We start from the raw sequence: 72,089 nt of genomic DNA, 5'->3' as shown, positions 1-72,089 counted from the left end.
CAGTATTCAAGGTGAATAACAGAGCTGAAAATAATCTGAAGAAACAAGAAATTGGGGAAGTGTGTCCATGCACATCAATCATCAAGAATGGATATAAGGTAGGTGCGCAAATGTTGTGGTGGACTAGTGCCAGAGATGTGCAAGATATCAAAGTTATTAACGCCATAATTCATTCATATTGTTTGCCTAATACTTTACTGCAATTTTCCTGCAAAATTCACCATACATTTTTTATAATCTCTGGAAGATGCCGCTACAGTAGGGTTCTGTGGAATATCTTTGTGGGTTTTGGTGACAGTATGATAGGCTATGCATTTGAGAATGACATGTAGTGGGAGATTGTAGCTGTTTATTATTTTGTGGATAAGTSTCTCAAATAGACATGACGACCTGATAAGCCTATCACATTTAATTCTCAGTAAAGTTAATGCTGAATACTGACGAATGAATATTTATTTATGAGTTTGAGTATATATTAATGAGTTTGATGATTAGTTAATGTAATTGATTTCAATAATTATGCAGATCTGTATGACAGTACTGTTTTAGTTTATTTACTTGGACATTTGAAGTGACAATACTCCTTGATGCCCAAAGATTGTGATAAGCCTCTATGAGCCACCTATTTTAAACAACTTGTACTGGACTCCATGGATTCTCATGCTGTTGTCACAGATACTGCTATTAAGCTCAGGCACAAAAACACTGACAGATTGACAAACAAGTTCKAAATTGTTTCTTCAATTTATGACCATTCTGTCAGGGGACACAAAATCTGCAACAGTTTAATTCACGTCACATGACTTCAGTTACCATCATGTRATTTCCAACACAATCAGAATTAAAGTTGCCATTCGTCATGACACAGCAAGGCAATTGAAGCCCAGAGCAATGATGACTCTCACGATTGTGTGTTTCGCAGGGATGAGCAGAGCAACCGATGMCAGCAGACTGCAGAGAACACTGTAAAGATGTATGTCATTAGATGAATATGCAATATTGAAACAATGAAATTAAGGCCTTTAAATGTAATAGTCACAGCAAGGTATCTGTTGTTCGCAGACAAGGCTTACTTCCATTTTTTCAAGGACAAACTTAGTAGTTTATTAAACAGTTCGTTAAAGGTACACCCTGCAGCTGGWAGATGATGACCTACTGACCACAGTACAGAATTATTTTTCTTCCAATCATCTCTAGTCCATGAGCCAAGGGGTTTGGTCGGGCTCACTTGGGCCGATTGATGTTTCATAGTGATTTTCTTGAACGTCCCTAAAGTTGGTAAATGTGTGAATGCAGTGAAGCAATGGTAGCGTTCTCTGTGTTATCACACTTTCTTTCATCCCTCCATCCCATTCAGTTTTCRCATAAGAATTTTACCCTATTACAAACAATGTCAGTATATWACAAAATCAGAGGAGGCTGGTGGTAGGAGCTATACGAGGACAGGCTCATTGTAATGACTGGAGTCAAACATGTGGTTTCCATATGTTTGATGTGTTTGTTTCCATTATTCCATTCCAGCCATCACAATTAGCATGTCCTCTTATAGCAGTAACAGACCAATCTGCTATGGCCCCATAGGAAGAATACACCTTAATTGAGTCAAACTATGTGTAATGGTTTGCTGCTCTCATCATCAAGATACTAGGTTAAATGTATTGGAATTTTATGAAAAGAGTTAATAGGATAACATTTTTATATGTTTGAAGATTAAATGTTGCAATTATGACATATTCAGAAATCTGCAATTCACARAGCTTTTTGGGCACATTCTTACCACAGCTCTATAAATAATTTAACATCTTTATATCTGGCACACCTGGCTCATTTGGTTGTGTATTGAACATCAAAATGAAAATGTTAAGATTTTATTCGGCATACTACAATTATATTTCATACAAGTAACCTACCAGTTATTGGTAATGGTGAGAAGTTAGCATGTCTTGGAGGTATGGTCTTTGACACTCTGTAACTCTCAGACTCATAATTATTCACGATTCATTCAGGGTTATCCGTAATCTTGGTAGCATCATTTACATGTTTACAATTGTTGTCATTTAGCAGATGCTCTTAAGTGCCTTGCTCATGGGCACATCAACATATTTTTTCACGTAGTCGGCTTGGCAATTCGAACCAGCGGCCTTTCGTTTACTGGCCCAACTGTTACGCTACCTGACGCCCCTAGAGATTAAAGGTATCATGGTATCCTAGAGCTCAATGGTCAAGGTTCTGTTGACCTGYACATCCCAAAAATGTGTCTAATATATAGCTCTGACTCTTTCCAATGATATACAGTTGAAGTTGGAAGTTTACATACACTTGGTTGGAGGTTGGAGTCATTAAAACTCATTTTTCAACCACTCCATAAATTCTTGTTAACAAACTATAGTTTTGGAGSTYTACCTGTGGATCTATTTCAAGGCCTACCTTCAAACTTAGTGCCTTTTTGCTTGACACCATGGGAAAATCAAAATAAATCAGCCAGGACCTCAGAAAAACAATTGTAGACCTCCACAAGTCTGGTTCATCCTTGGGAGCAATTTCCAAACGCCTGAAGGTACCACATTCATCTGTACAAACAATAGTAATTTGACTGGTACTGTACATGTCAGTACATACAGTACACACAACAAGTAGGCCACATGGGGGAGAGACGTTGAGCCATGAGATGTTGCTTTATTTGTTTTTTTAAACCAGGTTTGCTGTTCACCTGCGCTATATAAGATGGAAGGGAGTTCCATGCACTCATGGCTTGGTATAATACTCTACGTTTCCTTGAATTTGTTCTGGACCTGGGGACTGTGAAAAGATCACTTATGGCATGTCTGGTGGGCTAAGTGTGTGTGTCAGTGCTGTGTGCAAATTGACTATGCAAACAATTGACCATGACAGTTTATAATCTAAGGTGACACCAATTTAGTCTCCTCAAATTGTTCAACAGCCACACCATTCATTACCAAATTCATCTGAGGTCTAGAACATGATTTGTAGCAAATACAATGCTCTTAGTATTAGAGATGTTCAGGGGTAGTTTATTACTGGCCACCCATTTCAAAACAGACTACAACTCTTTAAGGGTTTCAGTGATTTCATTAGCATACATGGGTACACATGCTTTGTTTAATGCCAGTGGCAGGTCATTGGTAAAAATAGAAAAGAGTAGAGGGCCTAGAGAGCTGCCATGCTGTACACCACACTTTACATGCTTGACATTAGAGAAGCTTCCATTAAAGAAACCCCTATTAGATAGATAGCTCTGAATCCACGATAGGGCAGAGGTTGAAAAGCCATAACACATACGTTTTCCRAACAKCAGGTTATGGRRAATAATATTTAAAGGCTGCACTGAAATCTAACAGTACAGCTCCCACACTCTTCTTATGAATTTATTTCAACCAATCATCAGTCAATTGTGTCAGTGCAGTGCATTTTGAGTGCCTTTCTCTATAAGCATCCTGAACAATTTATTTACAGAGAAGTAGCATTGTATTTGGTCAAACACATTTTTTCCCAAGTTTGCTATGAACTGGCAGCAAGCTGAAAGGTCTGCTGTTAGAACCAGTAAAGACCGCTTTACCAATCTTGGGTAGCGGAATGACTTTGGCGTACCTCCAGGCCTGAAGACAAAGACTTTCCTTTCGGCTAAGATTAAAGATATGACAGATAGGAGTGGGTAGAGACTCAGCTACCATCCTCAGCAGCTTTCCAGCTAAGTTGTCAATGCCTGGAGGTGTGTCATTATTATCAATAACAATCAATACCTTTTCCATCTCTCCCAAACTAACTTTACAAAATTCTAACTTGTTTTGCTTTTCTTTCATAATTGTTTTTTTATGCATGAGTACGATGGCTCACTTTTCGTTGGTGGCATTTCCTGCCTAAGTTTGCTCACTTTGCCAATWAAGTCATCATTAAAATAGGCAACATCAAATGGTTTTGTGATGAATAAGCCATTGTTTGTCATAGGGTAAAATCCCTATGGGAAAAATCAGTGGTGGAAAAAGTACCCAAATGTCATACTTGAGTAAAAGTAAAGATACTGTGGTAAACCGTGGGGTGTTGGGTTGAGCGTGCATTGACACAGAGACAGGGAGGCTTTAGTCCGCAAAAACAACTTTACTAAGACAGAAAATAAATATAACAAAGAAAATCACTTCGGTTTCGCTCGGTCCTTCTTCTCTACTTTTGCTTGGTGTCGGTCTCTCCCCCTTCTCTCCCGCGGTGTGRCACRGTGCTCCTTTTATTTGGCCTCCGCGGCTGGTTGGCACTTTCCTCTAATTACCTCCACTTAGAGCTGTCCGTGTCGGGGTGCCCAGCTCCCGTATTCCCAGCAGAGGGAGCCAATGTCYCCTCACGTACCTCCCCTCTATTACCACCCCCCGGGGTAGACCTACTGAGATACCCCCCCTTAGCCCTGACTGGGAGGGAGGCATGCTCATGGGCTAGGTTTGCATCCCTCCTGGATAGGGCGTCCGCATTGCTGTGCTGGGCCCCCGACCTGTGGATGACAGAGAATCACTGTAAGGACAGGAACCAGTAGGTGACACGGTCATTCGTMTCCTTACCTCTTGCCATCCACACATGTGGGGCATGGTCAATGATTAGGGTGAACTTCCTCTTGAGGATGTAATACTTGAGGGTGTCCAGTGCCCACTTCACGGRGAGGCCCTCCTTCTCGACAATCYAGTATTTCTTCTCCCTCGGGAGGAGCTTCCTGCTGACATACATGATGGGGTGCTCCTCACCTTCCTGCTCCTGGGACAAAACGGCACCTACCCCTGTGTCAGACACGTCTGTCTGGACCAGGAGGTTTTTTGAGAAGTCCGGGGTGACGAGTACCGGGTGCGAACGTAGCYCATCCTTCAGGGCCTGGAAAGCCGCCTCTGTGTCCTCCATCGCACCGTCTGMGGTAGTTGTGCCTTTGTTAAGTCTGTGAGGGGAGAAGCTATTGCYGCAAAGTTAGGTACACATCTACTGTAGTACCCTGCTAACCCCAGGAATGACTTCACCTGCCTCTTGGTTCAGGGGACCGGCCATCCCCTAATGGCAGCGATTTTTTTTCTTGGGGTTTCACATTTCCCCTCCCYATCTGATATCCCAGGTACTCCACCTCGGCGTAGTCCAGCTTGCACTTGTGGGGGTTCGCGGTCAGGCCTGCATCCCTTAGCGCATCAACCACGGCCTGTAACTTTCAAAGATGACTCCCYACTGTCACTGTGCACAATGWTGTCATCCAGATAAGCAGCTGCGTACTCACTATGCGGCCACAGGACGCGGTCCATGAGTCGCTGAAAGGTCGCTGGTGCCCCGTGAAGCCCGAAAGGCAGAACTCGGTAGTGGTATAGCCCACCCCCCCCCGGGGTGGAGAAGGCAGTCTTCTCCCGGGAGGCCTCTGCCAGTGGCACCTGCCAGTACCCCTTCGTCAGGTCCAAGGTGCTGACGTAACTCGCCATCCCCAAGCGGTCGATCAGTTCATCCATTCGGGGAATGGGGTAGGCATCAAACTTACTGACCTCGTTCAGGCCCCGGAAGTCATTACAGAAGCGGACGGWTCCGTCCGGTTTCGGGACCAGCACTATGGGGCTAGACCACTCACTGTGTGACTCCTCCAGTACCCCCATTTCTAGCATTGTCGTCACTTCCCGCTGGACCGCCACCCTCCGGGCTTCTGGTATCCGGTATGGCCGTTTACGCACTTTTTCTCCCGGACGGGTGTGGATCTGATGTTCCACGAGATCCGTGCGCCCCGGCACCTCGGAGAACACGGCCTCGCGGGCGTGCCATTTCTTCAGTAAGTTAACATGGTAAAGCTGGAGGGGTTCTCCACCCCGGTTGGTGGACCCTTATAGTTGACGTCGCCGACCTGCAAAACGATGTCGTAGGGCCCATGCCACGTAGCCAGGAATTTATTCTCCGTTGTAGGGATCAGCACCAAGACCTTCTCACCGGGTAGGAACTCTCGTGGTTGGGCCCCCCGGTTGTAGACATGCTCCTGAGCACGTTGCGCCTGGGCCATGTGCCCTCTCACCGCTGGTCAAATCGCCAATCATCCTCTCCACATGTTCTACTACACTGCGAAGGGATGGAGGGGGGGGGGGTCGGCTGATCTTCCCAGACCTCCTTGGCTAGGTCCAGCAGCCCGCGGGGCCGACGGCCATACATGAGCTCAAAGGGGGAGAACCCTGTAGATTCTTGGGGTACCTCGCACACTGAAAACATCAGGTGGGGCAGCAGCTGGTCCCAGTTCCTCCCGTCTCTCTCAATGACCTTCTTCAGCATCTGTTTTAGGGTCTTATTGAAGCGTTCCACRAGCCTGTCCATTTGTGGATGGTACACACTGGTCCGCACCMGTTTGATTCGTAACAGATTGCAGACATCTTTCATCACACGAGACATGAACGCAGTGCCCTGGTCCGTCAGGATTTCCCGCGGAATACCCACCTGGCTAAATAAATGGAAGAGCTCCCGTGCGATACTTTTTGCTGCCGCCGTGCGTAGCGGGATTGCCTCAGGATASCGGGTGACGTAATCCATGATTACCAGGATGTAWTGTGTCCCCTCGCGGTCTTKACCAATGGACCCACCAGATCCATTGCCACCCACTCGAATGGCACTCKTATAATGGGCAAGGGAACCAAAGGGTTTCGATAATGCACCCTCGGAGCTGTGATCTGGCACGCCAGGCAACTATGGCAGTAGTCCTCCACAGCGCGCTTGACTCTGGGCCAGTGGAACCAGTTCCCGATCCGCTCCCTGGTTTTCTCCATCCCCAGGTGTGCCCCATGCAGGTGGGTGTGGGCAAGCTGCAACAGTCCTAACATACTGGCTGGGTATGAGTAACAAGTATTTTGTCTCCCCATTATGCTTTACTACCTGATACAATAAATTATGCTTGATTGCGAAGTGAGGGTAGCGCCAATKACTTACCCCAGGTAACAGTACGCCATCCACCGCAATCACCTGGCCCCTAGCGTTCTGGAGATWGGGGTCTTCTAACTGGGCCGTCCCAAACTGACCRGTGAMGATTCCCATGTCGGGAGGTCCGTCTAGGGCTTCCACCTCCATAAAGAGGAGCCTGAGGTCTTCCTCGCCCGGTGGCTCGCTTGCCGGAGCAGGGTCGTCTCCCTRCTCRGGGTCCGACTCGGGCCCAGCGGACACCTCTCGTGGCGGYGGTTGGGTTGCACAGGCCACCGTCCGTTTTTCTTTTCTTCCTACCTCCCATGCTCGCCTCCCCAGGTTCCTCCTCCACAGTGCCTGGGAGAGAGGGCAGTTTTGACCAAGGAGAATGGACACGGATAGGAACAGCTCCCACGTGCATCTGGCACTCCCCCRTTGGGGTGGTTATCCTCACTGGCACCGTTGGGTACCTCTTTGTGTCCCCAGTACACTGTCACRTCCTCGTCCCCCGGTTCCTCCTTCCCCTCTCGGGTGAGCCACTGCGGGTGGGCCAGGGTCAACATACTGCCGGAGTCCAGCAGAGCACTGGTGTCGATGCCATTGATTCGCACAGGAACCATCGGAGGGGCCGTCTCGGTGTGCGCCTAACAGGAGGTGACGTAACTCGTCATCCGGGTTACCCCAGAGCTGGGGGATGCGGAGGGCATGGCCTCCTCCCGGCCGGGATAGCTCCACGCGAGGTGCCACGGCTCACCGCACTCATAGCAGCGTCTCTGATCTGGGTCCAGCAGCCACCGGCGTCGGTTTGGGTCCCCCTCCCACTTCACAGCCTCGGCTGGTTCCGTCCGGGCCCTCTTCAGCTCCTCGCCTCTGTGTTGTTCGTCCCCCTCACCGCGTCTCCTCTCTCCGCTCGGGCCCCTCTCAGCAGGTCCTGGGTGTTCTGGTTAATTTCCACCGCGMTCAGCAATTCCTCCAGGCTCRGCATYCTCACCYTCTTCTTCATCTCGTATGGCAGGGCCCGAAATMATTTATCCAGGACGAGCTTGTCGAGCATCGGGAGGGACGGTACTTCCGTCAGTAGCCAGCCCTTGGTCAGGCGCACCAGGTCGCTCATCTGAGCCCGGGGGGAAAGGTTGGGGTCAAAGGCCCAGTTGTGGACCAGTTGTGCACGACGTGCGAGATTGAAACCATCACCATCACTCCTAATTCGCAGCCTGGTCAGTGTTCAAATCAAAGTAGGCCTTCTGGGCCTTCCCAGAGAGGTAGGGTGGCAACAAGCTGGCCCACTTGGGCCATCCTTCCCGCTGTGCTGTMCCGTCCTCTCGAAGGTGAACAAATACGACTCCACGTCATCTTCCTCCCTTAACTGAACCAGGAACTGATTTGGGCCAGACTCCTGAGCCTTCCCAACCTTCAACTGGGCTACCTCCGCGACCAGTCTGCGGTTTTGTTGGTGCTGCTCCTCCAGCGCTTGCTCCTGGAGAGCCTGTTGCTTCTGCTGGCTGAGGATGAACTGAGCCACCAGCTCCTCCATGGTAATRTCCATACGCTCTACCCCACGGCACCCAAAGCTACTGAGATGCCAGCATTCTCCACCATATGTGGTAAACCGTGGGGTGTTGGGTTGAGCGTGCAGAGATTGACACAGAGACAGGGAGGCTTTAGTCCGCAAAAACAACTTTACTAAGACAGAAAATAAATATAGCAAAGAAAATTACTTCGGTTTCGCTCGGTCCTTCTTCTCTACTTTTGCTTGGTGTCGGTCTCTCCCCCTTCTCTCCCGCGGTGTGCCACCGTGCTCCTTTTATTTGGCCTCCGCGGCTGGTTGGCACTTTCCTCTAATTACCTCCACTTAGAGCTGTCCGTGTCGGGGTGCCCAGCTCCCGTATTCCCAGCAGAGGGAGCCAACGTCGCCTCACGTACCTCCCCTCTATTACCCTCCCCTGGGATAGACCTCCTGGGATACCACAATACCTTCATAGAAAATGACTCAAGWGAAAGTCACCCAGTAAAATACTACTTGAGTAAAAGTCTAAAAGTATTTGGTTTTAAATATACTTAAGTATCAAAGTAAATGCAAAAATATATGCTTAAGTATCAAAAGTAAAAGTATAAATCATTTAAAATTGCTTATATTCAGCATACCAGAGAGCACAATTTTCTTGTTTTTTTATTTAAGGATAGCCAGGGGCATACTACAACATGCAGACATAATTTACAAACTAAGCATTTGTGTTTAGTGAGTCCACCAGATCAGAGGCAGTAGGGATGGCCATGGATGATCTCTTGATAGGTGAGTGAATTGGACCATTTCCCTTTCCTGCTAAGCATTCAAAATATAAGGACTACTTTTGGTTGTCAGGGGAAAAGTATGGAGTAAAAAGTACATAATTTTCTTTCGGAATGTAGTGAAGTAAATAGTAAAGTACATACACACCAAAAAATGACTTAAGTAGTACTTTATAGTATAGTATAGTATAGTATATACTATAGTATAGTATAGTATTTTATTTTAAGTATTTTACACCACTGGGAAAAATGAATGGGATGGAGGGATGAAAGAAAGAGTGATACCACAGATAAAGCTGCCATTGCTTCACCGCTATGACACATGCTCCAACTCTAGGGACATAGAACTTCAAGAAAATCACTATGAGACATCGTCGGCCCATGTGAGCCCGACAGCCCAAACTTGGGGTTCTGGCTCATGGACTACACTCTGCATAGTGATGATATGAAATTGCTTCAGCCAAACAGCCCAACATAATTAAAGGTAACCAAGGTAACCTGCCTAAATGACTATCGCCCTGTAGCACTCATATCTGTAATTATTAAGTGCTTTGAAAGGCTGGTCATGACATACCTCAACACCATCATCTCAGACAACCTGGACCCACTCCAATTCACATACAGCCCCAACAGATCCACAGATGACGCTGTCCCAATTGCACTTCACACTGCCCACTCCCACCTGGACAAGAGGGGAAATAATTATGTGAGAATGCTGTTCATAGATTAAAGCTCAGCGTTCAATACCATAGTCCCCTCCAAGCTCATCACCAAGCTGGGGACCCTGGGACTGAACACCTCCRTCTGCAACTGGATCCAGGACTTCCTGACAGGCCGGGCCCAGGTGGTGAGGGTAGACAACAATACCTCCGCCACGCTGACCCACAACATGAAGGACCCTCAGGGGTGTGTGCTTAGTCCTCTCCTGTACTCCGTGTTAACCCATGACTGCGTGGCCATGCAAGACTCAAACACCATCATTAAGTTTGCTGACGACACAGCGGTGGTAGGCCTGATCACCGACGGTGATAAGACAGCCTATAGAGAGGAGGTCAGGGACTTAGCAGTGTGGTGCCAGGCCAACAACCTCTCCCTCAATGTCAGGAAGACCAAAGAGCTGATTATGGTCTACAGGAGAAACAAGGGAGAGCACACCCCCATCCACGTCGACGGGGCTGTCGTGTAGCGGGTCGAGAGCTTCAAGTTCCTTGGCATCCACATCACTAAGGACTTAACATGGTCCACACACACCTGCACAGTCGTGAAGAGGGCACGACAGCGCCTCTTCCCCCTCAGGAGGCTGAAAAGATTTGGAATGGGCCCTCGGATCCTTAAAAAGTTCTACAGCWGTACCATCGAGAGCATCTTGAATGGCTGCATCACCACTTGGTATGGCAAATGCACCACCCTTGACCGCGAAGAGCTACAGACGGTGATGRGGACAGCGCAGTACATCATTGGGGCAAAGCTCGCTGCCATCCAGTACCTRTATATCAGGCCGTGTCAGAGGAAGGCCCCTAGTCTTGCTAAAGACTCAACTCACCCAAGCCATAGTCTGTTCACTCTGCTACCCTCACTCTGCTACACGCAAACGATACCGGAGGACCGGCCTCAGACCAACAGGCTCCAAGACAGCTTCTACCCCTAAGTCATAAGACTGCTAAATAGCCATAAGACTGCTAAATAGTTAATTAAATGATTACCCGCACTATCTGCACTGACCCTATCTTGCACTGACTCTATGCACACTCACAAAACTATATATACACACTATATACACATACACTCACACAACCCCCCCCCCACACACACAATCACACACACTCTTAGGAAAAAAAGCTGCATTCTAAAACCTGAAAGGGTCTTTAGCTGTCCCCATAGGAGAACCCTTCGATGAAAATGTTTGGTTCCAGGTAGAAACCGTTTGGTTCAATATAGAACCCATTCCACAGACAGTTCTACATGGAACCCAAAGGGGACCTGTAACCAATAATGGATATCCTGTGGGACAGCCTAATACCATCTTTGGAACTTTTTTTTCTAAGAGTGCACATGCATACCGACACAACACAAAACACACACACACACTTTTACACTCATCATATGCTGCTGCTACTCTGTTCTTTATTTTCCATGTATTATTATCTATGCCTCGTCAATTTACCCTGCTTTAATGTACACATGTGCCTTTTAACTCTGCATCGTTTGGAAGGGCTCGTAAGAAGTCATTTCACAGTAAAGTCTACACCCATTGTATTCAGCGCATGTTACAAATACAATTTTATTTGACTTTATTTGAAAATGTAGAACTGTGAGACGTGGGGGGGGGGGGGGGGGGGGTGTCTGATTGATGGTGGGCTTCAGTTAAATTACTTTGAATTTCCACCTCCATTTATTAAATATAGCCCTCCGGAGAGAAAGCCGGATTTCAATTACAAGTTAAGGAGACTGAAAAGAGCAACACATGTCTGGATGGCTTTCACTCACTAAATGTGCACTCTGACTAAGCCTAAAGCAGATTTGAAACACTCATTCTCTGGAATGAGAGATGAGGTTATTGGATTGATATTTGTGTAAATTATATTGATATTTTTGTTGAATTGGATTGATATTGTGTTGAATATATGAGAATATGAGCTTCTATTGTACTTCACCCACTCATTAAGCTTTTAACCTGTTTTTGCTTAAGGTTATTCATATTCTATTTAATATTGATATGCTTTATMTGGTCTTCAAGTAAACATACAGTATGTTGTTTAGACATGAATCCTTTTGGGAATGTGTCTGGAAAGCGCTTGCATGCTTTTTAGGAATTTCTTATGCTTAGCTAATGCTGGGCAGAACTAAAATGTCTCATTTTAATAATTCTCTGTGGTAGCTAATCATGTTTCCCTGTTAGTAATGTTCAGTGCAGAGAATATACACCTAGCAGGTGTTCTATAAAGATGGTTTATAACGTGTTGTTTAACCACCATATGTTTAGCCGATTGTTTGACTCCTAATGTCGACATTCAAACAAACAGCAAACTACCATGTCCAGCAATGCATGTCTTTCCAAAGGTAGTAGTAGTATTCTTCCAATTAACTACAATTATTTCTATATTTTCAGGCGGATCAATGGAATGCTCATTTCTTTAAAAGGGCTAAAGGCAGAGGAAAATTAGCTTAAACATGTTAATTTGATTATTGAAGTCGGAGTAGATCCCTACAAGACTTCGAGGCTTTGAAGAGGAGGAACAAACAAAATATATCAATAGGTTGAAAGACAGACGGAACATAGTAAACCATTAAAAGGGATTACTATCATTAGCAACAAGTACAGAACACATACAGGGACACTTATTCCTACATTCCCACACGTATCAGTTCATATGTCCTTCACTCTCTCTGTCTTACTCAAATAGAAACAAACTCACTACCTGCAATCATGACAGAAAATGTAAGCTCAAGGATGGACACCCCAACCAACATTTCCTTGGTGGGCCCAGGGGACCCCATATCCCAGTCTCTGGAGTACAAGACTGTGGCAGTGTTCCTGGTTCTGCTGGTCTGTGGACTTGGCATTGTGGGTAATATCATGGTGGTTCTGGTGGTCCTCACCACGCGACACATGCGTACGCCCACCAACTGCTACCTGGTCAGCCTGGCCATAGCGGACCTGACCGTGCTGGTGGCCGCTGGTCTGCCTAATGTGTCAGACAGCCTGATGGGCACCTGGGTGTTTGGGCATGCTGGCTGCCTTGGTATCACCTACCTCCAGTATCTTGGCATCAATGTGTCCTCCTGCTCCATCACAGCKTTCACTGTGGAGAGGTAAGTGACACCTCAACTACCGTACCCCCTTTTACACATCATCAAGTACCAGCCATATACGGTGCATTCAGAAAGTATTCAGACCTCTTGACTTTTTCCAATTGTTGTTACATTACAGCCTCATTCTACAATGGATTAAATAGTTATTTTCCCCTCATCAGTCTACACACAATAACCCATAATGAAAAAAAAGGTTTTTAGAAACGTATGCTAATTTATTTAAAAAARATTAAAACGGAAATATCACATTTACATAAGTATTCAGACCCTTCACTCAGTACTTTATTGAAGAACCTTTGGCAGCGATTACAGCCTCAAGTCTTCTTGAGTATGACGCTACAATCTTGGCACACCTGTATTTGTGGAGTTTCTCCCATTCTTCTCTGCAGATCCTTTCAAGCTCTGTCAAGTTGGATGGGGAGTGTCGCTACACCGCTATTTTCAAGGCTTCACCAGAGATGTTCGACGGGGTTCAAGTCCAGGCTCTGGCTGGGTCACTCAAGGACATTCAAAGACTTGTCCCGAAGCCACTCCTGCATTGCCTTGGCTGTGTGCTTATGGTCGTTGCCCTGTTGGAAGGTGAACCTTCACCCTAGTCTGAGGTCCTGAGTGCTCTGAAGCAGGTTTTCATCAAGGATCTCTTTGTATTTAGCGCCGTTCATCTTTCCTCAATCCTGACTAGTCTCTCAGTCCCTGCCTCTGAAAAACATTCCCACAGCATGATTCTGTCCACACCATGCTTCACCGTAGGGAAGGTGCCAGGTTTCCTCTAGACGTGACGCTTGGCATTCAGGCTAAATACTTCAATTTGGTTTCATCAGAACAGATAATCTTGTTTCTCATGGTCTGAAAGTCTTCTAGTGCCATTTGACAAAGTAGGCTGTTGTGCCTTTTCTGAAGAGTGGCTTCCGTCTGGCCACTCTACGATAAAGGCCTGATTGGTGGAGTGCTGCAGAGATGTTTGTCCTTCTGGAAGGTACTCCCATCTCCACAGAGGAACTCTGGAGCTCTGTCAGAGTGACCATCAGGTTCTTGGTCACCTCCCTGACCAAGGCCCTTCTCCCCCGATTGCTCAATTTAGCCAGGCGGCCAGCTCAGGAAGAGTGGTGGTTCAAACTTCTTCCATTGAAAAATGATGGAGGGCACTGTGTTTTGGGACCTTCAATGCTACAGACATTTTTTGTTACCCTTTCCCAGACCTGTACCTCAAAACAATCCTGTCTTGGAGCTCTACATAAAATAATTTTGATTGGTGTTTGGTGTTTGCTCTGACATGCACTGTCAACTGTGGGACCTTATATAGACAGGTGTGTGCCTTTCCAAATCATGTCCAATCAAATGAATTTACCACATGTGGACTCCAACAAATTGTAGAAACATCTCAAGGATGATCAATGGAAACAGGATACACCTGAGCTCAATTTCGAATGTCATAGTAAAAGGTCTGTAGCAGTACCAGTCAAAAGTTTGGACACACCTACTCATTCAAGGGTTCTTCTTTATTTTTACTATTTTCTACATTGTATGGAATAACACATATGGAATTATGTAGTAACCAAAAAGTGTTAAACAAATGAAAATATATTTTTGATTTTGATTATTCCAAGTAGCCACTCTCTGCCTTGATGACAGCTTTGCCACTCTCAGCATTCTCTCCACCAGCTTTACCTGGAATGCTTTTCAACAGTCTTTAAGGATACCCACATATGCTGAGCACTTGTTGGCATTTCCTTTTTCCTGTTGAAAAACAAATGATGTCCCACTAAGTGCAAACCAGATGGGATGCCATATTGCTGCAGAATACGGTGGTAGCCATGCTGGTTAAGTGTGCCTTGAATTCTAAATAAATCACAGACAATGTCACCAGAAAAGCAGCCCCACACCATCACACCTCCTCTCCATGCTTCATGTGGGAACCACACATGCTTTTCCAACAGTCTTTTAAGGAGTACCCACATATGCTGAGCACTTGTTGGCATTTTCCTGTTTCCTGTTGAAAAACAAATGATAGTCCCACTAAGTGCAAACCAAGGCATAGAGTATATTTTGAAGTCAGATAATCGCAAATCTCATATTCGGACTCATCAGACCAAAGGACAGATTCCACTGGTCTAATGTCTATTGCTCGTGTTTCTTGGCCAAGCAACTCTATTCTTCTTATTGGTGTCCTTTAGTAGTAATTCTTTGCAGCAATTCGACCATAAAGGCCTGATTCTCCTCTGAACAGTTGATGTTGAGATGTGTCTGTTAATTGAACTCTGTGAAGCATTTATTCGGCTGCAATTTCTGAGGCTGGTAACTCTAATGAACGTATCCTCTGCAGTAGAGGTAACTCTGGGTCTTTCTTTCCTGTGGCGGTCCTCATGAGAGCCAGTTTCATCATATCGCTTTATGGTTTTTGCGACTGCACTTGAAGAAACTTTCAAGTTCTTGAAAATGTCCTGATGACTGAATCTTCATGTCTTAAAGTAATGATGGACTTCATTTCTTTGCATTTGGCTGCTCTTGCCATAATATAAAGACTGTCTTTACCCAAATAGGACTATCTTCTGTATACCACCCTACCCTGTCACAACACAACTGATTGGCTCAAACGCATTAAGAAGGAATGAAATTCCACAAATTAACTTTTAACAAGGCACACGACTTCAATGCCATACAACACTCCTTTCCGTGGCCTCCAACTCTCTTAAACGCTAGTAAAACCAAATGCATGCTTTTCAAACCGTTCGCTGCCTGCCACCCGCACGCCCGACTAGCATCACCACCCTGGACGGTTTCCGACTTAGAATATGTGGGACATCTATAAGTACCTAGGTGTTCTGGGCTAGACTGGCAAACTCTCCTTCCAGACTCATATCAAACATCTCCAATTCCAAAATCAAAATCAAGAATCGGCTTTTCTATTTCCGCAACAAAAGCTCCTTCACTCCATGCCGCCAAAACTTACCCTGTAAAAACTGACTATCCTTACCGATCCTCGACTCGGCGATGTCATCTACAAAATAGCTCTCAAACACTCTACTCAGCAAATGGATTGCAGTTTACACAGTGCCATCCGTTTTTCACCAAAGCACCTTATTAGACCCACCACTGCGACCTGTATGCCTTCGTCGGCTGGCCCTCGCTCATATTCGTCCAAACCCACTGGCTTCCAGGTCATCTACAAGCTTGCTAGGTAAAGTCCGCCTTATTCTCAGCTCAACTGGTCACCATAGCTACACCCACCCGCAGCACGCGCTCCAGCAGGTATATTCACTGATTCATCCCAAAGCTAACCTCTTTGGACGCCTTTCCTTCCAGTTCTCTGCTGCCTGACTGGAACGAATTGCAAAAATCCTTGAAGTTGGAGACTTTTTATCTCCCTCAAACATTTAAAATCTGCTATCGAGCAGCTAACCGATCCTGCACCTGTACACAAGCCATCTGTAAATACCCACCAACCTACCTCACCCCCATACTGCTATTTATTTACTTTTTGCTCTTTTTGCACACCAGTCCATATCTCTACTTGCACATGATCATCTATATTTATCACTCCAGTGTTTAATTGCTAAATTGTAATTATTCATTTTATTGCCTACCCAATCTCACTGCTTTGACACACATGTATATAGACTTTTTTCTACCATTGTTATTGACTTGTTATTGTTTACTCCATGTGTAACTCTGTGTTGTCTGTTTCACACTGCTATGCTTTATCTTGGCCAGGTCGCAGTTGTGCAAATGAGAACTTGTTCTCAACTAGCCTACCTGGTTAAATAAAGGTGAAATAAATAAATAAAAAACACCTGTTAATTTAAATCCATTCCAGGTGTCTGTCTAAAACAGCGGGGCAGTATTTTCACATCCGGATGAAAAGTGTGCCTAAAGTAAACTGCCTGTTACTCAGGCCCAGAAGCTAAGATATGCGTATAATTGGTGAGATTTGGATATAATACACTCTAAAGTTTCTAAAACTGTTAAAATAATGTCTGTGAGTATAACAAGTGTCACTTGTAAGTGTCACTCCATATGTGGACTCTACTGTTTGGTGCGCGTGAACTGGAACGTGGACGCTTCACGTTGTTTTTTTCCGGTATTGGAAACAGTTTATTCCGTCTTAAATTTTATAGATTATTTACATTTTAGGGATACCTGAGGTTGGATTAGGAAAGTTGTTTGAATGTTTGGACCAAGTTTACAGGTAACTTATTAGATACTTTGTAGTCATGTTGGGCGAGTTGGAACCGGTGTATTTCTGAGTCAAATGCGCCAAATAAATTGGACACTTGGGGATATAAAGAAGGACATTATCGAACAAAAGGACCATTTGTGATGTTTCTGGTACATTTTGTGAGTGCCAAACAGAAGAAGATATTCAAAGGTAAGGCATTTATTATATCGTTATTTCTGACTTTTGTTGTCGCCACCTGCCTGGTTGAAAATGATTTTCATGTGTTTGTATGCGGGGCGCTGTCCTCGGATAATCGCATGGTCTGCTTTCGCCGTAAAGCCTTTTTGAAATCTGACACTGCGGCTGGATTAACAAGTTAAGCTTTATTTTGATGTATTACACTTATATTTTCGTGAATCTTGAATATTGATATTTCTGTAGTTTGAATTTGGCGCTCTGCAATTTCACTGGATGTTGTCAAATCGATCCCGCTAAAGGGATTGGCGCGCGAAGGGATCACTAACAGGTTAATGTCAAGAGTGTGTAAAGCTGTCATCAAGGCATAGAGTGGCTACTTTGATGAATCTCAAATATAAAATATATTTTGATTTGTTAATTTTTTTTTTGTTACTACATGTTTCCATGTGTTATTTCGTAGTTTTGATGTCTTCACTATTATTCTACAATGTAGAAAATAGTACAAATAAAGAAAAACCCTTGAATGAGTAGGTGTGTCCAAACTGTATGTAAATAAGGTATTTCTGTTTTCTTATTTTTATACATTTGCAAAAATGTATAAAAACCTATTTTGGCTTTGTCATTATCGGGTATTGTGTGTAGATTGATGAGGAAACATTTTTATTTAATACATTTTAAAATAAGACCGTAACATAACAAAATTTGGAAAAAGGGCCAAGGGGTCTGAATGCTTTCCTAATGCACTGTATACAAAAAAATCTATGAATAATTTACTGTATAACGTCTCTGTAGAACAACATGCCGAAGAGTCTATTGTTTGTTCTTCTCCATTTCCAGGTACATTGCTATCTGCCACCCAATGAGGGCCCAGACAGTGTGTACGTTGTCCCGGGCCAAGCGGATCATAGCAGGGGTGTGGGTGTTAACCTGTGTCTACTGCATGCTGTGGTTCTTCCTGGTGGACATCCAGGTAATGAAGGACAGCACCATCCAGTGTGGCTACAAGGTGTCCCGTGACCTCTACCTCCCCATTTACCTCATTGACTTTGCCATCTTCTACGTGATCCCTCTGCTCCTGGCCATAGTCCTGTACGGCCTCATCGCCCGKGTCCTYTACCTCAACCAACTCCCCAACCGGCCCGACGCGGGTACAGTCTCTGCTGGCGCCACCACGCTCCGRAGGAGCTGCAAGGAACCAGCAGACGAAGGAAAAGGGGGTCGTCAGGGCCGCCCGAAGAGTGTGCTCTTCTCCAGGAAACAGGTGTGTGTGTCAACGTATATGGAGCACCCTTTATTTTATGTAACCTTTATTTTGACAGGGAGTCATAGCTTACTGAGACCAAATTATCTTCCACAGAGGAGCCTTGTAATTACAAAGAATATACAAATCACACTAAGAAAAGCAAAACAGAGAGACACAATTCAATCATAGAAAAACACATTCTTCAGTAAAAGGGTCCTCAATCAGCTGTCTGAATGGCCCTAGATGCACCAAATCTTTCAATTTCAGAGAGCTTTGGAGATTATTCCACAAGTAAGGTGCAAAAAACTGAAAGCAGATTGACCTTTAGTAACTCAGTGGAGATCGAAGGGATKCCCAGTGTTAGCCATCCCTGAGACCGGGTCTGGTAGCTCGGACGTCTGTATGTTAACAATGAAGGTACGGTAGAAGTTTGTGCAAGAGGGCTTTATAAACAAAAAGAGTGCAATGGATRGATCTACAAGACTTTAAAGAAGCCTAGCCTATTTTCTAATACTGAATCTTTTGCCCGTAATAAAGTGCAGTGCATTATGATAAGCTGCACCCAATAGCTTTAATACAGTGGCGGGGGGGGGCAGCAGTTTCTATTATGTAAGTCACTGACAGTCACTCAATTTGCCATGTCAGCCAACCATTTTTTGATTTGTAGTGTGTCAGTGTCCTCTACTGTCTCCTTTCTCATTATTTTGTTCAAAATAGTAGATCATAAACACTTTGTTTCAATTATTCAAAAACAAAGAATTCTTCACCCGGTAGTGGTTCTGAAAGTTGTCTATAGTCATTTCCATATTGATTACCAGAGTTTTRGTCAATGACCTAGAACAAGAATTCGATCAATTGATTTTTTTTAAATGGTGTTGCTAAATTAGTCTAGCCAGCTATCTAAACTTGTAGTAATTATGGCCGAATACCAACCGGGCATGCAGGGCACATGCCCAGGGGCCCTGACCTCCAGGGGGCCCCCATTGATTTTGTCACGCTCACTCAGATATCATATTAACATGGCATAAGTTATGACAAAATGTGTAGAATTGCYGGAATTTAGCTTTAAAACGTGTTATGTCCCCAGCAAGAAAACAAAATACTGTCACTCTAACAGAAGGGGGAACTAACAAAGAGTCACTGACAACAGGCAAAACGAAACAGGTGGGGTTTTAGGAGGGGTTCTGAAAGACACTCATGGAGGTGTCCACTGAAAGTTGACTAACAACAACAACTGGAATCTAAAAGACACCCACCATGAGAGGCCACTAAATTTGCCCAAGAAGAGGCAAACAAAAAAGAAACCCACACCAAACTTAAAGACAGGAAGCAAACCAAAAAGTTGAGCAAAACAAAAACAGGGAGGATCAAATAAAGGATTGTTTGTCTAGAGATTAAAATAGGGAGCGCCAACTAAAGGTGTTAACCCTCCACATCTCTCAAGACCACTGGAGCACTAGGCCAGCCACTCTTGAATACCATTAGGGCCAGCAAAGGTGAAACACTAATGAGATGGCAACCAGCACAGGTGTAACACATACTGACTAATAATGTGACACCAAACGGTGCGCCTAACTCATCAATATGCTTTTTGAAAGATAGGTTTTCATCAATCCAGATGCCCAGATATTCATAATTGGCATGATCAATGTGGACACCATCCAATGCAAAAATCATCAGATGCATTTTTTTGTGTTTTGGAATATAATATACTTGGTTCAGACAGGATACACCACGCATTCATTCAACCATTAGAAAAAGATTACAATACATACAATATGTTAGTCTTGGCATTAGGCTCTGCTCCTTCAGGGTATCTCACTGCCTCATGTTAAAGGCCCAGTGCAGTCAAAAACGTGTATTTATATATACAAAAGTATGTGGACACACCTTCAAAATTTTGTGGATTTGGCTATTTCAAAACAAAGTTTTACAGCTAATTTGTGTTTTTTAAAATGTACTATTTCTTATATTGATAGGCCAGAAAATCTTAAGTGTTACTACATACAGCCGGAAATAACTATTGGCTATCAGCGCGACGTCAATTTACCAGCACTACGACCAGGAGGGCATTTCAACTGATTCCAGAGGCCGACCCAAAATAACGCCGCTGGAGAAGAGGGAGACAGAGCGGCCTTCTGGTCAGACTTCGGAGTCGTGCACACCAACTACCGCTTCCGAGTATATTACTCGCTAATGTCCGGTCCCTAGATAACAATTTCGACGAAATCGGGGCAAGGGTTGCTTTCCAGAGAGACATCAGAGGTTGTAACATACTCTGTTTCACGGAAACATGGCTCTCTCGGGATATGCTGTCAGAGTCAATACAGCCACTGGATTCTCAGTGCGTCACGCCGCCAGGAATAAACATCTCTCCGGGAAGAAGAATGGTATGTTTCATGATTAATGACTCATGGTGTAATTGTAACAATATACAGGAACTCAAGTTATTTTGTCCACCTGACCTAGAATTCCTCACAATCAAATGCAGACCATATCACCCAAGAGAATTCTCTTAGATTAGTCACAGCCGTGTATATCCCCCTTCAAGCCGATACCACAACGACCCTCAAGGAACTTCACTGGACTTTATGCAAACTGGAAACCATATATCCTGAGGATCCATTTATTGTAGCTGGGGATTTTAACAAAGCAAATTTGAGAACAAGGCTACCTAAATTCTATCAGCATATCGACTGTAGCACTCGCGCTGGAAAAACACTGGACCACCGTTACTCTAACTTCCGTGATGAATACAAGGGCCTCTCTCGCCCTCCTTTCGGCAAATCTGACCACGACTCCATTTTGCTCCTCCCTTCCTACAGACAGATGTTCAAAAAGGAAGTACCCGTGCCAAGGACTATTCAACYCTGGTCTTACCAATTGGAATCCACGCTTCAAGATTGTTTTGATCACGSGGACTGGGATATATTCCAGGTAGCCTCAGAGAATAATATCAACGTATAKGCTGATTCGCTGAGTGAGTTTTTATAAGGAAGTGTATAGGAGATGTTGTACCCACTGTGACTACTAAAACCTGCACAAACCAGAAACCATTGATAGATGGCGGCATTCGCGCAAAACCACCACATTTAACCATGGAAAGATGACTGGGAATATGGCGAATACAAAGAGTGTAGTTATTCCCTCTGCAAGGCAATCAAACAAGCAACATGTGAGCATAGAGACAAAGTGGAGTCGCAATTCAACAGCTCAGACACAAGATGTATGTGGCAGGGTCTAGAGACAATCACGGACTACAAAAGGAAGCCAGCCACGTCACGGACACTGACGTCTTGCGTTCCAGACAAATGAAACYCCTTCTTTGCCCCCTTTGAGGATAATACAGTGCCAKCGACATGGCCCGCTACCAAGGACTGTGGGCTCTCCTTCTCCGTGTTAACACTCGCAAGGCTGCCGGCCCAGACGTAATCCCTAGCTGCGTCCTCAGAGCACGGGTAGACCAGCTGGCTGGTATGTTCACAGACATCTTCAATCTCTCCCTATCCCAGTCTGCTGTCTCCACTTGCTTCAAGATGTCCACCATTGTTKCTGTACCCAAGAAAGCAAAGGTAACTGAACTAAATGACTATCGCCCCGTAGAACTCACTTCTGTCATCATTTTTTTGTTTATTTTTAATTCACCTTACTTAACCAGCCAGGCCAGTTGAGAACAACTTCTCATTTACAATTGCAACCTGGCCAAGATAAAGCAAAGCAGTGCGACACAAACAACAACACAGAGTTACACATGGGATAAACAAACGTAGAGTCAATAACACAATAGAAAAATCTATATACAGTGTGTTCAAATGCAGTGAGATTGGGGAGGTAAGGCAATAAATAGGCCATAGTGGCGAAATAATTACAATTTAGCAATTAAACACTGGAGTGATAGATGTATAGAAGAGGAATGTYCAAGTAGAGATACTGGGGTGCAAAGGAGCAAAAAATAAATAACAATATAGGGATGAGGTAGTTGGGTGGGCTATTTACAGATGGGCTGTGTACAGGTGTAATGATCGGTAAGCTGCTCTGACAGCTGATGCTTAAAGTCAGTGAGGGAAATATAAGGCTCCAGCTTCAGTGATTTTTGCAATTCGTTCCAGTCATTGGCAGCAGAGAACTGMAAGGAAAGGCGGCCAAAGGAGGAGATGGCTTTGGGGATAACCAGTGAAATATACCTGCTGGAGCGTGTGCTATGGGTGGGTACTGCTATGGTGACCAGTGAGCTAAGATAAGGCGGGGCTTTAACTTGCAAAGACTTATAGATGACCTGGAGCCAGTGGGTTTGGCAACAAGTATGAAGCGAGGGCCAGCCAACGAGAGCATACAGGTCGCATTAGTCGGTAGTATATGGTGACAAAACGGATGGCACTGTGATAGACTACATCCAATTTGCTGAGTAGAGTGTTGGAGGCTATTTTGTAAATTACATCGCCGAAGTCAAGAATCGGTAGGATAGTCAGTTTTACAAGGGTACGTTTGGCAGCATGAGTGAAGGATGCTTTGTTGCGAAATGAAGTGCTTTGAGAGACTAGTCAAAGATCATATCACCTCCACCCTACATGCTACCCTAGACCCACTCCAATTTGCTTACCCCCCAATAGGTTCACAGACAATGCAATTGCCATCACACTGCACTCTGCCCTATCCCATCTGGACAGGAGGAATACCTATGTAAGAATGCTATTCATTGACTATATCTCAGCATTCACCAAAGTACCCTCCAAGTTCATCATTAAGCTTGAGGCCCTGGGTCTCAACCCCGCCCTGAGCAATTGGGTTTTGAACTTCCTGACGGGCCGCCCCCCCAGTTGGTGAAGGTAGGAAACAACAACTGCTGCCTACATACAGACTTGAAATGATTGGCCACTTTAATAATGTCACTTTAATAACATTTACAAATCTTGCATTACTCATCTCATATGTATATACTGTATTCTATACTATCTATTGCATCTTAGCGTATGCCGCTCTGTCATTGATCATCCATATATTTATATATTCTTATTGCATTCCTTTATTAGGTATTTGTTGTGGAATTGTTAGATATTACTTGTTAGATATTGCTGCACTGTCTGAACTAGAAACACAAGCATTTTGCTACACTTGCAATAACATCTGTATGTGACCAATACAATTTGATTTGATTTAGAGTTTCCCCGGTCAACTGTAAGTGCTGTTATTGTGAAGTGGAAAAGTCTAGGAGCAACAACGGCTCAGTCGTGAACAAGCTCACAGAAATGGACAGCCGAGTGCTGAAGCGTGTAGTGCATAAAAATCTTCTGTCCTCGGTTGCAACACTCACTACCGAGTTCCAAACTGCCTCTGGAATCAATGTCAGCACAATAACTTTTCATCGGGACAGTGTCGCTTGACGAGCCCATCCATCTGCGGGTGAAAGACGGAGGTCCGAATCGGCTTGATCTGCAGGAGAGCACACAAATATTTCATTAGGTGGGACATAAACTCAGTACCTTGGTCTGTCAGGATCTCGTTCGGGATGCCCACCCGGCTAAAGAGGTGYAACAGCTCCCGTGCGATTCCCTTGGACACCGCCGCCCGTAAGGGAATGGCCTCGGGATACCGGGTGGTATAGTCTACGATTACCAGGATGTACCGGTGTCCTCGTGCTCTTTTTTTACCAGGGGTCCCACTATGTCCATGGCAATGCGTTCAAAGGGCACCCCGATGATCAGTGGGTTTTGGAAGTTTGCCTTTGGGGCAGTCATTTGACACTCCGGGAAGCTGCGACAGTAGTCTTCCACGGCCCTCCTCATCCCGGGCCAGTGGAACCGGGCGGCGATCTGTTCCCGGGTCATCTCCATTCCCAGGTGCGCCCCCAACAGGTGGGTGTGGGCCAGCTGAAGAACAGTTCCCACGTACCGTTGGGGTAGCAACAATACCTCTCAAAGTTCCCCCTGTTGGTGCGACACCTGATACAAAAGGTTATTCTTGATTTGGAAATGGGGGTATCGCCAGTCACTCACCCCCGGAAGTAGCTGTCCATTCACCGCTATCACTTGTGCTGCGGCAGCGTTCATGTTAGGGTCCTCCCACTGGGCCGTCCCGAATTGTCCCCTCAGTTGGCCCCCAGGGGGTGTCTCGACTGGCCCCTCGAAATCGAGGAGGGGGATGCTGGGCTCTTCCTCCAGTGGTTCCCCAGGAGGGGTCGGGTTCCGGCCCGGCTCCCACTCATTAAGGCCTGAGTGTTCGCCTCGTGATGTATACTCCGTCTGTCACCAGGCCTCGACGAGTCTCCCCCTGGTGGCTAACCTGCTGTACGCCACAATACACAGTGGCTTCGGAAGGTATTCTAACTTCTTGACTTTTTCTACATTTTGTTAGTTTAGAGCCTTATTCTAAAATCATCAATCTACACACAATACCCCATAATGACACAAACGCACAAGGCACACAATTCAAGCTTCAGCAAAGGACAACAGAAAACACACCTCTTTTAATCATAATGAGTAAATAGGACACACCTGAGTGTCGTTAATGTCTCTTGGATGTTCTCTGCCGCCCTCTGGTGACAGGTAGAACCATGACACTCTAACGCAGTTCCACCTCCGACACCGCTGGCGTGGATCTGATAGAATCTAGCCCTGTCATTCTATAGTATACAGGAGTTTCATCAGAACTTCAGACTTCCACTGAATAAAAGAGCAAAGAGCAATCATCAGTAGCACTTTATAATAACACCACGTGCTAAAGCATTTATAATGAATTAGTAAATTATTTATCATGATAGTAATCTAGTTATTCACGCATTTATAAACAACTTTTAAAGTATTTAATAATGATTCATAACATCACTCATAAGATGTTCAGGTCCTTATAAACCATTTACTAACCATTAGTTAAGTCGTTTTACGTGACCTCATCTAAAGTGTGGGATATTTATACTTTATACATTCTTTATAAATGTTTTGAGCGGCCAGTGTAATTTCTCACAAAAAGATGMACATGCCATTGGTAGACATTCCAGCAGTACCTGGTGCTCCTTAAGGTCTCAAAATGGCCCCTAGATCATACATTCAGTTGGCCTGCACATAGCCCTGACCTCAACCACATCGAACACCTTTGGAATTCATTTGAATGCCGACTGCGAGCCAGGCCTAATCTCCCAACATCAGTGTCCGACCTCACTAATACTCTTGTGGCTGAATGGAAGCAAGTCCCCGCAGTAATTTTCCAACATCTAGTGGAAAGCCTTCCCAGAATAGTGGAGGATGTTATACTGTAGCAGCAAAGGGGGGATCAACTCCATATTAATGCTCATGATTTTGGAATGAGATGTTCGACGAGCAGGTGTCCACATACTTTTGGCTATGTAATGTATCAATGGTTAAATAACAAGCACACAATACAGAGGGGGTGAATTGCAACCAACAGGCAGAATGTAGTGCTGTGCTACACTTTACTAATGGATTTCTTCAAATGCTGGGAGATTACATGCACCTGAGTGTTAAAGTAAACTTGCTTGCAACAAAGTGACTCCCCTATCAAGGTATTTTGGTACTTTCCTTATACACTAGCCTATGCCAAAGTCCCCACATGGGTTGCCGCTGTCGGCTKCTGGCTTATATTCGTTGCATCTTTGATATTTGCCTCTCCAAAGGTGAGGCATGATGAGGCTTTTTATCAGCGGTATTGACCTCACAATAAGCCAGATTAGAGTAACTGCATGACAGCTTTGAGGTGCTGAAACATGAAGCGGCAGCCGCAGCGCAATCAACAAGAGGTAGGCCTACCTGTTTGACAGACTAAATTATGGACTGTCCACAGATTTGTCAGCCAATTCCTCCAATAGTGTCACCACTCTTTAAATACCTCTGTGTCCATGAAGGGCTTGATGTGTTAAGTTAAAACCAGTGCTTGAATTGAAGGGGTAGGCCTATGTGAGGGTATGCCATAGCCTACTTTTTGTTAAAGAAAATGGCAAAAAGTACAGCCCTTGTTAGCTTACTTTTTTTTTTTTTTAAACGAAACCGGATTCTGATTGTATAAAGCAATCTATAATGACGCTTTCCTCCGCAATACTTTACGCTAGAAATTAGCTGCAAAATGCACAAGAAAGACGCAACTCCGATCACAGGAGGTTGGTGGCACCTTAATTGGTGAGGACAGGCTGATGGTAATGGGTGAAGCGTAGTAAGTGGAATTGTATCAAATACATCAAACACATGGTTTACATGTTTTTGATGCCATTCCATTGGTTCCGTTCCAACCATTATTATGAGTCGTCCTCCCCTCAGCAGCCTCCACTGACTCCGATGCATATCTTTAGTTTGTCTCTATGAAATTCAGAGGCTGAGCTACGAAGATCTATAGTTGAGAAAAACAAAAAAGACTTTGCTTGGGAAGTAATAGTCCTATGTTGCTATCAATTGAGCTATTCACCTTCTGTTAAAAAGGTGTTTAACTAGAGTCGATGTGTGCGCCCACGAGGAAATTTAATGAGGATAATAAAAAATCCCCATCAAAATCTCTGTTTAAGATAGAGGTTTCTATATTCTTGCATGGGCTGCATCTCAATCCACAGCATTTCAATCTGGGCTCCCGAGTGGCGCAGCAGTCTAAGGCACTGCAAGAGGCGTCACTGCAGTCCCTGGTTTGAATCCAGGCTGCATCACATCCAGCTGTGATTGGGAGTCCCATAGGGCGGTGCACAATTGGCCCAGCATTGTTCGGATTTGGCTGGGGTAGGCTGTCATTGTAAAMAAGAATTTGTTCTTAACTGACTTGCCTAGTTAAATAAAGGTTACATGTCGGCATTCCGCAACACATATTGGCATTTATTGTCATAACTCATGTACTGGAGGCAGCTCTGCAGAGTGGTCACTAGTTGGAACAGCCACAAAGTCATAAAATCTGATTTAACCCAAACCTTAACCACACTGATAACCCTAATGCCTAACCCTAACCTTAAAWTTAGACCAAAAAGCAAATGTTTGTTTTCATACATTTTTATGATAATAGCCAAGTTTGGAGCTCAGTTCTGCCTCCAGGTCAAGATTCATGACAATAAACATCAACCTGCTTCTGCAACTGCGGTGGAAGGTGACAGAGCTACATCTGTGCTTGTCAGACCAGGAGACATCCCGAAAAACCAAATGCTTTGGGATAGCAACTAATATGACCCCACCATTCAAAAGCTGAGACTCTCACGAACACGTAGGCCTACATGTAGGTTGTTTTGCACTATGACTCAAGCCTCGCAAGACTCGTCTTTAGGTAACCGAGTACTGGGCCAAAACATGAATGGAAGTGAATAGAGCATTTCAGTGTCAAAGGTATCCGGGTCAATCCACAGTAAAACATATATCCTTATACACTGAGTGTACAAAACATTATTCAAATAATTTCTCTGAGCTAATAGCATTAAGTCTTAATTCAAAGTTTCATCCAATATACAGTTGAAGTCAGAAGTTTACATACACCTTAGCCAAATACATTTAAACTCAGTTTTTCACAATTCCTGACATTTAATCCAAGTAAAAATTCCCTGTCTTAGGTCAGTTAGGATCACCACTTTATTGCAAGAATGTGAAATGTCAGAATAATAGTAGAGAGAATGATTTATTTCAGCTTTTATTTCTTTCCTCACATGTCCCAGTGGGGTCAGAATTACATTCACTCAATTAGTATTTGGTAGCATTGCTTTAAATTGTTTAACTTGGTCAACGTTTCGGGTGGCCTTCCACAAGCTTCCACAAATAGTTGGGTGAATTTTGGCCCATTTCTCTGACAGAGCTGGTGTAACTGAGTCAGGTTTGTAGGCCTCCTTGCTCACACACACTTTTTCAGTTCTGCCCACAAATTGTCTATGGTGTTGAGGTCAGGGCTTTGTGATGGCCACTCCAATACCTTAGCTTTTGTTGTCCTTAAGCCATTTTGCCCACAACTTTGGGTATGCTTGGGGTCATTGTCCATTTGGAAGCCGCATTTGCGACCAAGCTTTAACTTCCTAACTGATGTCTTGAGATGTTTGCTACAATATATCCACATAATTTCCCTTCTCATGCTGTCATCTATTTGTTTGTGAAGTGCACCAGTCATCCTGCAGCAAAGCACCCCACAACATGATGCTGCCACCCCATGCTTCACGTTGGGATGGTGTTCTTCGGCTTGCAAGCTCCCCCTTTTTCCTCAAACATACACGATGGTGATTATGGGCCAAACAGTTATATTTTTTGTTTCATCAACCAGAGGACATTTCTCCAAAAAGTAGATCTTTGTCCCCATGGCAGTTGCAACCGTAGTCTAGCATTTTTAGGCGGTTTTTGAGCAGTGGCTTCTTCCTTGCGTGACGGCCTTTCAGGTTTATGTCATATTGGACTCGTTTTTATCGTGGGATATAGATACTTTTTGTAACCTGTTTCCCCGCAGATCTTCACAAGGTCCTGTGCGTTGTTCTGGGATTGATTTGCACCTTTTCGCACCAAAGTACGTTCATCTCAAGGAGACAGAACATGTCTCCTTCCTGAGCGGTATGAAGGCTGCGTAGTCCATGGTTTTATTCTTGGGTACTATTGTTTGTACAGATGAACGTGGTACCTTCAGGCGTTTGGAAAATTTCTCCCAAGGATGAACCAGACTTGTGGAGGTCTACGCATTTTTTGGCTGATTTATTTTGATTTTCACATGATGTCAAGCAAGAGGCACTGAGTTGAAGGTAGGCCTTGAATACATACACAGGTACACCTCCAATTGACTCAAATGATGTCAATTAGCCTATCAGAAGCTTCTAAAGCCATGACATAATTTTCTGGAATTTTCCAAGCTGTTTTAAAGGCACAGTCAACTTAGTGTAATGTAAACTTCTGACCCACTGGAATTGTGATACAGTGAATTATAAGTTAAATAATCTGTCTGTAAACAATTGTTGGAAAAATTACTTGTGTCATGCACAAGTAGCATGTCCTAACCGACTTGCCAAAACTATAGTTTGTTAACAAGAAATTTGTGGAGTGGTTGAAAACAAGTTTTAATGACTCCAACCTAAGTGTATGTAAACTTCCGACTTCAACTGTATATATWTTTTTTATTGATACCTACAGGTGTCCTAAAATTCTAAATGATCCATGGTATGACCATCTTAAAACAATTCCATATGTCAYCTTAGTAGAACCACCCCCTGTCGGGGCTCTGTCTGGGGTGTAAGGGTAAGTTTTGAAAGTAGGTTACAATGCTTAGGATCATACGATGTCTCAGATGTAATTATTTGCAAACAGCGACAGCGTCAAAACGAGAAAATAAACATAGGCTACAAAACTCCTTTACAAGAGACATTGGTGATTTTATCGAAATTATTATATTATTGTCAGTAAATAGTGTAGGTCTATTAATTGAACCGCCGACTATTAGCTCAGAATATTGGTGGTATAAAAAAAAATATATTCTGCTAATGTCTTCAGTCATGTAATAAGACTGGAATTGCATGAATATACCGAGATCTGGCATATTCAGGCTGGAATGGCCATAAGCCCTGTCTGGTGTGATTTCGGAAGCTAAGCAGGGTTGTGCCTGGTTAGTACTTGGTTGGGAGACTGCTTGGGAACCCCAGGTGCTGTAGGCTTGCTGTGACATGATGAGGTGAAGAGACCAGATGATGAATCAATGGTTAAGGATAACATAGTACTTTACTTAGAAATGGTAACGGAAGGATCACAGTAACACTGGGAAAACAACAAACACTAAGTCTCAAACTCACTCAGGAGACAAATGCACATTCCACACAATTCAAGCRTCAGCAAAGMATAACAGAAAACACACTTGTTTTAACAGGGAAATCATAATGAGTAAATAGGACACACCTGAGTGTCATTAATGTCTCTAGGACAGTCTCTGCTGCCCTCTGTGGACAGTGGAACCATGACATAGAGCTGTCAAATCCACAAATGARGMACATTGCCATTGGATGCAACAAAACTACACCCAACTTTATATCCTTCAAATCCCATGCAGCCGCGTAAGTTCATGCAACCGCATTACACGTTATATTGTCTACACCTCGATTAGACTGATAGGCTATAAATACCCCCATCGAAATTAACACTAACACATGCATAAGTCTGTCATTATTTCTATACTTAATAGAGCCTACACTTTCTATTGCCCTTTTGAACTTCTAACGTGGTAGGGATAATAGGAAGGGAGTGGTTTTTGACACACCAGCAGCCGCTCACTGATTTGTTAGCTCATACACCTCCAAGAGCGCCAAAACATGTGGTTGTTGGCTAACTCAGGTTAACGCTCGATCTGATTGAATCAAGGCCTTAGTATAAGTATATGATTTTTGTRGACAATCTCCCAATGTACCTAATAAGAAAGGATGCTGCAAAGGGTGACTCTTTCTGCACTATTAGCTAGACCAGTGATTATCATTATAGTGTATCCAAAGGTAAACTGGAGTTCTGTATTCAACCTAATGCAAACCTGAAGCTGTCTGTTTTGTTTGTGGCTTCATGTTGATAATCCCTCTACTGGTGATGCATTAAGTGTCATTATCTCACCGTTGGAAAATTAAAGCTTCCACCTCCATGCTTCTCTCCCCTCAATTAAACACTTTGTTGTATCATGAATTTCTTTATTTCAACCAGGATTACTGTCAACGACTGCTGTTTAACAAGCGTACCTTATCTCGAATAGCATTAAGCTTAAATAGGTTGTGTATGATAGGTTTATCAACTGCCCCTCTTTTGTGCAGGTTAGCGTTTTTGTTCTGGAGGCAGCTCTGCAGTGTGGTCACTAGCTGGCACAGCAGCAAAGTCATAAAATCTGATTTTAAACCTAACCCTAACCTTAACCACACTGCTAACCCAAATGCATAACCCTAACCTTAAATTAAGACCAAAAAGCTCATTTTTATTTCCATACATTTTTACAATAATAGCCCATTTTGACTTTGGAGCRGGCCCATCTAGCGGAAATCGCTCAGTTCTGACTCAAGGACAAGACTCATCCCAATAAATGTCAACCTGCCTCTTTTGTGTTGCCATGATCAAACGTAGGAAGACTAAAAAAGGTGGCCATGCTTCAACAACACAGTTATGTTTAAAATTCATACAGACAGAAAGGTGAGCAGGGGATAAAAGAAAGCCTGTGCCATTGTTTGGGAGTGATAAGGCTAATGAGTGGTGGTTACAGTGGTTCTTTCCATCTTTCTCACCGGGGTTCTGGAATGTCTGCCTGTGTGCTGTCACCATGGTCACAAAGCCAGGGGCTGAGTGATCCTACAGTACTCTCTCTCTGATTTCTWTGAGGATATGCCTAGCTCTCAGATGGGGGCCTGTTCTCCCTAAGTCACTCAGGGCCCCTGGGGCCTCGTAGACCCAATCCACTCTGGCTGAGAGTGGCCAAAGTGTGTTTGTTTGCTTAAACCAAGCCTCACACAGATAAACACCAAATTGTGTTAATAATACTGCAACACGTCTTCCCTGGTCTCACCTCTCCTGTCTCTCCCACAGGTCACTAAGATGCTGTCAGTGGTGGTGATCCTGTTCGCCTTACTGTGGATGCCCTACCGGACCTTGGTCCTTATTAACTCCTTCATTGACACACCTTACCTGGACGCCTGGTTTGTACTGTTCTGTCGGATTTGTATGTATGCCAACAGTGCCATCAACCCTGTAGTGTACAACCTGATGTCTCAGAAGTTCCGTTCAGCATTCCGCGGGCTCTCCCAGTGCCAGAGGCAGGAGGCCCACTGTACACTCTCCATGAACCAAACCGGGTACAGCATGGCCAGGGACCCACGCACCTCCCAACAGACTAGCAACGAGACCAAACAGGGGGCAAGGAGAGTGACCTGCACTGACACAGTGACAGAGTGGCAMAGCAAAGACACCTCCTCAGCCCAAGAGAGGAAGGATATGGATCACCTGAAGGAAGAGAGGAAAGACACAAGCTTTGGTGAGATCAACTCCACACCTGGGCAATCTGAGACCAACTCCACACCTGGGCAATCTGAGACCAATTCCACACCTGGGCAATCTGAGACTAACTCCACACCTGGGCAATCTGAGACCAACTCCACATCTGGGCAAACTGAGATCAAAGCCACACCTGGGCAACCTGAGATGAATGAGGCAGGAATTAATCACACAGTGCTGTAGATAAAACAAGCTTGTTTTAACATGAGGAAGTGAGTATTCTTCGTTCGCCAATCCAAACAAATTTTGGTAACATATCAAGCCCTTTAGGGCAAGGTTTCTTAAACTATGGGTCGGGACCCAAAGTGGGTCCTGGGCATTATACATCTACGTATATACAGTAATTCTTCTTTTAATTTGAGTTGGTGAAGGATGATTTGAGTAACATGAGGACGGTCAATTTCTCACTTGGGTTTCGAGCTGAAAAAYTTTAAGAACCCCTGCTTTATGGTATTGCAGGATGCATTAGAATGGAAAAGTTATCCATATCATTACCCTTGAATAAGCACTATCACCTATTGCAGAATGAAAAGATTCAGGCAATTAACAGTATTATAATTTAGGATTCTGGGTTTTTGGCTGATCGTAAAAACCATAATCAACACCAAACTCCTCTGCAGAGTGTTATGGGTCACTCCCAAGGATCACTGCAGGGCTACTCTGCTCTTGTTAGTGCATTTCATTAGGTACGCTTCTCGTTAGGTTGTTACACTCAGAGGAAAAGAGGAATAACATGATGTTCAGAGAGAGAGCACTGACTGCCTTTAAAGGGCAATTTCACCACTTTTCAACCTAATTTMCATTATCCCAAGCACAATACCAGTGTCTACATATGTGAAAACAACACATTTCTAAGTTTGATATAAAAAAAATATAAAGCAAAAAAGTTCTACCCCTTGACTCAGGGACAACACTGTACAGCAGCACCATTTGTTCTGCACAAAAGCCCCAGCTCAGAGCATAGGATATTTTGCTATCATTTTACCTCCACTTTGCCAAGAGATTAATTTGAATGTTCTGGGCCACGTGAGAAAGTTGGAATGGGTGGGGTAACCGGAGTTAGTGATCCATTCATTTGTGGCTGAATGGTATTCAACAAAAACAACCAGAGTATACAAATGCCCATAGATGTTTAACGTTTGTGTTAATATCCGGATTAACGGATAAAATTATCCATTAACAATGTTTGGAGAAGTGGGGATTTTAGGATGCTGGCCTTTGATTCAAAGTGGTTCACCACGCAGCGAAAATGAGTTCAAGTCGTTGCATTATTGAAAGAGTGGATCATCTTCTACACATCCACACCTCATGATGAGTCATGGTCCCAGCCCAGGCTGAGTCTCTTTCAAATAGCTCCTTAACATTACAGATCCTGAAATAAAAGGGGAATGTGTGCAATTAACTAAAACTGTAATGAGAATCCCACTTTAGTTTCAATAATTTCTAGCTAGTAGCAATCGAGATATGAGTAAGCTCTGTCAATATGAGTAAGCTTTGCAGCTTTTTACTACGGATAGTTATAGTGCCAGAGAGTTATGGATGATCTGTGCCATTGTATTTRTCCTGCCAGAAGTCTACAGGTGGCTGACTGTGGCTCCCTCAATGCCTGAGTGTCTGTATTTACTATAGACAGTCCAGCCAACTCTGATCGCTCCCTGTAGTGCAGTTGCGCAGGATGGAGATACATGACCTATATGGTTGTAGTCACTGTTGTGAGACGGTTACTGTACTAGATTGGGAACAGGAAATGTAATATAATGTACATTTAGGAAATTGGAGTAAAATACTGAATACATGGCTACGTGTTTTATTTGAATGTTTGTAAATGATTTTAGGTGGTAGATCAGCTTTAATATTTCAGATATATTGTGGGTTCTATCAATGTAGTTGTTTGCATTATTTCCAATCCCCCAAATATTTATTTCTTATTTTTTTWAATATATTTTCCTTTATTATTTTCCCCTAACKCTACCTCCCCTCCCCTAATTGGAGTAAACTTATGGACAACAATACTTAGGCTTCTACTTCCAGCTTATACATACTATATACATTTTATGGACACGGGACACGGTACATGGTACCTTTTACATTAGTTATAAAAAATGTTTTTACCCTTCAGCTACCATCAACGTCTRCCATCTATCTCTAAAAACCATCCAGCATTACTAAAAGTACTATTATATTATTGATCGACTGACCACCCAGCAGTGCTATTTGCAAAGATAGCTTCAAGTAAATGTTGTGATTTTTCAGCCATTCCTGAACCTGCGACCAACAAAAAGCTACATATGGACAGTACCAAAACAAGTGATCGAATGATTCTGTCTCTTCGCAGCAAAATCTACAGAGTAGGGATGGTTGTATCCCCCATATACATAACATTCTATTGTTTGCAAGAATTTTAAATAATAATTTTAATTATAGAAATAAAATAAAAACTCCAACATTGTTTTGTGTATCAGTTCATAAACCCTGGCTGGCTACATGTTACATTGCTGATTTCAACCCTGAAAAATATATGTAATCACACGTTAATGTCAGACAGATACAGGTGTCCCGGGTGATCTTGCATGTGGTTCTCCAATCCCAGTGGTCATCAGACTATTACGTTTTATTACGCAAATATGAACACCTGTAAGAGTAAAAGTAAGCCTAATGGTCTGCATGTACAGATCTGCTATCTTAATTGTATCACTCTGTTTAGTGAAGTGTATTCAAGGTTTACAAAGGCTTCTAATATTTGTAATTTCCACTTTAAAAATGTCAGACTTGATTTTTCCTAACGAAAAATGTATCAACCCCGACAAAAATGTCAATTTATTATAATCTTCATAATAATTCACATTTCCTGTTGCTGCAGGATTATTTGCCTGCTGTGAGAAGCAGGGTCAAATTAAGATACTGCATCTGTATATCCCTGGATCTCCTGAAAACAAAAGATATAGCATTAATTAATGAGTATAATGGAGGGAGTTGAATGCAGTTCAAGGTACCACTTGTGTGGAGGTGATGTGGGAACACACGTGACTAATTTCAAAGCTCTAACAATGTGCTATTCATTTTTAGGGGGACAAATAAGCCTTAAAGCTAAAATCCTTAATTGAAACAATAACAAAGCYTTATCCCTGTGGACATCGGAGGGTTGGAGTTAAGGTCAGAATGAATGGTGGATTGGCCGCTGTGGGTGAAAACCTAGCACTTGAAGAAAGAGGAAATTAGCGATATATGTATAACTATTTAACTACAGGTAGTGTAGATGTGAGCGAAAATAGCTGTAAGTAGTAGTATAAGTATTGTTGTTTGCTAGTTTAATCCAATCAGGGTAGGGATGGTAGGGTTAGGGGGGGAAAGGATTAGAGATGTTTTTTTATGAGGGGATTAGAAATGATACAAACAATTAAATTGATAGAACCTACAATATATCTGCAATATTAAAGGATATATACCCCCCCAAAAAAAGAAAAGAAAGAAAGGCAAATAATAAATTAAGTGCTATCCCTTCCCCTGTTTCGCTAAAAAGTTAAGGGATGGGGCTGGAGAAAGGTAACACTCAAATACATAGACAGAGCTATGGAAGCAAGGACTGACCATCCATGATATCAAATGTAGAGTTTGATATCAATACCGTGTTTGTTWACATTTACGTTATTTACAAACATCGGCGTAAAACAAMGGTATACTTTGTTCTGATGGGGTACGACAGTTGAACTAAGTTCATGAGGCYTTTATAAATTATATTCTTCAAGAAGTCAAAAATGTATGTAGCAACTAAGGATTATAGCTTGAAAGAAAASCACGTATCCATTCTCCCTACATCATTGAGATAAATCAAGAATACTTGTGTKATTTTTCCAAAAAACTGTTAAAACATAATTAATGTTGATCATGGATTTGAAAAGTAGAACATCGTTCTCTTTGTTATGGCTAATTATAACATTCTCCAACATAACTGCCAAAGAAACAAATGTGTGCTTTAACAAAARGCTCTTTATCTAACTGCTTACTCAGTTTATTGATTTGCTGATATGATTTTGTAGCATTATTTGTACTCTAAAAAGCTGTATATTTTGGGCTGATTTGATTTTGTTACTGTTATTGGGAGCTAGAAAGCTTGCCACTTTGATATTGCATCATCAGTGCGCTGTAAACTCAAGCTTAGAATTGTATTTGATTTGAAAGTGCTATAAAGAAATGCTAAACTCATGATTGTAATGATAAATAAGCTATGTACTGGTGTGTGGTGTACAGTATATGCATGTGCAGTAAGTATAGTGTTGTGTTTACAATTTTGCCAAAATGTAATAAATTAATTTTGTTTGTCAGCTATATCATTATTCCTTAATGCCTTTGTTTCACCATAAGCATCTTGAAGGAAAAATATTCTGGAAAGTACAACCCAGTAACTTTTGCAATGCTCTGGTTCTGAAATTAAACTTGCATTCCAGTCATGTTTTCAGCTGATTTATCACCTGTTTTACTCAAAGGCCCAATGCATATGTTTTTTWAAATCTCAATATCAAATATTTTCTGGGTGKRATTAAGTACCTTACTGTGATTATTTTCAATTCAAAATAAACAAAAATAGCTTCTTAGGGACAGGTGGTCAAAATTATTTTTTTGGGGGGGCTGGTCCAATCCAACTGTTGTGGCAAAGTRGATGCCACGCAGGGCTACAACCCGGAGGGTAGAGTTTGCCAACCACCACGGATGTGCTCACTCTCCCTGCCTGTTTCATTAGGCCTACACCACGATCAGAGCTGGCTGCAGACAATTATCAGCTAGGGGGAAATCAGATTTTCAACATTTTGATGCCATATTTATAATTATAGTGGACAAAAATATAAGCACAACATCTAACGTGTTGGTCCCATGTTTCATGAGCTGAAATAAAAGATCCCAAAAATGTGCCATACACACAAAAAGCTTATTTCTCTAAAATGTTGTGTACACATTWTTTMGGGGTTTATATGTTTGGTGTGGCATATCAAGAAGCTGATTAAACAGCATGATCATTACACAGGTGCACCTTGTGCTGGGGACAATAAAATGCCACTCTAAAATGTTCCGTTTTGTCACACAACACAATGTATGGTGTCGTGTGGGCGAGCAGTTTGCTGATGTCAACGTTGTGAACAGAGTGGTTGGCGGCGGGGTTAGGGTACAGACAACGAACACAATTGCATTTTATGGATGGCAATTTGAAGACACAGTGATACCGTGACAAGATCCTATGGCCCATTGTCGTGCCATTTATCCGCCGTCATTACCTCATGTTTCTGCATGATAATACACGGCCCCATGTCGCAAGGAACTGTTCACAATTCCTGGAAGCTGAAAATGTCCCAGTTCTTCCATGGCCTGCATACTTATCAGACATGTCCCCCATTGAGCACGTTTGGGATGCTCTGGATCGACGTGTACGACAGCGTGTTTAGATTTTGACTGGTTTTCTAATCCACTCCCCTACCTTTAAAAAAAATGAAATATCACCAATAGATGCATATATATATATMCCCAGTAATGTGAAGTCCATAGATTAGGGCCTAATTTATTTATTTTAATTGACTGAGTTCCTTATATGAACTGTAACTTTGAAAGTGTTGAATGTTGCATTTATATTTTTGTRCAGTATATTTAAAATCTGTGCAACATATTTTCCACCAAAAGGTTTCTGTGCCAATGCACCACACAACCAATTTAACAAAGCATACCGACTTTTGGGCTTCAACACGGTCACATACACATGTTTAGCAGATGTTATTGTGGGTGTAGCGAAATGCTTGTGAATTCAAGTTTCCTAAGAGCTAGAAGCACGGCAGCCCTCTCTGTCAGCGCCATTTTCTCTTCAATATCATGGTTTGTGTTTTCAACACCACAATAAATAGACTATGTTAATCTCGACAAACAGAAAATACATCCCTCCCTACCTTGTAGGTCTACCCAGTATTGAAGGCTTGGCTTGACAATCTCCGAATGTCAATAAACTTTTTGGTGTTTTGTAACATATGTCTTTTTCCATTAATCAAATTGCTGCTGCACAGTTTGGAATATTTTATAGATTTTATTTGCCAGTTAAAAAAATACACACAGGGATTGCACAATAAAGTCGGGGACTTAATCATCAAATCAAATCAAATGTATTTATATAGCCCTTCTTACATCAGCTGATATCTCAAAGTGCTGTACAGAAACCCAGCCTAAAACCAAACAGCAAGCAATGCAGGTGTAGAAGCACGGGGCAGGAAAAACTCCCTAGAAAGGCCAAAACCTAGGATGAAACCTAGAGAGGAACAGGCTATGAGGGGTGGCAAGTCCTCTTCTGGCTGTGCGGGTGGAGATTATAACAGACATGGCCAAGATGTCAAATATTCAAACTGACCAGCATGGTCAAATAATATAATCACAGTAGTTGTCGAGGGTGCAACAGGTCAGCACCTCAGGAGTAAATGTCAGTTGGCTTTTCATAGCGATCATTGAGTTATTCTACCGCTCCTGCTGTCTCTAGAGAGTTGAAACAGCAGGTCTGGGAAGGTAGTACGTCCAGTGAACAGGTCAGGGTTCCATAGGCCGCAGGCAGAACAGTTGACACTGGAGCAGCAGCACGGCCAGGTGGACTGGAACAAGCAAGGAGTCATCATGCAGGTAGTCCTGAGGCATGGTCTAGGGCTCAGGTCCCGAGAGACGAGAGAGAGAGAGAGAGAGAGAGAGAGCGAGAGAGAGAAAGAAGAAAGAAAGAAGAAAGAAAGAAAGAAAGAAAAGAAAGAAAGAAAGAAAGAAAGAAAGAAAGAAAGAAAAGGAGAGAGAAGAGAATTAGAGAGAGCATACTTAAATTCCCACAGGACACTGGAGAAAATCTCCCAGATATAACAGACTTACCCTAGCCCCCCGACACATAAACTACTGCAGCATAAATACTGGAGGCTGAGACAGGAGGGGTCAGGAGACACTGTGGCCCATCCAATGATACCCGACAGGGCCAAACAGGCAGGATATCACCACCTACTTTGCCAAAGCACAGCCCCCACACCACTAGATGGATATCTTCAACCACCAACGGTACCACTGAGACAAGGCCGAGTATAGCCACAAAGATCTCCGCCACGGCACAACCCAAGGGGGGCGCCAACCCGCCAGGAAGATACATCAGTGATCCAACCACTCAAGTGAGCGCACCCTCCAAGGGACAGCATGGAAGAGCACGAGAAAGACAGTGACTCAGCCCCTGTAATAGGGTTAGAGGCAGGAATCCCAATGGAGAGAGGGGAACCGGCCAGGCAGAGACAGCAAGGGCGGTTCGTTGCTCCAGAGCCTTTCCGTTCACTTCACATCCTGGGCCAGACTGCATCAATCATTGACCTACTGAAGAGATGAGTCTTCAGTAAAGACTTAAAGGTTGAGACCTGGAGTCGCACGTCTCTCACATGGGTAGGCAGACCATTCCATAAAAATGGAGCTCTATAGAAGAAAGCCCTGCCTCCAGCTCCAGAAAGCCCTGCCTAAATCCATTGTGGTCCCTATTTTATACATAAATACATATACAATTACATAGATACATACACATTACAGAGATACAGACAAAAAAAAAGGTTATACTGTTCACAAATTAGCCAACTTCTGACATTCTTTAAAACAATGATTATGGTTGGTATGGCTTTGAGTTTATGTGGAAGTTTGTTCCACTCAACATTGCTGGTATATTTTATTTTTATTTATTTAACCTTTGTTTAACTAGGCAAGTCAGTTAATTCCTATTTACAATGACYGRCTACCAAAAAGCAAAATGTCTCCTGTGGGGACGGGGGCCTGGGATAAAATCACATCACAACAGAGACAACACAAKACTACATAAAGAGAGACCTAAGACAYCAACATAGCAAGGCAGCAACACATGACAACACAGCATGGTAGCAACACAACATAACAACATGGTAGCAACACAACATGGTTGCAGCACAAAATATGGTACAAACATCATTTGGCACAGTCAACAGCACAAAGGTCAAGAAGTTAGAGACAACAGTACATCACACAAAGCAGCCACAACTGTCAGTAAGAGTGTCCATGATTGAGTCTTTGAATGATGAGATTGAGATAAAACTGTCCAGTTTGAGTGTTTTTTGCAGCTCGTTCCAGTCGCTAGCTCCAGCGAACTGAAAAGAGYAGRGACCCAGGGATGTGTGTGCTTTGGGGACCTTTAACAGAATGTGACTGACAGAACGGGTGTTGTATGTGGAGGATGAGGGCTGCAGTAGATATCTCAGACATGGGGGAGTGAGGCCTAAGAGGGTTTTATAAATAAGCATCAACCAGTGGGTCTTGCGACGGGTATACAGAGACGACCAGTTTACAGAGGAGTATAGAGTGCAGTGATGTGTCCTATAAGGAGCATTGGTGGCAAATCTGATGGCCGAATGGTAAAGAATGTCTAGCCGCTTGAGAGCACCCTTACCTGCCAATCTATAAATMATGTATCCGTAATCTAGCATGGGTAGGATGGTCATCTGAATCAGGGTTAGTTTGGCAGCTGGGGCGAAAGACGAGCYATTTCGATAGAGGAAACGAAGTCTAGATTTAACTTTAGCCTGCAGCTTTGATATGTGCTGAGAGAAGGACAGTGCACCGTCTAGCCATACTCCCAATTACTTGTATGAGGTGACTACATCAAGCTCTAAACCCTCAGAGGTAGAAATAACACCTGTGGGAGGAGGGGCACTCTTCTTACCAAACCACATGACCTTTGTTTTGGAGGTGTTCAGATCAAGGTTAAGAGTAGGGAAAGACTTAACCAAATATTAAAATAGGATATAGAAAGATAACCCAGATGAACAAATAGGTCAACATTTTTTAACACCACCGTCCTCATAAAACAAGGTTAAGGGTAGAGAAAGCTTGTTGGACACTAAGAAAGSTTTGTTGTAGGGCATTTAGCACATTATCCGGGGATGGGCGAGCTGTATCATCTGCATATAAATGGATAAGAGAGCTTCCTACTGCCTGAGCTATGTTGTGATGTAAATTGAGAAGAGTGTGGAGCCTATGATCGAGCCTTGGGGTACTCCCTTGGTGACAGGCAGTGGCTGAGACAGCAGATTTTCTGACTTTATATACTGCACTCCTTGAGAGAGGTAGTTAGCAAACCAGACCAAAGACCACTCAGAGAAACCAATACTCCTTAGCCGGGCCACAAGAATGGAATGGTCTACCTTATCAAAAGCTTTGGCCAAGTCAATAAAAATAGCAGCACAATATTGCTTAGAATCAAGGGCAATGGTGACATCATTGAGGACCTTTAAGGTTGCAGTGACACATCCATAACCTGAGCGGAAACCAGATTGCATACCCGAGAGAATACTATAGACATCAAGAAAACCAGTCAGTTGCTTATTGACAAGTTTTTCCAACACTTTTGATAAACAGGGCAAAATAGAAATTGGCCTATAACAGTTAGGATCAGCTTGATCTCCCCCTTTAAATAAAGGACGATCTATGGCTGCCTTCCAAGCAATGGGAAAGTGCATGTGCATCAGATAGCAACAAGATCATATTGTACAGCAATATCATCAGAAAACATGAATACAAAGCCGGCGAGAGGTGGATAGAATAGGATGGGAGGCCAAAAGTCTGTGTAGAGAGTCAGAGTCCCAAGTGTGGGAACAAACATAGTCTGTCCCACGGTTGGGTAAAGAACGTTTGTAGTCAACAAAGTATGCAGGACATGAGGCAAATAGCAAAATAGCAAAATGCACAAGAAAAAAATATATATAACGACTTCGTGCTAGCCATTGTAAGTTGAGTCACTCGCCCCAACAGTGTGTGTGTGCTGGAGGCGAGCGAAAGCTCGAGTGTGGTGGAGGTACCTGTACCAAACAGGGGGACAGGCCAGGGCAGACAGTGAACAGGTCACCAGGTGGAATCCATGCAGCAGTGCAGCAGGCAAGGGGTGTAGGTGTCACACCCACTTGGGAGAAGCTTTTATTTCTGGAGGCAGATTTCTAGTAAAGGCCTTTTACTTCACACCTTAGATCTAATTGAATTTGTATCTGGCTCAGTTTCAGGTTGAAATGGTGTCCTCAGGTCTCTGCTGTTTGTTGGCTAGAGCACCCTCCATATAGCTTGGAAAAATAAAACGTTGGAAGCAGTAATCTCTCCGGTTAGTTTTGGTCAAAATTAGGTTGTAGGTTTGGAGTTTTGAAAAAGGCTTGAAAACACGCTCTTAAGCTTTAGCCCCACCCATCTTTAAGGGTTGATCTGAGCGTTCTCTACTAACAACAGTAGTCAAGCACCCAAGCTAACTTGCTAGCTACTTCCAGACACAAATGAGAGAACAGCTTACTGAACATTACTCGCCCTAGAAGACCTGGTTAGGCTGTTATGTAATCCAGAGCGTTGGTGACTGCAACTGTGCTGTCAGATTGTCCGTTCATAAATTCAGAGTGTTTCACTCTCGGAGCGTTCAGAGCACTCACTGGACGCTTTGGCTGATGAGTAGGGTTGATCCGAACGTTCCAACTTCACAATGGCAGTCAAGCACCCAAGCTAACTGGCTAACATTGGCTAGCTTGCTAGCTACTTCCAGACACAAATGAGAGAACACCCCACTCTGACCACCCACTCGCCCTGGCAAAGCTGGTTAGGCTGTTTTCATGTTATCCAGAGCGTTGGTGACTGTAACTGTGCTGCTGGCAACAATTTAATGAGCTTTTTTGCCGACGTTTACTGACACCAGCCATATTCAATGGGTGTTGAGCGTTCATAAATTCATCAGTTATTCTGCACTCTGGCACACTCAGATGAGAGTCTTTTGTTAAAACACATAGCTAGCTAGCTAGGTAAACAATGAACCATAATCCTATTTCATGACATTACTACCCTGCATGAATCTGCAGGTAGCTAAACCAACAAGGTTCAATGTTAGCTAGCTAACATTAGGCTATAACTTGTCAAGCAAATGTCTCTCAGATACGAATAATAATATCATACARGTAARGTTAGCTAGCGAGCCAGCCAGCTAACGTTAGCTTACTAGCCAACAGTACACTTTAACTTGAAATGAAAAGACCTTATGTCAAAATTAGAAATGTGTAATATCTGAAAATGTAGCCAGCTAACGTTAGCTTACTAGACAACAGTACACTTTAACTTGAAATGAAAAGACTTTATGTCAAAATTAGYAATGTGTAATATCTGAAAATGTAACTAGCTAGACTATCTTACCCGTGGTCTGAAATCGGAGTAGATAGCCAAAGTGAATTTACCAGCTAGTACCTCTATCAACAGTTGTTGCAGTGACATTCTATTGAAATYGATTCTTGCATAGTGGAGTCTTTTGTTAATAAGACATGTATCTAGCTAGCTAAACAATGAACCATAATCCCAACTCATGACATTACTACCCTGCAGGAATCTGCAGGTAACTAACCAACCAGGTTCAATGTTAGCTAGCTAACATTAGACTATAACTAGCTAGCAAACCGACTATAACTAGCTAGCAGACAGCTAACGTTAGCTAGCTAACAGTACACTTTAACTTGAAATGAAACCCCTTTCTGTCAAAATTASAAACGTGTAATATCTGAAAATGGAGCTAGCTAGACTATCTTACCCGTATACATCATGGATGGATGCATCTCCTGTCGGATSCCATGGTTGCTCTTAGTTTGAAAATGTAATCTCCTTAGCTATCATACTCAAATTCCACTGATTTTAAAACTCGGTCCTCCAGAAAGTGGAGAGCATACACGTAAGGTTAGCTAGCGAGCCAGCCAGCTAACGTTAGCTAYCTAACAGTATACTTTAATTTGACATTAGGCTTATGCAGTTATACTACGCAATACATAAAAAATAAAAGCTGTGTTAGACAGGATTYCGTAGACATGGTGACCAGTTCAAATAGACAGAAGCGTGCTATATGGTAGACCAATTCAAACTCATCTTTCGGTATGTCCAGCCCACTCATTATCTCAGCCAATCATGGCTAGCGGGAAGGTTGCTCMCTTTTTCTGTGGCTTAACCATCTAGGCTCGTATTTTAACAATTTTATTTGTATTTACAGATGGCATACAAGTTTGTTATTAAGGCACATGAAAGTTCCCATGCTCGAAAAGGCATTTCTGCKAAAAAAAAACGCATTTAGATTTWWWWWWWAAAGTTTACATTCAAACGGCACTCCTGTGAAGTAGTGACCCATGACAAACGCTTAGTTTCCTGAAACGGGTCACAAATATTAGAGTCTATGGCTCTGGTATTATGCTGGTGGACATCTCTAACAAATTAAACATTGTTGGATAGGTTCSTGGGGGCTGAGTCTGTGATAATTATATGGACCAGACCAAGTTTAATTAATACTACTCTTTTTTTCAACAGATAGCCAGGCTAGCTGCTTAAAATGCTGGACCTCCAGATTAGTATGAAGGTGGAGTTTAAGTACAATTCTTACAGGCTTGTTTTGTCTGGTCTGTAGCTTATTCTTTAGATGTTTGGGGCTAATGGTGAATCATGATGTGCAGGCATAATCAAAGTGATACTAGACTAGTGCACTTGCCAGTCTTTCGGGTGACAATAGCTAGGTTTACATCCAATTTTCTATTTTCATGACAGAATCTGCACATCTAAAATCTGCATAAAAACAATATGAGCATTGTGTTTCCATCAAATTGACTCGTTGGGGATAAAAGTCTGTGCGTAAATACGTAGTGCACATKAAAAGTACTTTTGTGGTTAAATTCCCATGTACAAAATAAAAATACAAGTTAAATGATTTTCCATTGCATTTGCACTCTAGGCCTTCTCACAGATACAGTGCGGGTATATTCTACATGATAAGATTATTATGGATAAAAGTGGGAGATCATKATGTCACCAGAATAAGACCCTCGAAATTTATTGAAAGGCACATCAAGCTCATCACCGTGCACTTTCACCACCATGTGAAGTTCATCATAACTRATTTAATCTGTAGCCCAATAAACTGCGTGTGGGAGGACCACACAACATATCATCGCGTGAATCCAAGTTTACTTCAATATGATGGTTATTAAATCAATATTTGCTTGTGTTTATGCCACATATAAAGGGTAATACTGTACATTTTAAAAGTTAAATTATAAATATTTAGGCTATATTGAAGTGTTAAATTCTAGGGACAGTAAGCGAGGAATAGCCACTCGGATTGGAGACATGTTAAGCTATCCTGAATAACTGAGCCTGCCAGGAGCGTTTGTTGCCACAGTATTATAGGACTACTTGGGAGAATGATGATCCGCAACAGACAGTGCATGTCAGTATCAGAAGTAAAAATACAGCCAGGTTGGCCTGCTACTGTGCCTTTCTAAACCTTATAAACTGTCGAGAGTAGAGCCACAACTGATCCAAATGGAATGAAACATTCAAATCACAGGGCTTTTGCGCCGTTGTTCAAATCACAATTTCAATGCAGCCTAGAGTATCATGTTGTACTCATTTCTAAACAATAATGGAATTACTAATTGCATTGTGGTGTTGTAGGCTAGTTTAGGTAGGATCATTGTATTGTCCCTAAACAGGATAAATAGGGGAACTTTTTGAGCTGCATGTCTGWTGTCTTCACTGTTCTTTCATGCGCAATGATGCACCTGGCCTTGTGGATTCATATAGAAAATGTATGCAGCTTTCAATGCTTTTATGTATGGTATGATTGCTAGCTAGCCTATTGCAGATCTGGACAAACGATCCACCTACCAGTATTATAACTATGAATGGTGGATATAGGGCAGGACAGATAGACAGACTATATATTTTTATTTAWTTCACCTTTATTTAACCAGGTAGGCTAGTTGAGAGTTCTCATTTACAAATGCGACCTGGCRAAGATAAAGCAAAGCAGTGCGACACAAACAACAACACAGAGTTACACACACACAGCTGAGATAAGGTGGGGCTTTACCTAGCATAGACTTATAGATGACCTGGAGCCAGTGGGTTTGGCGACGAATATGAAGCGAGGACCAGCCAACGAAAGAATACAGGTCGCAGTGGTGGGTAGTATATGGGGCTTTGGTGASAAAACYGATGGCACTGTGATAGACTGCATCCAGTTTGCTGAGTAGAGTGTTGGAGGCTAATTTGTAAATGACATCGCCAAGGTCGAGGATCGGTAGGATAGTCTGACTGTGGCAGCTTTCCAATCTTTGGGGATCTCAGACGATACGAAAGAGAGTTTGAATAGGCTAGTAATAGGGGTTGCAACAATTTCGGTGGATAATTTTAGGAAGAGGGGGTCCAGATTGTCTAGCCCGGCTGATTTGCAGGGGTCCAGATTTTGCKGCTCTTTCAGAACATCAGCTATCCGGATTTGGGTGAAGGAGAAATGGGGGAGGCTTGGGCAAATTGCTGTGGGGGGTGCAGGGCTGTTGACCGGGGTAGGGATAGCCAGGTGGAAAGCATGGCCAGCCGTAGAAAAATGCTTATTGAAATTCTCAATTATCGTGGATTTATCGGTGGTGACAGTGTTTCCTAGCCTCAGTGCAGTGGGCAGCTGGGATGAGGTGCTCTTATTCTCCATGGACTTTACAGTGTGACAGAACTTTTTGGAGTTTGTGCTACAGGATGCAAATMTCTATATGGTTGACTATATTGACATGTGATAGAGTAAAAGTTAGTGTGTGGAAAGGCGTAGTGCAGAAGGGTAGTACCCAAATGCCTTGATATAGGGGAGGTGCATACAAGCAGATTAGGAAATTTGGACAGGATGGAKGAAATTATATAGTAAAACCTATAAAAGTGCAAATGTAAACAAGGGGGAAGAAAACAGTACCCTCCCCTGTGCCCAATAAAAAAGCTCATACACTAAAATGGCCTTATCATAATTTTCACAATTTCACAGTATTATTCCAGCCTATACAAAACACAGGAAATCACGTTTTGGACTGCACTGTGCCTTTAACAATAGGCACAAATGTGCTTTTAATAAACACTTTAGGATTACACTATCTGAGATTTGTAATTACACTATCGGATATTGGTGCTGAATATGGTGGACATCAGTGATGTTGTAATCGAGTCCAGGACTCGGACTTGACTCAAGTCATGATTTTTTGACTCTTGACTCGACTTGACTCGACCAGAGGTGACTTTATTGTCAGAAAGTCTCCCCTGGATAATTCAACATGTTAAATACAACAATACATGTTATATAGCTACTGTATTAATAATCTAGCCTTACTTTGCTTTGACTAGAGTATAAAGGACTCAAATACTAGGAGACTTGGGACTCGACTTGGACTCAAGGTTTAGTGACTTGACTACATCACTGGTGGACTTCACCATTGGTAAACAAGGATTTTCTCCTCCCACGAACGTTCTTGTATGTTGTCAAAAAGGTGACTTTCCAATGCAAAATATACATTTTTGTATTGTAAACCTGAAATGTTCGTAATTAGAAAGGGGCACAAGACAGGGATGTCCCCTCTCCCCCCCCCTGTTTGCATTGGAAATTGAGCCGCTTGCAGAAAGAATTAGACAGAACACAAACGTAACAGGTATCAGTATTGGTAAACATGAATATAAACTACATTTATTTGCAGATTATCTCCTTATATACCTGACCAATATCACTCCCTAAAAACACAACTTTGTGGAACGATAACGATAAAGGCCTCCTGAGTGGTGCAGCGGTCTAAGGCATTGCATCGCAGTGCTAGAAGTGTCACTACGAACCCAGGTTCAATCCCAGGCTGTGTTGCAGTGGCCGCAACCGGGAGATTCAAGAGGCAGCTCACAATTGTCCGGGTTAGGGGGGGTTTGACCGGCCGGGATTCCTTTGTCTCATTGGGCTCTAGCAACTTCCTTGTGGCGGACCAAGCGCATGCACCTGACTTCGGTCGCCAGTTGTACTGTCACGCCCTGACCTTAGAGAGCCTTTTTATTTCTCTATTTGGTTAGGTCAGGGTGTGATTTGGGTGGGCATTCTATGTTTTCTGTTCCTTTGTTTTTGGCCGAGTGTGGTCCCCAATCATGATTGGGGATCATACCTAGGCAGCTCTTTTTCCCCATTTAGGTTGTGGGATCTTGTCTTTGTTTGTTGCATGTGTTGCACTCCGATGCTTTACGTTCATTGTGTTGTTTATAGTTTTTTTGTGGAACATTTAATAAGAGAAATGTACGCCTACTACGCTGCACCTTGGTCCGGTCATTCTACCACTAACGACGGACGTAACATGTACGGTGTTTCTGCGACACAGTGGTGCAGCTGGTTTGGGGGTTAAGCGAGCAATTTGTCAGAAGCAGTGTGGCCTGGCAGTAATTAATAACTTCATCATGCTTAAAGGGATATTCAATGTCTACTTTTTATTTTTTTACCCATCTACAATAGGTGCCCTTCTTTGCGAGGCGTTGGAAAACCTCCCTGGTCTTTGTGGTCAAATATGTGTTTGGAATTCACTGCTCGACTTAGGGACCTTAACAGATAATTGTATGTGTGAGGTACAGAGATGAGGTAGTCATTAAAAAATCATGTTAAAACACTATTATTGCACACAGTGAGTCCATGCAACTTATTATGTGACTTGTTAACTTCTTGCAACTATAGGGGGTGCTGTTCCGCATTAGCATATTTGTGTCTCCAAATTAAACTGCCTTGTGCTAAATTCTTTGATCGTACAATATGCATATTATTGTTATTATTGGATAGAAAACACCTTCTAGTTTCTATAGAAGTTGGAATTTTGTCTCTGAGTGGTACAGAACAATTTCTACAGCACTTTTCATGACAGGGTTCAGATTTCAGAAATTTTTACCTCTGATCTGGGGTCTGTTTTATAAGGCGACAGTGAATGCTATGAAGAAACCGACACTGCCTACGTCTTCCTCTGGGTGTCTGTACGTCATCACGTTTTCAATGAAATCGATGGGGACATTCACAGCCATTACAAAAGACAAAATGTACAGAGACCCCCTTTCTCAACGTGCGCCTGAAGCGTCAAGGCCATCGGACCTGCCTCGTTCCAAATCGTTTTCTAACCAGCAATTTTCTCCGGTCATGTTTTCAGTCGTTATAGTTGTTTAAAAACATCATAATGTAGTTAATTTGAACCGTTTTATATCAATTTATATCCGTTTAGTGCGATTTGAGGAATTTCTTTGTTGTGCACTCTGAAAGTTTGGACACTTTTAGGGTGTCGGTCGTTGTGGTGGACATTTCGAAGACAGAGGACATCTATCGACCAAAAAGACGTTTATAACATAGAAAGGATACATGTGCCAAGAATCTGATGGAAGAACAGTCAAAGTAAGCAATATTTAATATGATAAATCGTGTTTCTGTCGAAATATTTTAAACGCATATTTCGCCATTTTGTTTGGTATAGCTTCACTTGGCCAACCCTGTATTGAAAAGTAAGGATAATTTTAAAAATGTAAATCAGCGGTTGCATTAAGAACTATTTGTCTTTCGATTGCTGTCAACCCTGTATTTTTTAGTCAAGTATTGATTAGCTTTCAATTAACTAGATCACTCTGATAGATGACGTCAGACATATTGAGGCTTGATTTCCTAGTATTTTTATTGTGTAACCACGGTTTTGTATGGCTAAATATGCACCTTTTCGAACAAACTGTATATGTATATTGTAAAATGATGTTACAGGAGTGTCATCGGAAGAATCTGAGAAGGTTAGTGAAAAAATTAATATATTTTGACGGTGATTACGTTATAGCGCTCTTTGGCTGGAATCGATGCTCTGGTAACGTTTGCACATGTGGTATGCTAACTTATCGATTTATTGTGTTTTCGCTGAAAAACGCTTAGAAATCTGAAATATGGTCTGAAATCACAAGAACTGGGTCTTTCCATTGCTATGCTTTGTCTATTTTTATGAAATGTTTTATGATGAGTAAATTGGTCATACACGTTGCTCTATCTAGTATTCTAAGTCGATTTGTGATGGTGGGTGCAATTGTAAACTGTGATTTCTACCTGAAATATGCACTTTTTTCTAACAAAAACTATCCTATACCATGAATATGTTTATCAGACTGTCATCTGAAGAGGTTTTTTTCTTGGTTAGTGGATATCAATATCTTAGTTGAGCCGAATTGGTGATAGCACCTGAAGGAGTAGAAACTGTGGAGTTAGAATAGTGGTGTATTTTGCTAACGTGTTTAGCTAATAGATTTACATATTTTGTCTTCCCTGTAAAACATTTTAAAAATCTGAAATGGTGGCTTTATTCACAAGATCTGTATCTTTCATCTGGTGTCTTGGACTTGTGATTTAATGAATATTTAGATGCTACTATCTACTTTTGAAGCTATGCTAGCTATGCTAATTAGTGTGTGGGGGGGGGGGTGGGGGGTGCTCCCGGACCCGGGGTAGAGGCTCGTGAAAGGTTAAGGCACATTTTTACTCCTGAACTTATTTAGGCTTGCCATAAGAAAGGGGTTGAATACTTATTGACTCAAGACATTTCATCTTTTTCATTTTTAATGAATTAGCAAAAATGTCTAAAAACATAATTACAGGATATTGTGTGTAGGCCAGTGACAAAAAAAATCGCAATTTAATCCATTTTAAATCCAGACTAACACTTGAACTGGACTGACCACCCACTCTGATTCTCTGCACCTTAACTCACATGCACTCACTCACACATACCCCCATACATACATACACACACACACACACTCATTCACATATACATTCATGCTACACACACATCACAACTGCTGCTACCAGACACTTATTATGATTGCTAAATACTGAACATTTTAAACAATTGCCCCGCCAAAACACGTGGACTATAAATATTGGACTATAAATTGTGCCTTCCTGTATTATACGTATGCTAAAATGTTTTCTATTCTACTGAGCCATTTACTTTATGTTCGTATTCTTCAGATGGTGTATCAATACACCCAGTCACTACAAAGATACAGGCGTCCCTTCTAACTCAGTTGCRGGAGATGAAGGAAACCGCTCAGGGATTTCACCATGAGATCAATGGTGACTTTAAAACAGTTACAGYGTTTAATGGCTGTGATAGGAYAAAACTGAGGATGGATCAACAACATTGTAGTTACTCCAAAATACTAACCTCATTGACAGAGTGAAAATAAGGAAGCTTGTATAGAATAAAAATATTCCAAAACATGTATCCTGTCTGCAAWAAGGCACTAAAGTAAAACTGCAAAAATGGTGTCAAAGAAATATGCCTTATGCCCTGAATACAAAGCATTATGTTTGGGCCAAATCCTACTCAACACATCACTGAGTACCACACGTGGTGGTGGCTGCATCATTTTATGTGTATGCTAGTCATCAGCAAGGACTAGGGAGATTTTTTRTAGGATAAAAATAAACTGAATAGAGCTAAGCACAGGAAAATCCTAGAGGAAAACCTGGTTCAYTTTTCTTTCAAACAGACATTGGGAGACAAATTTACCTTTCAGCAGGACAATAACCGGAAACAGAAGGCCAAATATACACTGGAGTTGCTTACCAAGATTCTATGGCAAGACTTGAAAATGGTTGTCTAGCAATGATCAACAACCAACTTGACAGAGCTTGAAGAATTTCAAAAAYGACTAATGTGCAAATATTGTACAATGCGGGTGTGCAAAGTTCTTAGAGACTTACTCAGAAAGTCTCACAGCTGTAATCGCTGCCAAAGGTGATTCGAATATGTATTGACTCAGGGGTGTGAATACTCATGTAAATGATATATTTCTGTATTTAAATTGGCAAAAATGTCTTAAAACATGTTCATTTTGTAATTATGGGGTATTGTGTGTATATGGGCGAGAAYWWWWWWWMWTTTATTCCATTTAGAATTCAGGCTGTAACACAACACAATGTGGAATAAGTCAAGGGGTATGAATACTTTCTGAAGGCACTGTAGTTGTTCATCTTGTCCAGATTGTATTACAGACGTGTGCATGGCGATGGAAATGGCCTCTTCCGTGATCTGTTGGCGTGGTAGGCAAATGGAGAGGTTCCAGTGTGCCTGGCATGCTGTGCTTGATGTGGGCCATAACCAGCCTCTTGAAGCACTTCCTGATGACTGGGGAGAGTGAGATGGGGTGATAGTCATTTGGGCATGTTTTTCTTGGGTACTGGGACGATGGTGGTCTCCTTGAAGCAGTATTACTTCATAGAGATGGCTATTTGCTTTCATGCAAAACAAAAACATATGGATTCTCCTTTTAAAGAGGGGAAGGGGTGAATCTCAACAGCTGCTTTACATTAAGCACATCATTCCTGTAAGTGAATCTCAAAGTACTGAATAATTTAGCTGAGTAAGCATTAGGAAAGATATTTTAATATTACATTTTTTTTTAAATTTAACCCGTTATTTAACTAGATATCTCTAAACATTTCCGGGGGAATTCCCAGAGATCTCACCTCCAGTTTTTTAACTTCCTGATGGCTACTTCAAAACGGAAAAGTAACTTGACTGTTGATCAGTCAACACAAACTTTGAGGAAAATGTAATGAAGAAAATTGCATTGACAAAAGCAGGGAGCGTACTGAATAAATGTATCATGTATCACGTTTTAGGGAAGACCCAGATGCAGACAGTGTCGAAGTAACAAACGTTTATTACTAGAACAGGGTCAGACAGAAGTCAATAATCCAGATCAGAGTCCAAAAGGTACAGCACGGCAGGCAGTCTCATGGTCAGGGCAGGCAGGGGTCAATAATCCAGTGTGGTGCGACAAGGTACAGAACGGCAGGCAGGGTCAGGGTCAGGGCAGGCAGAATGGTCAAAACTAGAAAACAGGAACTGGAAACAGACAGAAGCAAGGGGAAAACCGCTGGTAGGCTTGACGAACAAAACGAACTGGCAGCAGACAAACAGAGAACACAGGTATAAATACACTGGGGATAATGGGGAAGATGGGCGACACCTGAAGGGGGTGGAGACCAGCACAAAGACAGGTGAAACAGATCAAGGTGTGACATCAGGAGTTAGGGCTGGAATTTGCTATGGATGCTTGAACAGAGACGTGTCTGTCTGGTGTGTTGATGTAGCTAATTAGCTAGCTAGCATGCATCTGTACACTGTAATGCATCCATGTGTACACTGTAATGCACAGCAGATGCTACTTGCATGTGCATTGGCTGGGTTTAGATTTAACATAGCTAACCSTTTCTTAGCATGGCAATTCGGTTCATCAGCTACAGTTTGTGTTTTGAGAAGTCATGGTTGATCTTGGTCGAGGAAATGTAAGCTAACTAGCAGCTGTTTGTGCTGAAACTAAAAGCTAGCCAGTTTGACTGTATAGAGTAGCTAGATGAGCTATGCCCATTGCATATTGTAAGTTAGCTTATTTTGTTTGTGCTCTAATTACATGCAAGTGTCGAGGTCAGCAGTTTACACAAATGACTTCAGCCATAGCAAATTATAGCTAGCTTCCTTTGCTTGTAGCTTGCCTCTCATCCCACTGCTGTTAGCTAGCTTCAGATAATAGCCTGCTACTAGCTATCATAGAATTAGGAATTCGAATACTAGAATGGACACAAACCTTTTTATGACAGTACAAAGGTCAGCCATTTTGGTAAGGGAGTTTGTCAACCAAATTAGCTGCCAATARGCCAACATTCCATTGACGTTAATCAACAGCCATACATTTCCTCTGTTTACCTCTGCCACGTGCTTTCATGTCATTTTGATTGGTCAAGACTATACGATATCCGAAAAAATSTCATGAAATTATTCTGATAGTTCAATCATTTAAAATGCTAAGTTTCATTGCCATTGGTGTCATAGTGGCTTAGATGTGATGGTAGGAAGATTTATCGTCACAACTATAATTTAGACGTGGGATATCAACAGGAAAAATAAAACAATTGCTGGAGTGTGTCTTTAAATTTGCAGCAATGAGTCTGAAAATAATTTGTTTTCACCTGCATAGTGAGGATGAAGTTATTTTGTTGATTCAGTGATTTTTCATTTCAATTTTTTTTTTWAACAACGTAATATTCAAATGTGGCTTTTTGAAAACAGCAGGAGTATTTTTAGTACTTTGAAATGAGAGGTTCAATTGTAGCAGAGGATTTGGTTGAGTTGCAGTATTATATTATGTATAATTCAAGATACTTGCTGCTAATCTTGAGTATCTCATTTCATGTTCAAATTCCCACATCGCGGCCAGGCAAAGGAGATGTCTGGATGAGAATAATAGATGGACAGATAACACAGCATGAGTTCCTCTGAGAAGGCGTTCAATTAATCCAAGCAAAACTGACACTAGCCATTATCACATTGTTGCTGTAGCTTCATTCACCTCAGTCAATAGGGGACTTAAAATTCTACAAACACATGACATACAAGAATTCGCTGCTTGCTACGCACTAGCACAGCACCTGGATAAAACTCAAGTTTAGTTTCATGTCAAATCGAACAGCAGTTACCTAGACAAATTAATCTACTAATGCCATCTTTACGTCTGCAATGTGTTGAGAAAAAGTCCCGGTGGTCCCTGCAGCTGTGTCGATGTGCTCTCCATAAAGCCAGCCACCCATACAAACAGCCTTCCCTCCTGCTCCTAGGCATCTGCATGGTCCTAAAGTCAGCCCCTAATACCGCTAAACTGCATTTGCCTTTAAATTAAATTGGAATGATTTTAGTAGCCTATTTTAAATTGTTGGTGTTGAGCTAGGGAATGGCAACTGCCATACCTTACCATAAGGGCCGGAATACCGAACAGGCGCGCACGGCACGCGGGGCACATGTCCCCAACCAATTATTATTATTATATTTTGGGAGGGGTTTGTATTTGTATTTATTATGGATCATGCCTTACTTTTATTTTCCTGTATTCAGAATTATGCCTTTACTGCCATTCATTCCAATTAGACTTGTTTGAAATTCTCCCTGACCAATATGGCTGCCATTTTTACCCCATCCTGGAACTTTGAGGTTTTATGACATTGTCCCTCTAGTAAACTAATATTAATCTCTATGGTAGTAACTAGCAGCAACACACCCAAACTAACCCAGGGCCATAGCAAAACATGTCACAGTTAGTTTCATAGTGTAACTGCGTTACCGGCCTGAATCTAATCCAATCTGTAGACAGTCAAAATGAGATTACGTTATTTCTTGAGCTATGTTTATAAATGAGGGATAATGATAATTGTTGAGCCTGTTTTTCTGTTAGACAAAGTGCACAGTTGGGTGCCAAACTGATCCCCTGGTCATGAATGGATGCCTGGACCTACCAGGAGCAAAGATGGATATCATAACATGTCCAGCAATGTGATTGCAATGGTTGAGCGACCTCCCAAAATAATTGAATTCACTGTTCACTTGCTWTTTTCACAGCTTGTCAGGCAAGACCTCAGAATAAAAGTGTGCCATGCGACACAAGCACACGTGACACCTCCTCCGTTGTTGCCAGAGTCTCCCTCGACTCCTATGAAAAGGATATGCCATCATGAGGCCTCTGGTATTGACRCGAGTTACTGCCCTGATGACACAGACGGCTTAATCGGTAATGTGTGTTATGTGAAAAGTTGTATAAAAGTCAACACCAACTCATAAGATTACATTGTTTATGGGGATTGCCTGCTGCATTTGTTCGAGAGGTGTCCAATTTGTAGCCGAACATGCAACATAGAGAAGACCAGCAAGGGGACCCTCAGCATCACGCAGACATGCCCTCGCTGTGAGCATTCCTATAAATGGAACAGGGAAGACACTTGAATCAGGTTGGTGACATTTGACCTGGTCAAAGGTCAAAACAGTTTCAAGTTTTGTCCCAATCCACCTTCTCAACCTAGCCTGGTGGAACCAGCGTCATTGCTGCATTTACCACTCTATTTCACTTCACATATCGTGATACCTGAAGTGAAATAGAAAGGTGAATGCAGCGATCAGGTTGGTTCTACCTTGCTAATCATAACCAACATTGATATTGTAATCAGTGCTCTGTGTGTGTGTGACCGACTAGTATCTTTGATGAGGGGCCAGGAGCTGATCTACGCTGCAATGCCCATCAATGGGACGCTGACAAAGACCTCACAGTGGCTTGCAAAAGTATTCACCCCCTTGGAATTTTTCCTATTTTGTTGCCTTACAACCTGGAATTAAAATGGATTTTTGGGGGGTTTGCATCATTTGATTTACACAACATGCCTACCACTTTGAAGATGCAAAATATTTTTGGGGTGAAACAAACAAGAAATAAGACCAAACATTTTTTGGGGAGCGTGCATAACTATTCACCSCTCCAAAGTCAATACTTRGTAGAGCCACRTTTTGCAGCAATTACAGCTGCAAGTCTCTTGGGGTATGTCTCCATAAGCTTGGCACATCTAGCCACTGGGATTTTTGCCCATTCTTCAAGGCAAAACTGCTCCWGCTCCTTCATGTTGGATGGGTTCCGCTGGTGTACAGCAATCTTTAAGTCGTACGACAGATTCTCAATTGGATTGAGGTCTGGGCTTTGACTAGGCCATTCCAAGACATTTAAATGTTTCCCCTTAAACCACTCAAGTGTGGCTTAGCAGCTATGCTTTATGCTGGGACATTGTCCTGCTGGAAGGTGAACCTCCGCCCCAGTCTCAAATCTCTGAAAGACAAACAGGTTTCCCTCAAGAATTTCCCTGTATTTAGCGCCATCCACCATTCTTTCAATTCTAACCAGTTTCCCAGTCCTGCCGATGAAAAACATCCCCACAGCATGATGCTGCCACCACCATGCTTCACTGTGGGGCTAGTGTTCTCGGGGTGATGAGAGATGTTGGGTTTGCGCCAGACATAGCGTTTTCCTAATGGCCAAAAAGCTCAATTTAGTTCATCTGACCAGAGTACCTCTTCCATTTGTTGTGGAGTCTCCCACATCCCTTTGCTTATTTTTCTTTAAGCAATGGCTTTTTTCTGGACAATTCCATAAAGCCCAGCTCTGTGGAGTGTACAGCTTAAAGTGGTCCTATGGACAGATACTCCAATCTCCACTGTGGAGCTTTGCAGCTCCTTCAGGGTTATCTTTGGTCTCTTTGTTTCCTCTCTGATTAATGCCCTCCTTGCCTGGTCCGTGAGTTTTGGTGGGCGGCCCTCTCTTGGCAGGTTTGTTGTGGTGCCATATTCTTTCCATTTTTTAATCATGGATTTAATGGTGCTCCATGGGATATTCAAAGTTTCTGATATTTTTTTATAACCCAACCCGATCACTGCTTTGCCTGATTTGGAGAGCTCCTTGGTCTTCATGGTGCCGCTTGCTTGGTGGTGCCCCTGGCTTAGTGGTGTTGCAGACTCTGGGGCCTTTCAGAACAGGTGTGTATATACTGAGATCATGTGACACTTAGATTGCCACACGGTGGACTTTCTTTAACTAATTATGTGACTTCTGAAAGGTAATTGGTTGCACCAGATCTTATTTAGGGGCTTCATAGCAAAGGGTGAATACATATCCACGCACCACCTTTTCCGTTTTTTTTTTTTTTTTTGAAACAAGTCATTTATTTTATTTCACTTCACCAATTTGGACTATTTTGTTTATGTCCATTACATGAAATCCAAATAAAAATAAAATTTTAATTACAGGTTGTAATGCAACAGAATAGGAAAAACGCCAAGGGGGATGAATACTTTTGCAAGGCACTGTACCTCCAGCCTCACCTCTTGACTTCTCACCAACAGTTGTGAATGGGGAGACCAGGATTAGCTATAGATGTAGGATCTTAACTTGAGCCAGTTTGCTACTACAGGAAAATAAACCTTAAGCAAAATAAAATTATTAMATTATTATTAGAATACGATTGGGGATTCTAATTAATGGACATATTTTAAAGGGGTTGATAAATTTGACATTCGGGATAATCAAGTWAAAAAAAWMTAAGCGCAAATTACAAACCWGAATTTTTTWAAACCTTAAATACACTACAAGTTTGCATTTCAATACTGTGCAGGAACATTCTCATAAACAAAATATTGATCAAATTAAGATCATACAACTCAAAGTTTAGTCTGATCTGTTCAAACTTCAACATAGGATATGTTTGTTTGTGTCACGTTCTGACCTTTATTTCCTTTGTTTTCTGTCTTTGTGTGTCTGCACCAGACAGTACTGTTTCAGTTTTTCACATTTGTTGTTTTTGTATTTTGAGTGTTCACCTTCATTAAACAAGATGAACAATTACCACGCTGCACCTTGGTCCTCTTCTTCTCCTCCAGACGACAACCATTACAGTTTGTCAGATATCAGCTATCCTAACCGCCATTGGCAATAGAACAGTGACTATGTGTATGTGTTCACATAAACATGTGCTGTATGGAGCCAGCACATTTAGACTATTGTCTTTTTTTATTATTGAATTGAATGGTATCAGTCAATATGGGGAGGGAGAAACCCGGTGTATTCTGCAGCAGGATCAATTAACTCCTTTTTCTATAAGGTACACCACAGGTATGACCACTCTGACATGTTTTCCCAACCTGGTCTCAGAGCATTTCAWATTATTCTGTATGTAAATCCAAGACACTCCATTTAGTATGTATATATTACATTAGGTATGGGTACATAAGATAAATGGCTAATTAAATCAGTGACTAATTTTGTCAAAGACAGATTTTTCAGATTTTGAGAGAGTTTTACTAAGATCAGCAATCTTAGCAATTATCATATTCTCAGAGGAGTCAGAGAGGAGCATAACACAATTGTCAAGCTCAACAATACCTAGTACGTTACAGTGTCCTCCTTCCTTTGCCGAGTAGGTTGTTTCTCATTACCTCTCTGCATAAAGTATTAAAACCCACATTCAAACTTCATCCTTCTCATAGCTCAACCTGACTCCCAAACAGCTCAGTGGTTGATGTAGGCTTTCTAAATACTTAAACCTGGGTTCCTGGCCTCTTAGTCTGATTTCCAATTTTTCTCGCCATTTGTATCTATTTGTTGTTTTCCTCAGATCCCCCAGGGGGTCCCGTGGCTGAGCCAACAAGGAGACCCATGGAAAGGATGATGGGAAAACAAACCCCCAGACCGGTGTAATCTCTGTTTCCTAGTTATAGAACCTGCGTGTGAGTGTGAAATTATGTCTCCTACTTCTGCTCATTGGCTAGAGCCTTCTTCTGTCACGTCCTGACCTTAGAGATCCTTTTTATGTCTCTGTTTTGGTTGGTCAGGGCGTGAGTTTGGGTGGGCATTCTATGTCTGGTGTTCTATGTTGTCCTTGTGTTMTATTTCTATGTCTGGCCTGATATGGTTCTCAATCAGAGGCAGSTGTCATTCATTGTCTCTGATTGAGAATCATATTTAGGTAGCCTGTTCCCACCTGTGTTTGGGGGTGGTTGTTTCCGGTTTAGTGTTTGTTTTCACCTTTCTGGACTGTTCGTTTGTCGTGTTTGTTGTTTTTGTTTAGTGTTGCGTATTTAATTAAAGAATATGAACACTTACCACGCTGCACCTTGGTCCTCTTCTTCTCCTCCAGACGACAAGCGTTACATCTTCTTCTTCATCTTTCTTTCCGGCCTTTTGGTCTGGGCCCTCTGCTTCTGTCCTTTGGCTCGAACCTTCATCTAAAGGAGGAAAATAAACTGATCTATATGCTGATTKAAATTTGGGCAAAAKCATTGGGCTGAAATCTTTTCCACCAAATGTTCTCCACCATATCCCCATTTGACGAATGGCTCACTTCATGAGCCAATCGGCAAACAGTAGAGATCATGGTTGATGGTAAACAGGGCATGCCAGACAAAAGACGTAGCCATAAGCCAGACCTAGGACAGAGAGCACACCCTCTCTCCCTCCACACTTGGTGATTGAGAATATCAGCCTGCTGCTGTTTCTCAAGATCCGTAGTTTCAGATGACAAACAACTAAAAATAGAATGCATGTGTGTGACAATGGGAAGCAGCCAATTTGGCCACCTCATCAGCTATGCTGTTACCAATACTAGCATAATCACTCCTACCCGTGTGTGCCTCAACCTTAACAATAGCCAATTTGTTAGGTTTTCGCAGTCTCAATCAACTGTTCAACATAAGGTCTGTTTTTAATAGGTGTGCCTYTGGTATTAGTAAACCCTCTTGCTCTCCAAACCCCACACCAGGATAGACAAACCCCAATAGCATATGCTAAGTCTGAGTAGACAGTAAGGGCCTTCTCTTCCCCCAATTTACAAGCTGTTTTCAGAGCTAATAATTCTGCCTGTCGCGCTGATAAATGTTCTGGTAGGGGCTGTATAACCTCAATATCACCTTCCACATCTACTACAGCAAATCCAACATGTTTCTTCCCTGTGCTTTGATCTATATATACGCAGAACCATCAACAAACAGCACCATGTCAGAGTCAAGCAGAGGTTCATCAAACAAGTCTTTGTCCAGTATACATTCCTGGGCTGTCCCGTTGCCCCTGTTACTGTTACTGATGATTTGCTCAGGGAAGCCCGAACAACTTGTCCAGGTTTGCCTAAATAGGAACAGTGAGCTCCAGTGTCTATTAGAAATGGTAGGTCATGTCCATTAACATTAAGAGTACRCATTGGCTCTTCTCTTCCATCATTGAATTCGTACTGGGGACACTGGAGCAGGGGAGTCGGGCGCCTTCATTGTTGATTCTGAGGAAAATAAGAACTGTTGGTGTTCTGTTTTCCCATTGGCCATGGCTGTCCTCTGTCATTAACTTGTCCTCCTTGTCCATAGGTAGGGCATAGGTGGCCCCTGGGGGGCATTTCCGGCCCCGGGCGAGTGGTACTGTGGCTGAGGTGCAAACTGTTTCCGTAGTGGGTAGTACACTCCATGATGTGCATTAGTAAAGTTTCCTCTTCCTCTGCCAGTCCCAAAATGTCCTCTGCCCCTGTTGTAACCCCTTCCTCTTTCATTTCCCCCACACTGCAAACTCACATGCCCCAACTGCCCACAGGTCCAGCATTGAGTGTTGTTCCAGTCACAAGGGGCTCTGGCGGTCCCACCTCTTCCAGTCCATGTTTGTGGGTCACCATAAGGCTGAGTGTTGAAAAGCACATACCCTGCAGGCACCAGGTTCATGGTGACTGTGGGGGATCTGCTGGCTGTGGTTTTGGTGAGCCTGTAGAAACAACTTGAGCAGCCATCATATTGTGAGTAGAACAACCACTTCCTTTCTCGACCTGTGCAAGCTGGGCCTTCTTCAGTGCAGTGTCTAGTCCTCCTTTTCTTGATTTCTCATCAGTCTTTAGTTTCTTCCAGTTTCTGAACCAGTGTCAGATACTCTTCTTTCTCTCCTCCAGMCTTTCTTCTTCTCTCTTTCTGTCTTCCCGCTCTCTGAATAGGTCACCCATGGATGGTGGCACATTGTACATTTATTTTACTTCTTTAGTAGTTTGTTTTCTACAGGCAGCCATATGTCTAGGATCTTCCAGTCTGCTCCTTTTTGTGGAGTGAGTTGAGGTGGCAAAGGAAACTCCCTTCAGGAACTGTGCCTCCTTTTTTCATCCAATTCTATTGTTCTCATGCCYCTTGTTGTTGTTGTGTCCACCACCTCTTTCATCAGAGTCCCCTTGAGGATAATTGTGGTTGCTTCTCTATTTTCTTCTGTCAGTGGTATGAGAGGGTAGATCTGTGTATAGTCACCCGGGGGTCCTCTGGGTTGAGTCTCATATGGCGGCGGGGCGTTGGGGAGTACTCCTGTTCTGCCTCTGTCCTGACTCATTTCTTTCCTCCCGCACTCTATTTTTATCTCCAGCTTTAGTTTGGTCACGGTAGCCTTGTTCATGAAGATCTGTCCTTCCAGAATCATCATTCTTATCACAGTTTCTGATACAAGGGTACTTTTCTTCTTCCCCTTCTTTTTGTCAATTTTTCTTGTCTAAATTATCTCCTTGACTAAATCCTACCTAGTCTTGTTGAATGAACCATCCAGTGGATATCGGTTTTCTCCTGTCATTTCTGTCCAGACATGCCATTTCTTAAAAGTTCATGTAAATTCCATAGCGGGAAACTTATTTTGCATATATTCAACAGGCGTGACAGGCTTCATTGCTCCTATCTCCTCATTCTGGGTTGACCGTGCCATGGTGCTCCGGCTTTTTATTTAGATAGTCTGCGTGTAATGTGTTTTCTAATTTCTATATGGTTATCCTAAAGTGGGTGTAATATGTATGAATATGCCTATATAAATTATTCTCTATCTCCTTTCAGTGTGTGTTAAACAGTGGGTGATACTGAAATCCTAATTATACACTCACTTAACTTCTCTGCGCTACGGATCCCTTTAGCGGGATCATTTTCCTAAACAACCGCTGAATTGCAGGGCGCAAAATATTACWAAAAATATTAATCATGCAATCACAAGTGAAATATACCAAAACACAGCTTAGCTTGTTGTTAATCCACCTATCGTGTCAGATTTTGAAAATATGCTTTACAGCGAAAGAAATCCAAGCTTTTGTGAGTGTATCAATCAATGCTAGAACAGTTAGCCTTATATTAGCTTGGTCACGGAAGTCAGAAAAGCAATAAAATGAATCGCTTACCTTTGATAATCTTCGGATGTTTGTACTCACGAGACTCCCAGTTAAACAATAAATGTTATTTTTGTTCGATAAATATTACTTTTATAACAAAAAAAACGCCATTTGGGTTGTGCGTTATGTTCAGAAATCCAAAGCCTCGTTCCGTTCGACGAAAATTCCAAAAAGTATCCGTAATGTTCGTAGAAACATGTCAAATGTTTTTTATAATCAATCCTCAGGTTGTTTTTAACAAACATAWTCGATAATATTTCAACCGGACCGTAACCTATTCAATAAAAGAGAGAAAGAAAATGGAGAGCTACCCCTCTCGCTTCCGGGTTAGATTTTCTCAGGTTTTCGCCTGCAGAATCAGTTTTGTTATACTCACAGACAATATTTTGACAGTTTTGGAAACTTTGGAGTGTTTTCTATCCTAATCTGTAAATTATATGCATATTCTACGATCTGGACCTGAGAAATCGTCCGTTTACCTTGGGAACGTTATTTAAAAAATAAAAATAAATCTGACCCCTAGCGTCAAGAGGTTAATGCAGGCTATACTAAATGGTTCTACTAAACTCATATATATTTCACACACGGGCCTTACAGAGACAACCGCATGATAGACTTCAATTCCTAATATTATATCTTAAGGGTGTAGAGTAACAGTAATATTATATTCACCAGTGCCCCTGGTGAAAGCGTCACAAAGTAATTTTCTATAAAAATCTCTACAGAACACAACTTCCTTGTAATATTTTACTGGTATACTAAGGGTTGTACATTTCCTATACTGTCCAATGGTAGGAAAGTGTCACTAACAAATATGTTCAACCTTTTAATCAAATAACTTCTGTCCTACTCCTAACTTTTTATTCCACCATTGGGCAATTTCCCAACAAAACCGCCATAATCTGCAAGAACAAACAAATAAATAAAACATACAACACAAAATTCATAAACAATTCAACTCATTATTTAGGTCATTGTCCATGAATTACCTCCCAAAATAAAAAAGATGATTATCGCTGAACCACCTCTCCAAAATAACTAGTATTTGGGTAATTGTCGCTGAATTACCTCAACAGAATCATCCTACCTCTCCGGAGTACTATATTTATTCATCATATATTGACATCATGCATTTCACCAATAGCCAGTTATGTAATATCTCCAACCTAGAATTCAACTATGTCATATTTAAAGTTTATGTATATATTTTAGAGTGAGTGGGGTGCCACTTACTTGTTAGGGGGAAACCACACCAGTGAATGTCAATATATTACAGACTTAGATTAAACAGGTGTCTGCTTACCTTGTTCAATTTGGAGCTCTGGCACCATGGTGTGGAATTTCCTCCAACCGGGGTGAACACTCGCTCGCCAAATGTTGGGATAGGTTCCTTGTCAATCATTGGCTTATTGTTGAAATCAGCAATCAGACAATATCTTCTTTAAGTAAATCAATCAAACCTGTATTAATGCAATTGCAGACAGAAGTTGACAATGGAAATACAGCACGTATGTTTCAGAGTAAGTTCTGCAAAATAAGAAAGGTAAAAGTTGCTTTAATACACTTGCAGTCAACCCTTAAAACCTCTTAAGGATCCATTAACGCTCCAATCCCATTAGCGGGATAGATTTGACAACATCCGGTGAAATTGCAGAGCGCCAAATACAAATTACAGAAATATAAATATTCAACATTCACGAAAATATAAGTGTAATAATCAAAATAAAGCTTAACTTCTTGTTAATTCAGCCGCTGTGTCAGATTTCAAAAAGGCTTTACGGCGAAAGCACACCATGCGATTATCTGAGGACAGCGCCCCACATACAAAAACATTTTACAACCAGGCAGGTGCGACACAAAAGTCAGAAATAACGATATAAAAAATGCCTTACCTTTGAAGATCGTCAACCTGCAGGAGGTTTGTTTGTTGTGACTGAGTGGGGGGGAACAGCTGCGGGTAAGGTTTTGACAGATGGGTGTGTCTTGGTGGTGGCGAGGACACACCCAAGAAACACCCACATCAAACCACACCCCCAAGCCAACTCACGTTTGGCATTTGTCATGGCAGCCAGCATTTCTTGAGCAAGCCAAAAAACGAGGCCAAATCAGCTGGTCCAGATGCCTTTTAAAACGGCAACATTTTCTTTTAGCCTCATGACAATATGTGTAGAATAGCAACAGAAACTGAAATGAGAAACCAAATGAGATGGTTTGGGATGAGTTGGACCGCAGAATGAAGGAAAAGCAGCCAACAAGTGCTCAGCGTATGTGGGAACTCCTTCAAGACTGTTGGAAAAGCATTGCAGGTGAAGCTGGTTGAGAGAATGCCAAGAGTGTGCAAAGCTGTCATCAAGGCAAAGGGTAACTGCTTTGAAGAATCTAAAATCATTTTCTTTGGTTACTACATGATTCCATATGTGCTATTACATAGTTTTGATGCCTTCTCTATTATTCTAGAAAAAGAAAAAAAAGAAAAAAAAATCTTTCATCTCTGTTTCATAATTTTCCTTKAATTCGCATCCGAGTGAGCGAAACAGCYCCCCTCTTTTTCAGTATGTGTAGGCCATRTATCTGATACTGTCTGGTCAAAAAGAGTATGCCGTTGTTTCTGCCCGTAGTATGGAATGCAAGGGAAGCCAACGAGCATTTGGCCTACCTTGTGTCAGGGGAAGCCAGTTCAGATTTGGCTTCACACTAATCACATCACATCAAGAGCAATACATAATTGACAGAAACAACTTGAATTGTTGCATCTCGTTGTGTTGTTGTCCTCTGGTGGTTAGCTAGCTAGCTAAAATTGGCCCTTTCCTAAATTATCCATGGATGGAGATAGGGATTTGGACTTGTGGTTTTACTAAATTATCTGTACTGATGCTGGAATAGTGGAGGCAGCTCTTGTTTTCTTTGCGATGTATTTTTTATTATTTTATTTAACCTTTATTTAACTAGGCAAGTCAGTTAAGAATAAATTCTTATTTACAATGACGACCTACAAAAAAAGGCAATAGGCCTCCTGCGGGGATGGGGGCTGTGATTAAAAATAAAAATGTTGGACAAAACACATATCGTGACAAGAGAGACACCACAACACTACATAAAGAGAGACCTAAGACAACAACATAGCATGGCAGCAACACATGACAACACAGCATGGTAGCAACACCACATGACAACATGGTAGCAACCCAACATTACAGCAGCACAACATGGTAGCAACATAAAACATGGTACAAACATTATTGGACACAGACAACTGGACAAAGGCAAAAAGGTAGAGACAACAATACATCACGCGAAGCAGCCACAACTGTCAGTAAGTGTGTCCATGATTGAGTCTTTGAATGAAGAGATAAAACTGTCCAGTTTGAGTGTTTTTTGCAGCTCATTCCAGTCTCTAGCTGCAGCGAACTGAAAAGCGGAACAACCCAGGAATGTGTGTGCTTTGGGGACCTTTAACAGAATGTGACTGGCAGAACGGGTGTTGTATGTGGAGGAGGAGGTCTGCAGTATGTATCTCAGATAGGGGGGAGTGAGGCCTAAGAGGGTTTTATAAATAAGCATCAACCAGTGGGTCTTGCGATGGGTATACAGAGATGACCAGTTTACATAGTAGCAAAGAGTGCAGTGATGTGTCCTATAAGGAGCATTGGTGGCAAATCTGATGGCCGAATGGTAAAGCACATCTAGCCGCTCGAGTCACCCTTACCTGCCGATCTATAAATTACGGCTCTGTAAGCATGGGTAGGATGGTCATCTGAATCAGGGTTAGTTTGGCAGCTGGGGTGAAAGACGYGCGATTTCGATAGAGGAAATGAAGTCTAGATTTAACCTTAGCCTGCAGCTTTGATATGTGCTGAGAGAAGGACAYTGTACTGTCTAGCCATACTCCCAATTACTTGTATGAGGTGACTACCTCAAGCTCTAAACCCTCAAAGGTAGTAATCACACCGGTGGGGAGAGGGGCATTCTTCTTACCAAACCACATTACCTTTGTTTTGGAGGTYTTCAGAACAAGGTTAAGGGCAGAGAAAGCTTGTTGGACACTAAGACAGCTTTGTTGTAGAGCGTTTAACACAAAATCCGGGGAGGGGCGAGCTGAGTATAAGACAATCATTTGCATATAAATGAAGGACTTTGGCCAAGTCAATAAAAATAGCAGCATAATATTGCTTAGAATCAAGGGCAATGGTGACATCATTGAGGACCTTTAAGGTTGCAGTGACACATCCATAACCTGAGCGGAAACCAGATTGCATACCAGAGAGAATACTATAGACATCAAGAAAGCCAGTCAGTTGAGTTGACAAGTTTTTCCAACACTTTTGATAAACAGGGCAAAATAGAAATTGGCCTATGACAGTTAAGATCAGCTTGATATCCCTGTTTAAATAAAGGACGCACCGTGGCTGCCTTCCAAGCACTGGGAACCTCCCCAGAGAGGAGAGACAGGTTAAAAAGGTCAGAGATAGGCTTGGTGATGATAGGGGCTGCAACCTTAAAGAAGAAAGGATCTAAACCATCTGACCCAGATGTGTTTTGGGTTCAAGTTTAAGAAGCTCCTTTAGACTTGCGGTAACTCTCTGTGGTTCTACATCAATAGTTGTTAAATAGTCCGAAAATGTCGGAAACATTCACTTGCTTGACAATGCTGTAGGTATTATGACACAAGGCGAGACCCAGATGCAGATGGTTGGAGTTTAAGATGTTTAATAATCCAAAAAGGAGTAGGCAAGATTATGGTCGTGGACAGGCAAAGGGTTAAAACCAGTTCAGAGTCCAGGAGGTACAGAGTGGCAGACAGGCTCGAGGTCAAGACAGGCAGAATAGTCAGGCAGGCAGGTACAGAGTCCAGAACAGGCAAGGGTCAAAACCGGGAGGACTAGATAAAGGAGAATAGCAAAGGCAGGAGTACGGGAAAAAKCGCTGGCTAACTTGGAACATACAAGACGAACTGGCACAGAGAGACAGGAAACACAGGTATAAATACACTGGGGAAAACAAGCGACACCTGGAGGGGGTGGAGACAATAACAAGGACAGGTGAAACAGATCAGGCTGTGACAGTAGGTCATGTAACTGTTTGTTAAATGCAATATATTCCAACTTCACCAGACAGATGTTGCTCTCTGGTTTTGTGATGAAAGAAAGGTGTGGTTGACTTTCTTGTCTCAGTCTTAGGCCTATACACCATCGCAAAGCATATGAATTACAGGTTATAGAGAAAACAACACAATTATCACAACACATAGGTTGTAATATGGCTTTTTTTTGGCTTGGCTTCCCCAGTAACTTTACCCACGCACTGCTACTGTCACACCCTGATCTGTTTCACCTGGCTTTGTGATTGTGTCCACCCCCTCCAGGTGTCGCCCATCTTCCCCATTATCCCCTGTGTATTTATATTTATGTTCTCTGTTTGTCTGTTGCCAGTTCGTTTTGTTTCGTCAAGCCTACCAGCGGTTTTCCCTCTGCTCCTGTCTTTCGATTGTTCCTTTTTCCTAGTTTTCCCAGTGTTGACCATTCTGCCTGCCCTGACCCTGAGACCCTGCCGTTCTGTAACTTTGCCCCACCTTTCTGGATTACTGACTTTTGCCTGCCCTGACCCTGCCTGCCGTCCTGTACCTTTGCCCCACCTATCTGGAATACTGACCTCTGCCTGCCCTTGACCTGCCTTTTGCCTGCCCGTTTGATTAATAAACTGTTGTTAATTCAWCGTTGTCTGCATCTGGGTCTTACCTGAAATGTGATAGCTACTGGTCTAGTGAGACAGGATTTGTGCACTACAACATCCTGCCCAGCAAATAAAGAACAATCTCCCAAATGTATTGGTTCTAAGTATATGAGCCAATCATTTAATAATACACAACCCATAGCTTAGCTAATGTCATTTTCTATAAAGGAGAAAATAAAAACATTGTTTTAGTGAACATGTCCTGTAACCTAGCGTCAGGCTTCTTGCATTAAGTCAACAAAACAGGATTTGGAAAGATAGTCACACGATACTACCTGTACCGAACCTCTTCATTAGTCCTAAACATGCCAGACACAGTGTTTACTAAGAGCCTCTTGAAGAGCTCCTCTCCTTTCACGTCCTTGCCTCACTTTGATGTAATATTGATGTAATATTCGCTGGATTCACAGGTGCTCTAGAGAAAAGAGGCCGAAAGAGAAAGGTATTAAGGTGAGAAACTGACCTCACATCTCAATGAGAACATTTAATTTTTCACAGTTGCACTCTAAAACCTGACWAACAGGGTCAATGTAAAAAGAGCCAATCATTTTGGGCCTTTTTCTCCCCAAYATGTGATAGTGGTGCCACTTTAAGATCACGCTTATGCCCCAGCAAAGTCTTAGTTTCTGGAGATTACACATATCCCCTGACAAAGCAGCCCTTGGAGTGGGAACAGAGATGTGGCTGTGAAGATTACTACAGGGCCAACCACAGCACAGATGAGAACGATACAATCTGAACATCAGACAGAGAAAGCGCTTTGAAAAGTGTCCTTCACTCGTTCGTTCCCTGTGATATGTCTCACGGGCTTTGGAGGAGTAAATCCTTGTGCAGAACTATCGATAGATTTTAAAGTCATTAATATGCTACATTATAGAAATGGCATCCCTGCTGATTGTATGGACTGTAAGTAGATCAAGGTTCAGCTTATGCTGAGACAAATGTAACAAAGACATTCATCTTTCAAAATGTTAGCATTATACATATTACTTGATTGACATCGAAAATGATGACTTGCCTCTCTWGGCTATATAATCAGTATTATATAGACATGACCCAAGGCACCACATCATTTTTTATCATCAACAGAACTCAATTCACCAACCCTGAGCACTCACTGCCAACTAATCAAGTCAGCCATAAATCATAATTCCGGAGACAGACATGCTAGAGTTAGAAATTATCATATTTCTTGCTCAATATTTACCCACGTCCCATGTAAATCTATAGGACATTGCCCTGGTGTGTAAAGATACATAGACAGAGATGTAAATYTTGCAGCTTGGTTTGGCATTTATACTCTCCGCAGGGCCGCTAGTGGAGGAGCGACTTAATCCTGATATTATTTTAATCAGACCAGCAGCTTTCAGGACCATGTATACACTAAGACTTTTCTGTAATTTCAATAGTTAAACACAGTGAACTCACAGTAAAATACCTTAAATGTGTTTTACAGAATTAATGCATTTGATTGCACTGCATTGTGGGTAAAATGCTGTTKTTAACTGTAATTGGAAGCCTCATGTAAAATTACTCTAACATACTGTATTTTTTAACAGAAATAGCTTATGCCTACTGTAGATTCACATTTTCAGTTTCAGATGCCAACCTTACGCTGTCAGGTGACACACATGAAGCAAAAAATAATAATATAATTTAATTTGTTACATGCTTTGTAAACAACAGGTGTAGACTAATAGTGAAATGCATACCTTACAGATCCTTTTCCAACAGTGCAGAGTTAAAGATAACAACAAAAGATTATAGTGACACGAAGAATAAATACACAATAACAAGTAAAAAACAACATCCAATCCTCTGTATGTAATTATTGGRGGAGAGTCATGTCATATTTTTAGATATACTGTAGGCCTACCGTAGGCGACATGAGTCTCACTAGTGTTGAGTAATGTGGTGTAGGTCTTATTTATTTAAAGAGCATATTGAAGTTAGAAGCAATAGGATTTGAAGCAATAGCCTAGAACTATTTTAGTACCAATTCGCGCTGTTCTGAGACAAGCATGGGGCTGGTCTTTATAAATCAATMAGATTTTTTTTRRCACTGAATCTCCATTTGGGTATTGGTTAGACTACAATTATACAATTAGGGTGTAGAAATGTTATTTAACAAGGCAAGTCCGTTAAGAACAAATTCTTATTTACAAGGACAGTCTACTCCTTCCTCCCCATCGGGGAATTGAACCCCAGTCTCCTGCGTGCCTGCACGACATGGGGATTCTTTAGCTAAATAGCCCAGTACTGTAGCCTACTCCTGACCGTCATGTTGTACAGCGCCATATTTTCCGTTCCACCCTAACGGAAACCCAGAGTGTTTTTCGTTTTTCTTGGAATAGAAACACCATAATAGTAATAGCAAAATTTCTTAAAATCAGTCCCATATACAATGTTCTTACAAAAAAGGTTGAACATTATCTAGTACAGACACTATTAAAGGCTATCAAATGCTTCTCAAAGATGCCCTCTGGTGGTCAAGCTAGCACTAACTAGCATTAATGGGAGCAGTGGTTGACACTTAAATAACGTGCCATAGAATTCTGCGGCACCATGCAAGCTGTGCTGTAGTACACTGCAACTTTTAAAGGATGAACCACTGTATGGACTTGGTCTTTTACCAAATAGGGCTATCTTCTGTGTACCACCCCTACATTAAGGAATAAATTCCACAAAACATTTTTAACAAGGACAACCTGTTAATTTAAATAAATTCCAGGCGACTACCTCATGAAGCTGGTTGAGAGAATGCCAAGAGAGTGCAAAGCTGTCATCAAGGCAAAGGGTAACTGCTTTGAAGAATCTCAAATATAAAACATATTTTGATTTGTTTAACACTTTTTTGGTAACTACATGACTGCATACAGTGGGGCAAAAAAGATTTAGTCAGCCACCAATTGTGCAAGTTCTCCCACTTAAAAGATGAGAGAGGCCTGTAATTTTCATCATAGGTACACTTCAACTATGAAAAGAAAATCACATTGTGGATTTTAATGAATTTATTTGCAAATTATGGTGGAAAAATAAGTATTTGGTCACCTACAAACAAGCAAGATTTCTGGCTCTCACAAACCTGTAACTTCTTCTTTAAGAGGCTCCTCTGTCCTCCACTCGTTACCTGTATTAATGGCACCTGTTTGAACTTGTTATCAGTATAAAAGACACCTGTCCACAACCTCAAACAGTCACACTCCAAACTCCACTATGGCCTAGACCAAAGAGCTGTCAAAGACACCAGAAACAAAATTGTAGACCTGCACCAGGCTGGGAAGCTGAATCTGCAATAGGTAAGCAGCTTGGTTTGAAGAAATCAACTGTGGGAGCAATTATTAGGAAATGGAAGACATACAAGACAACTGATAATCTCCCTCGATCTGGGGC

The 72,089-nt window shown here is 42.3% G+C and overlaps 1 protein-coding gene across 1 annotated transcript; it reads left to right on the top strand.

Annotated features, from left to right (window-relative positions):
- Positions 1–12,613: 12,613 nt before the first annotated feature.
- On the top strand, positions 12,614–32,722 carry LOC111961162 (thyrotropin-releasing hormone receptor-like). The gene is made up of 3 exons (XM_023983256.1): positions 12,614–12,999; positions 18,191–18,614; positions 32,075–32,722. The coding sequence occupies exons 1-3, from the start codon at positions 12,614–12,616 to the stop codon at positions 32,720–32,722; spliced, it is 1,458 nt and encodes a 485-aa protein (XP_023839024.1).
- Positions 32,723–72,089: the final 39,367 nt, after the last annotated feature.

The sequence above is a fragment of the Salvelinus sp. IW2-2015 genome, linkage group LG4q.1:29, assembly GCF_002910315.2.
Source record: "Salvelinus sp. IW2-2015 linkage group LG4q.1:29, ASM291031v2, whole genome shotgun sequence".
NCBI lineage: Eukaryota > Metazoa > Chordata > Actinopteri > Salmoniformes > Salmonidae > Salvelinus > Salvelinus sp. IW2-2015.
The sequence above is the reverse complement of the archived record's forward strand: the minus strand, read 5'-3'. Positions and strand labels throughout refer to the sequence as shown.